Source organism: Sprattus sprattus, assembly GCF_963457725.1.
Source record: "Sprattus sprattus genome assembly, chromosome: 10".
Taxonomy (NCBI): domain Eukaryota; kingdom Metazoa; phylum Chordata; class Actinopteri; order Clupeiformes; family Clupeidae; genus Sprattus; species Sprattus sprattus.
In genome coordinates, this window is record NC_137908.1 from 19,417,867 (window position 1) to 19,472,436 (window position 54,570).

Genomic DNA, 54,570 nt, shown 5'->3' on the forward strand with positions numbered 1-54,570 from the left:
TTTCTTCTTTCCTTCTTTCACTCTTCTTTCCTTCATCCTCTCTTCTCTCCTTTCTTCACTCTTCTTTCCTTTCTTCTTTCCTTCTTCCACTCTTCTTTCCTTTCTTCTTTCCTTCTTTCACTCTTCTTTCTTTTCTTCTTCCTTTCCTAACTTTTGCATTTCATGCACTGGTATTTCCTTCAGGAAATGCATTTTCTAGTTAAGATTAAAAATCTTCAATAAAGTGGCAGCCCTAACAGTTTTGCAGAGAAACACTGGTATTTTACAGATTTTCCCTCATTTATTACAATGAAACACCTTCAATTAAGTGACGGCAATTCACATTTAGCAGAGAAACTGTCATTTTAAAGATTGTTCCTACATTTTTATGATCAAACACATTCAATAAAGTGCTGACACATGCTCAAGATTGTAAAATGATGGTTTTATTTTGGAAGACAATTATTTAAAACATTGACTTGCAGGGTTTGTGTTTAGAGTTTATGTTTAAACAAAACAGATACATCTAGAACAGTGGTTCTCAACCTTTTTTCAGTATTGTACCCCCTGTGAAATATTTTTTCAGCCAAGTACCCCCTAACCAGCGCAAAGCATTTTTGATTGAAAAAAATGTTATACACAGCGCTATGCCATCATTGTCTGATTTATTAAACTGTCAGCACTGAAGATTGAACATTGAATATTGTTGTATTGAACTGAGTGCGTTTGCAATTACATTTTAGTAAGAAACTTGTGCTTGTGCTTCGCTGAAAATCTTTGTCAGTCTTGGTGGCAAGGAGGCAACTGCTATGATCAAGCTCTTCTGCAGGCACAGTCTGTTTCTCTGCTTTGTTTTGATCACAGTCATTGCAGAGGAGGAGGCCTCACATAAATATGTGGAGGCATAGGGTAGTAACTGCTCCAAAGCTTTCTCTCCCAGGTCAGGGTGCTCCTGCTTCACACACATCCAAAACTGTGTGAGTGTGGATGTGGCAAACTTCATCTTGAGTCCACGGTCAGATGACACTTCCATGAGTGTTTCCTGATTAGTGACAGAGCTTCCACATGCTTCGGACAAGAGAAATGGGTTTTTCACCCAATCCAGCTGTGTAGATTTCTCCTCCATGTCAGGAAAGTAGGAAATTGAAAATTAAAAAATGTAATCAAATTGGTCTAATGTCCCACGATGACCAACTGGACTGGAGCTCTGTCCACATCCTCACTAGAGAGAAAATCATCCATCTGCACCAAAGCAGGTAAAATCCCCCTGTGCAGAGGCTCTTCTCCACAGCTCTGCTTTCTTCAGGAAGCCTCCCACCTTGTCATACAGGTTTAAAATGCTGATGTCCTTTCCCTGCAGACATATTCAGTTCGTTCAGTTTGCTGAATATATCTGCCAGATAGCATATATTTGCAAGCCAGTCTGTGTGGCATTGGGGGATCTGTGCTCAATCAGAAAGGTCTGTACTTCAGATCGTAATTCCAACAGCCGTTTGAGTATTCTCCCTCGAGAGAGCCAACGCACTTCTGTGTGCAGCAGCAGTTGTGTGTGTTCAGCTCCCATGTTTTTGCGAAAAACATCGCGCTTATTATACAGTTACTTGCCAAAACGATAGAAGACTTTCCTCCAGAATACCTCTTTTGAATGAGTTTGTTGGCATTTTGTGATTTCCGCTAAGAAAAAAATAGTTCTGCACGCAAATGCTGAGCAATCCACCTTCTGACTTCAAGTTTCAATGACCTTCCGTTACGTTAACTACGTTACTTGCTTAATGATATGCAAGGTGAATTAGAAGCAAAAAACCCGTTGCCAATGACAGCAGTGATAAACTTTCCGCAGCAGTTAATATCTAGGAATTACAAACCTGCGAACGCAGACATTTAACCCACATATGGCCCATACAAATCAACGTACATTTTGGAACATTCTGAAGAGCCGTATAATAAGTATTTTTAAATGATTTTTGAATGGAGGCTTATTTTGAATATATCTTTTTAAAAATCTCAAGTACCCCCTGGACTACCTTCACGTACCCCCAGGGGTACGCGGACCCCCGGTTGAGAACCACTGATCTAGAAGTTTAAAATTAAGTTAAGTAAAAAAGCATGACACAAAAAAAAAGCTGTCACGGAACGTAGCGGCTCAAGGCCGGATTATACTCAGTTTGTAACGCAACGCGTAACCACGTAAGATACACAAGAGCCCCTTGCTCAGTTACATAACTCTCTTTTACGTGCTTAAGTGCGTCCCCCAAAATGTCTGACAATCCCACAAAGCCACTCCGGCACCACGCAGATCGCAAAGACAGTGATTGGCCTGCCGACCGACGGACGGAGTGTCAGACGGAGAGTTTCAGGTGATGCAGAGTTTATTGATGGAGTACAGCCGGGGAACAGGACACAAACATAAACAGTGTATACAAATCCACTAAAGGGTTAACAGACAGAGTTCTAACACAAAGAACAAGATCTAGGAACATGAACTAAAGATCACACAGAGTCTCACTCTGGCTACTGTGCGCAAGGGCAAAGAACAGAGGTACACGGCTACAAGACAGTCACATTACTCCCGGTGCCTGGATAATGCAGTCCTGAAAGTCTGCCGGCACCGAACTGGCTGACTCGGAAGCCAGCAGACAGGGAGCTTGCGGGGCTGGACGCCCACGGACAGAGAGCTTGCTGGGTTGGAAGCCAGCTGACAATGGGGTTGTAGTTGCCGGTGGCCGGGAGGCGGAATCCCAGGGACGTAGAGTGGGCCACAGAGCTAGAAGTCAAGCAAAGGTTTCGTCCTTGTAGCAACGAGACCAAACACGGAGTGAGGGGAGTGCAGGTTATATATAGGGAGTGAATCAGGTGTGTGTGATCATGTGATTGGGGACCTGAATGCAGTGCAGCTGGGACGGTGAATGATACTGATGACATGCAGCTGAGAGTATGAGTGAGAGTGAAACAGGTGTATGTGCTTGTGTGATTGGGAACCTGAATGCAGGGGGCGTGGCCAGAGCGGATCTCAGCAGGAACATGACAATAGCCTCTACCCACAAAAGTTAAAACATTTGACTTCAGACTCATATTAAACCACATGGAGTGAGTCAGTCCATTGCGAAGTAATTTCCCCCTTGTCTCATCTTTATTGTTCTGCATTGCTTCTGCATCTTCCATTTTCGCTGTCAAACTCAAGTAGAGAAGTGAAGAAGAAAATCCAACGTCAGATTATATACCCAACAAGTGCCCTCTCGCTCGCCACCCTTCTTGAATCCGTGGTAGTGCGTGCCTCCCTTGCAATATTTTTCAATGCGTTTTTAGCTCAACTCAAAAGGTTCTACGCTTGGGCACGCATGCGTAAAACCCAGTTTGGAGTGATTTCGCAATCCTAGGGGAGGCACTGCCTACCCTGCCCATAGACTGCAATGCATCTGCCTCCCTTGACCGCACGTCCAATGTTCATTGGCTGATCACTGGGAACCGGAAATGCTCAAATTCAGCGATTTTGATAATAAAAATGCTCGAAATGATCGGAATCATGCAGAAATGACACTCGTAACACAGATAACTAGAGAAATATGAATATTTATTTTATAATACATAAATATGTATGATTATTATACAAAAAAAAATATATATTTTTTAATATTTTTTTTTTTTACTTTTCAAAATGACCTCCTATGACTGCACGTCCCTGCTGACCTGTCAATCTGACACAACGCGCGCACCCAAGACTATACAATTTCACAAAACAGAAAACCACTGTAAAAATGTAGAGTTATTAACTGTAAAATTAGGTTGTTTTTTTACAGTGTAAGACAGTGACATTTTGAGCAGCTTTGAATGTCATACATATGCAAATATCATTATTATTATATCAGAATGTTGCAAAAGGTTCCAATGATTTGAATTGGCCACCCCAATGTTCGGACGTCTGATATTAACTACTTACTAACCAGATGGTCAAGGTTAGTAAGTTGTTCATTATGTGGCATTTTTCGCCCATTTCCTTTTGTAAATGAAAAGAAATGGTAATTGTAAATAGAAAACATGTCGTTTTGTTCAGCGCTCAAGTCTTCTCGCGACACAATGTAGTTCAATTGTTGCATAGCAACCAATTACTTGCTTATGCGTGGAGAGTCTCTACTAGGGTTATGGTATCTAGGTGCGTCATAGAGACGCCATTTTGCCTGTCGCGCGTTGACGTATTGACTTAAAGCATAGCTTTAAAATATAAGCCTGAATGTAAAATACATAATTTAAACAGGACCCCAGCCTGTCAAAGCCACCTGCACTTACAGTGGTAAAACGAACTAATTATACCCGAAACACCATTGTGACAAGTAAGGTCCACGTTTGTGTAGTGGCAAATAACCCAAAGTCACAATGTGATTGAAGTTTTTTTTTGCGTTTTGTCTGCCGTGGTTTGGCAAAAAACACGATACAATTAGTTAGTTTGGTTAACGGAAGCTAACTAAAGCTAGCTAGCGAAACCGTTAGCTTACGCTAGCCACCTTCACTTTGCAACAAGCTTATTAGTGTGCTTTTTCTTGCAGCTAACTACACCTCGCCCGATTGAGATAGAGACGCCGTTCAAACACCGAAACGTCCGGCCCGAACCGGTGCACCCTGCTATATCTTTTCCTTGCCACTCTTTTTTATACCTCTTTTTCCATCACCCCCATTGACTTGCATGGCAGAACTCTTTGGCATTATAACATCATAATGGGGTCATTAAACTGGCTTGCACGGTCCGTGGATCTTCTGGCCAATCGATTTTCGTTTTAAAACCAGGAAATGGAAAACGAATTACGAGCCGTCTCCCGTCTCCCGTCTCGGAGTCGGAAAATGGGAAACGAGGAACGAACCTATTACCCATTTTCGATTTCCGATTTCAAAAGTTTCGAACGTTTTCTGTGGTTCGTGTGCGTGGTTATGAATGGAAATTCGGGTAAATAAAAACAGGGGCAATTTTCCATCACTGATTTTGCATTAATATGACCCGGGACTGGTTCTGTGACAAGGGCCGAGAAGCTCGTAGAGAGTCAGTTGATGGTGCATCTTTGGCGGACACATATTTCTGACATCCCGGTGCCTGTGGAGGTTGAAAACAAGGGCCTTGAAGCTCATAGAGAGTCCGTGGATGGTGCTCTGTCCTCGGACACATATTTTTGACATCCCGGTGCCTGTGGAGGATGAAAACAAGGGCCTAGAAGCTCGGGGCCAGTCCGCTAATGGTGCACTGTCCTCGGACACATTATCTTCACATCCTGGTGCCTGTGGAGGATGGAGACAGGGGTCTAGCAGCTCGGGGCCAGTCCGCTGATGGTGTACTATTCTCGGACACTTGTTGCTCACAACTTAATCAACGGTAGCCATGATTAACAGACACTGACAAAAGACATCAAGTTCCGGGTCATATTAATGCAAAATCAGTGATGGAAAATTGCCCCTGTTTTTATTTACCCGAATTTCCATTCATAACCACGCACACGAACCACAGAAAACGACCCGTTCCCCGTTTGGAAAAGAAATGGGAAATGGGAAATAGGTTCGTTCCTCGTTTTCCGTTTTCCGTTTCTGAGACGTTTCCCATTTTCCTCTCCATTCAACTGAACTAGGAATATTAAGAGACACCTTCCATACCAGGGCTCTACTCACTCATGCATACTCACTCATGTTTACTCACTCGTGCATACTCACTCATGCATACTCACTCATGTTTACTCACTCATGCATACTCACTCATGTTTACTCACTCATGCATACTCACTCATGCATACTCACTCATGCACACTCACTCATGCATACTCACTCATGTTTACTCACTCATGCTCACTCATGTTTACTCACTCGTGCAAACTCACTCATGCACACTCACTCATGCATACTCACTCATGAGTACTCACTCATGAGTACTCACTCATGCATACTCACTCATGTTTACTCACTCATGCATACTCACTCATGCACACTCACTCGTGCATACTCACTCATGCATACTCACTCATGTTTACTCATTCATGCATACTCACTCATGTTTACTCACTCATGCATACTCATTCATGCATACTCACTCATGCATACTCATTTGTGCATGCTTATCCAGCAGGGATAGTGTGTGTGGTAGTCGCGCACGGCTGACACCTGCCCCAATTCCAAGGCACTTGTTCTCTCTGTCATGGCCGCAACAGAGCAAGCACACTCTCGCAGTTCGTTCAGAAAAAGCATTCTAGTTTTCCTCTAGTCCTCTCACATGATTTGGTCCATCTAAGGATTAGGCCTTTTTCTTACTCCTGCCCAGTGATAGGTTGATGAATGAGTTCCTTATGGCAGTGTTGACTGTTATACCAAGGAGAATTTAGGCCTTGTATCACAAGATAGATCATCTTGAACTCCACATGTTTTTGGCAGAGACCTTACTGGGGTGGTCACCCGCTGTGTGTTCCGTTTGTGCACGGCAAAACAGCTCTCCTCTCCAACACACTATTTAACCATAGGCCTTTGAATGGCACCCCTGCCTTGGACACAGGGTCATCTCTAAGGTTAATAAAACCAAAAAATGCGATATCTGATATGTTTAACAGTGGTGCATGCCCTTATTTGGACAAAATACAAATACAGCTGCTTGCTAAGCTATTTGCTGACTGCATCTCTGTGAGTTTTTAATTACGTTTTCCAGCAGCCTTCACATTGGACATGAACTCACAGTGTGCTTAGCAGTGTAAAACTGTACAGTATGTTAAGAACTGATGAAATCAGAGCTGAAGGCAAGTCATACCCAATCAAGCTGGGTGTTATTTTTATTTAATTTTTTTATTTTTACTGCAACATTTAAGTGACAATGATGATTATTGAAAAGGCTAAAACATATATTTGTTAGACTTTGAATGGCACTTCACGTCTTTGTTTCTGTTATGATTCATTAGTGACCTAAAGGGAGATAATGATCAACAATTCACAGGAGGTTGCATACATGTTACAATTTACAACTCAGAAACTGTGTAATCAGACAGCTCTCCCTGTAGGGCAAACTTCAGCTCTACAAGCCAGCATGACACCACGGGTGCAGTCTTGATACTGAGGTCCTTTGCAGAATTCCTGCAGAATAGAACAGATATAACTAATTATAGATATTCTAATTATATTAACACATACAAGCAGTATAGAAATAAAGCTGACTCACTTTAACGCATCCACCTCCTCATCTTGAATCCTCAGTTTTGATGTAGATTGGTCTTCTTCATATGTGACATATTGTTTCCCTATAGTATAAATACGTAATTATTGTCAAGTCACTTATGATTATCAATAATCTGTAATACATAACATTCCCTTGGCGCAATCAACAATTATTTGATAATCAAATGGCACATAATGTTGATATAAATCACACTGACTTAATGAGCTGTTTGCCTAATTACCCATAATGCCCACTAAGGCGGCATTTGATGGCCGTTGTTTAACAGCAGGCCACAGGAAACTGTCTCCATCCTTTTGGTGGAGTAAGAGGATGACATTCACAGATTCAGTGGAGACTTCTATCTCATGGTCCCTGATAGTTAGAGACATGCTGCAGGAGCAGGGACACAAGGAAAAGTTGAGCCCTGACAGCTAGAAGTGACTCAAATGTCTTAAACTGAATACCATAATACCAACACTACCTGTCTGTCTTGTGACTAGTGGATGTATGTGTCCACAGGAAAGAGACACGGCTCTGTCCGTCAGTGAAAGTGATGTTATTGAGATCACACTGAATGTGCTGGTTGGCTTTAGCATGAATAATGATCCTCTTGAAGCCTTCAGAGGTCTTCAGCTCACCATTCATAGACAGCCCTGAGGTAATAGAAATATCCGCCACATTAACCAGCCAAGATAAGAAAAGAAAAATGTTACATTCAGGGGAATAGATTTAAAAGTTTCTAAAGTCATTTTCTACAGAAACTTAAACTACAGAAACTGTAGAAAAAGTAATTTTCTACAGTTTTAGTTATTGAGGTAGCAGGACCAGATCTATCAATGTAGGGATTCAGTTTAATTTATACAGACCCCCCAAAAAACTAAAATGGTCTCAAAGCACTCTACAGAGCACAGGGCCTTTCTATGCTATCAGACACTGACAATTAACATTACGAGCCTGCCAGTTCTGTTTCGCTCTAACATTTCAATTACTAAAAGAGACAAATCCGTACTCACAAACATGACATTACCAGGAGCTGCAGTGCATGTGATGTGGGGGGGGGGGGGGGGGGGGGGGGGGGTGTTACAGATTTAACACTGGGTTTACACTTTCTGAAACATTTAAACATTGCTTAAAAACAAAGAGATCCCGAATGCTAGACTCTGATTTCCTGCAAGTGTCGCAGGAAATCCTTAAATGTGCGTGAATTTGCGCAATTGTGAGATTGCAAATGCCAGGAGGGATTGGCCAGTGATAAATAATACAGAAATTAGATTCCAGAGCAATTTGAAGATAATAGTTTCATAGCTGTAGTGTCACTCCCAAAGTGATTGCATGCTCAAATCGTTTCTGAGGTCTGTATGGATAAAAGGATCCACAGGTGAAATAAGTGAACATGGTGCCGTCCTACCAGATGTAGGGTCCTGCAGCAGTCGGACAGAATGGCCTGCTGGGATGTCAAAGCAGAGAGGGAGAGATTGACCCTCAGCAGTCATCAAGAACCTCACAGGAGTCCCTACACAGAGAGAAAGAGACAACATATAAGTGAGAGAGTAAAGTACAGCAAAGCAGTGGGCAAAACAGGAGGCGGTAAGACATCAAATTATACAAATTCAGGCCTGTATATCATTTGACTGATTGATGTGGTTGGGTACCTGGTGGTAGAATTGCTGATACTGCTGTTGGTGGTAATAGAAGGTGTGTAGATCCAGGGACATCATCATAATCGAAACCTTGATAGACACGGCAGATTGTGAAAGACTTATATTGTTTGCCCTGATATTGCTTTAATATCTAGGGTCAACTTATTTTTGCTATCCAGTTAAGTCAATATAAAACATGGTAAACGTTAGTGGGTGTAGAGAAATAAAAAAAACTGTTGTATAAACATTATGGGTATGAACTTAATTAAAATCAATGTTTTAAACCAACCTCTCTGTATGGGATAATGAGCAGATGGTGCCGGTAAAAAGTAACTTTTGGAAGAAAGACCTGGTAAGTCATCTATGAAGAATGCACAAAAACACAATCAACGACCCTATGATACGACCCTATGATACGACCCTATGATATGACCCTACGATATGACCCTTTGATTCGACCCTATGATACGACCCTATGATACGACCCTTGATATGACCCTATGATACCACACTATGATATGACCCTATGATACGACCCTATGATACGACCCTATGCTACGACCCTATGATATGGTATGCATGATTTAGGTATTAACTGTGGTGTTCCATTTGCATCTCCATCTGTTACGTCCTTCATCTCTTCTTCTCTATCTCCTGTGCTGTAACAGTGGTTCTTAATACTGCTTGCAATGACATTGTTTTAATATCTAGGATCAACTTCAGGGCTGTATATCTCTGGCTGATGTACATGGTTGGGTTTCTGATAATACAGTTACTGGTGGAAGAGCCAACACACAATGACCGACTGATATATTAGTGAGAGTAAAGCACAGCACAGCAAGGGGAGAGAAAAGTGTCAGGAGGCATGAGAGATCAAAAGTGCTGCATGATGTGACTTAGTGTATAATAGTATATTCAAGTAAATACAATTGTTTCTATTTACATAATGATATTAACCATTTGCATGTCTTAAGGTTTATGTGGTTGGGTACCTGCTGACATAAGGAAATCCGGTTCCGCTGTAATATAAGATGGAATCATAAGATAGGTGTCAAGAAGTTTGGTCATTCCAATTGCCTTATTCATTAAAAGTATGCAAGTTCACATTCATACCAATTTAATTCATATAAAGACCCCCAAAACCCCACATACATTTAGAAAACACAATCAATTAAATGTACCATTGTATAAAAATGATGCAGGATATCCTCCATAATCTGCAGAAAAAGGAAGACAGTGAGAGAGGAAGGGGATGGGATTAATAAATAGGAAGAGAAAGTATGCAGTATGGTTTGATGAAATCAACCAAGACACTGATATTACAATTCTGCAATGAACAGTCAAGGTAATTGAAAGTGGACAAGTCAAATTAATTCATAAGGGTATATGTTTACATAATGTATTATATAAGGCCAATTTTATAGTACAATTTTGTCACTCCTTCAGCTTAATCTGCTTTCTAAACCGTTATTCTGATGTTAACATGCAGGAACTAGTGCAGAGGTCACGATCGGCGCGTCGACCTAGGAGACTTTCCCTGTCGATCTCCAAAAAAAAGCGTCATGGGAATAGGAGCCAATGTCGTTAAAACATCAAAGTTGTACAGTTAGTCTACCCTCGAACTAGTAACAATGACAGCAATCTTCTGCCAAGGTTTGAGTGGGAATGGGAGACACAAAGCTGGTTTTCTTTTTTTCATAGTCTTGGATGGATTTGGTTCAACACAAACTATGTGTGCACATGTGTGTATTCTGTGTATGCACGTTGTGAGGCAGCAGGTTACAGAATGCATTTCGTCCCGTATGCAAAGGCAGCTTGAACTTACATATAGACTTAAATATAAACGTTTGCACTGACACTGAAGCCACTAGCTGCCAAAGCTATACACTGTGCAGTTTTTGCTCCAGGCCTGAGCATTTACAGTGGAGGATGATGTTATCAGAACAGACGTGATAATTAAAACACATTCATAATAAATAAATAAATAAATAATGTATTTACTCAGCACAATTTTTTTCTTTTTTTTTCTTCCATTTACAGAGAAGTGAGTTTTTCTTTCCCAAACTGAAACTCACCATCATCTCCCCCTCTGGATGGAATTGGAGGCTTCTCTCCCTCTTTGGGTTTGTTGGCCACCTGAGTGTCCTCGCCCTCAGGTTTGGTGACCACCATGGAGGTGAGTGGGGTTACAAAACTGTACTTGAGAGAGAGATCAAGAGCCATCTTCCTCACTGCCTCCTTTTCCTCACCAGTCAGCATCAACCTAAAACATGTACAGTGTGAACTCAAATTCTCACAAACTACAGACAGACACAGATGCATACCACCACATCTGCACCATACACTCACTCCTTCTCCAGAAGCTGTTTCACTGTGAGGCAGGCCCACATTCTCTGGGCAAAGTTCTCAAGGCCGCTCAAGTCTGCAGGGAGTTTTTCATCTTTAGTGAGCTTCATGTCCTTGTAGATCACCTTGCTGTTTTTCTGCCATTGAGACATTGCATTGTAATTCTCAGGGATTATGAGAACATATTTAGAATCCTTCACTAAGCACTTGATGTCATGTGATAAAATTCAGAAGGAAGGTTGAAAAATGTCCAGTTCTGTTAGATTGAAGCAGACTGGAAAGCTTACCGATATTGCTATGACTTCTGTACTGAAGTCATTTGTGCTATTATCTGTGATCTGCCCAGCCACCACAATCTCAGAGCCATTATAGTAATAGCTAAAGGTGGTTTGGGTCAGGTTTGTGGCACCCATGTAGTTCATCTGCACACTGGTTAAGAGAGGAATGGCGACTTCTTCATAGAAACCCTGTTCAAGAAACAGGTCAATGGTTCAAATATGTGTCTGTGATTGTGATTGCATAAGATGTACAAAACCTACATTTAAGGATATAAACTGAATATTGTAAAAATATATATATATATATATTTTAGTGTATTCCTGGAACATATTCATATTCTTTTCATGCATTCATAGCTTTCGGTTCTTGAAGTAAACTATCTTTATTCAATTCGGGCTCTGGTCTGATGGTGGCTACAATGTCTCTAAATTGTCAGACAACCACATAATACAATTGTGGGATTATGGTTCTAGGTCAGTCTCTAAAAATAACTATTAAACTATTACTGAGGACAGACTGTGGTTTGTGTACCTTCAGCTGAAGAGCTGCGTCAGAGTCCTCATAGATCCTGCGACCAACACCACTGTTCTCCTGGGCCATCTTCTGCAGGAACTCAAAGTTCACATCAAGGCCAAAACCCAGGCAGTACAGAGGACACCTCTTCCCAATGGCCTCTCTCACATTGGACTGGATTCTACTCAGGTCGGTCACACCTTCCAGGACAAAGATACATCATCAGCACAAGAGCCACCAAGTGTAATTTGTTCACCTTGTGTAGATTTAAATTCTCAAATCTCAAGATCTAGATCTCCTCAAGAATTCAACTCTTTCTTATTATTAGTATTAGAGGGAAATTCACAAGGGAGTCAGAGAAGATTTAAGGTACAAAGGTATCTACACTGGGATATAACCAATACAAACACTATTCTTATTACTGTTTATTGTCATACATGCCAGGGGGTGGGTATGTGTTAAGACCTGAGGTAGGATCTCCATCAGTCAGCAGTATGAGCATGGAGGCTGAGCCTTCTTTGTGATATTTGTTGATCATCTTCACACTTTCCAACACAGCAGCATTGATGTCTGTACCTGCAGAGGGTTGAATATATCTCTGTGGGATGTGGTGTGTGGGATTATGCTCTGTAAACAGTTTAAAAAGTTATTAAAAATGGTTCTGCAGTGTTTTGTTGCTTGCTGGTGATCTTACTTCCTCTGTCTTTAATTGTTCTAACAAATGCTTTTGCCATTTCCAGGTTCCGTTGGGTTGCCCTGAGGAGTTCACGTTTCCATGGTGATATTTTATCATCAAAACAGATCAGGCCAAAATGGTCATCCTCAGCAAGATCTTCCAAGATCTTCAGTAAAGCTGTTCGAGTCTATCATAATATCCAAATGTGTAATATTTAAGAATTGACTGTAATGTGAATTTACGTGACAAGATAAACTATATGGTGAGCATCTGTGTTATTGGAAAGCCTGGAGCACTGTGCTTTTTCAAATCTTCACAACCACAAGGGGGAACTGTCACCTTCATTATATTCAATTAATAAATCAGTCAACAAAAAACATCCTGCCTATATTGTTGATCAGTTTAAGTGTAGAAGTGCTAGGGAAAGACATACAGTAACAGACATTAGGCGCAGGTACCTGCTCCATTTTCTTGCCATACATGGAACCACTTTGATCGATAATGAAGACCACATTTTTTGGAATGCGTGAAAGATCAGTTGGGGCAAAATAATGGACAAAGAAGCCACCGGACTCCTTCAGGAAACACAAAGACCGTGAGAATACAGTATGTCACGCTTGTTTAAATGAAGTCTTGCTATGACTGAAATTAAAAAACTACAATAGATAGTCAAATGGAATTTCAAACCAGCTTGTCCAGCAAATTGTCTCAGCAAATGTGTCACATACCATTAGCTCTCCCTTAGAATGTGGTCTCTCAACATCATAGATAATTCTTAGGTCACCACTGAGTCCATTCTCTCCACAGCCATCACATTTCATCTGCTGGTCTTGTGTGGGATAGAAGTTTACCCACGCCTACAACAGAAAAATAAACATTTAAAAAAAGCAGCGGTTAATTGTTATATTGTTCAGTGACACGTTTTGTATCACTCAAAGAGTGATGCAATTGTGCCAAATAAAATTTGTGGTGGGATTTCCAAATAATGAGATAAAATGGGAGACTGTATAACAGTATAGTAACAGTTCATTGTGGTGTTTGCAGTTTGGGCTTTTGCCATGCATAAGGTGGCCTTTGACTGTGTGTAAAGCTGCTATTTCAGAGGTGAAGAAACAGGGAGAAAGTGGAATCCCTAAGAAGCAGTTCAACATGCACAACTGGCAAATGGGGCACAGCGCAGGATTGGTGATTGCTTGCTGATGTCGGTAAACAACTTCAAGCTCCACAATGTATTGTTGTGACAGCGATGAGATCAGACATGGAGCTGGATTCTGATTGTGAGCGCATTGTTTACTTGGTTGAGTTAACAATTCCCTTTGAAGATGCAATTGAGGAAGCATTTGCAAAGAAGAAAGTAAAGTATTCAGAACTGGCAGGGGACGCAAGGCAATGAGGTTGGCAAGCACGCACAAGACCAGTGAAGATGAGTTTTAGAGGATTTGTAGCTAAATCAACCACAACACTTCTGTTGCATTTTGGTTTTAGAGGACTTGAGGTAAACGCTGATGAAGGAAAGTGCCTGCTTGAAAAATTCAGTATTTCTGATGAAGGCTGCTTTGTTGTTGTTGCATCCTGCTGCTCAGGTTCCATGGTTGGGCAATCATGTTGTTGTGTTTAGTACTTGTGACTACAGACAGCGTATATTGTACTATGAAGGAGGGCCTTTATGGATCCCGGGTGTAGTATTGGCGCGTGTTGCAGCTGTCACCAGCCAGAAGTGCGATGGTGCTGTAGAACTTGAATGTGACAACGAGAAGATTGGCCGCTGTAGGAAGTCCACAACCAATAGCACAAGGAATTTTACTTTTCCTGCGTAATATCAGGTCTATGCTTAGAAAGATCCCCAAAACCAGAAAGTTCATCTTCATAGAAAAAGGCAGAGTTAAGTAATTGCTTCCTATTTCATAAATATACATAGATCAGGGCTCTACGCTAAGGTTTTTCCCAAGGAGCACATGTGCTCCTAAATGAAAAAATGTAGGAGCACACAAAGAAATTTAGGAGCACAGCAGGTTTTTTTTACACGGAAGCAAAGCATGTCATACTCATTTGCGACCTATAGTTCCAAACATTGTATTTTCCAACTTTTAACCCCATTCATGTTCAGTTATTCCAAAGCAATTTAGATGGTAAATTGATCAAATTATTCAGTATCTAACGTAAGCAACACTTTTACTGTATAGCTAGAGAGCACGTGTATCACATTGGTTTATAGTCTGTCAAATTAGTTCTAGTTATTGGTGTTCGTTGGCATACAAAGTTAGTCTTCTCTTATAAGCCTAGTTAGTACATCTGATTAGAGCTAGCAACAATTAATTGCAGATGATGGGGTCCCCTATCTCCGTGTTCATTTTGGCATATATTTTAGATTCAGTCTTAAGACAAAAATGCATATTAGTTTTAGTCACATTTAGTCATAGTTATCCTTCTTAGTTTCAGTCTAGTTTTCGAAAACTCATTACAATTTTGTCTAGTTTTAGGCACATTTAAAATTCCATATTATAGCCACATTAAACTCCTACCCTTCTCAGGCCAAGGGACCTCCTGTGTTGTGTCTACTGCATAGTAGTCTAGCTTGCAGTACCAAATTGTGGATGCAATTAGTCTCCAAGATACAGATCTCATGCCTACAGCTGAATTCCAATTAAATCAATGTAAATAATAATTTAAGGCAATACTTGATTAACAGAATTATCATTCAAATATATGAGAATACATGTTCTCCTCATGTTTAATATTTATATTATATAATATTGTTGGCTAATCTCATGGGCTGTTTGCAATAAAAAAAAAAGAAATTTCCCCACGTACGACTACTAGGCGAATGTTTAGCCTAAATGCACGTATCGTATAGCCTACTGTTGTTTATCTGTAACGTTTTAGTTGGCTAGGTTACTTTTTCCAGAAGGGATCATAAAGCAGTAGTAGACTTACGTAACTTTTATATTAAATTCAAAGAGATGGTGTATGCTGATTGCTGAAGAACATTCGGGAGAAAAAGCAGCAAAGAAGTTTGACATTGACCCGAGAGGAATGCGATAGGCTACGACTAGCAGGTGGAGGTAGAAAGAAAATTAGGCTGGATATCAAACCAGCTCGTTGAATAAATGTTTTCAGTCCGCGATAAGCATAATAGTGTCTAGAAAAATGATTTAATTCAAGGCTTTGGAAATCTTTTCCTCCGTGACTGACAGTGGAGACCATAATTCCGATGTTTATTTTTTACGTTGACACCCCGACCTAAAGCGTTACGCGATGTGCAGGAAGTGTTGAACGCATATGCAATGAATTCCATAGCCTACTGCAATTATGCCCATTATTTAAATAATTCAATTCTATAACAGAAGATAAGTAAGAAATAAAGTCCTGCCCCAAATAAAGGCCGGTGCGCTGTGCAGCCTAAGTAAATACAAGCCCCAGCCACTATTTGAGGATTTACGGTACTCTCTTTTTATATGGCTCTGGCCCATTGGTTGCGAATCGTCGCTCTCATTTGCAGGAAGTTCAGCGCGTCATCTTGATATGTTCACATCAGTCGCAACCCTGTCACTTGTTTCCATGTGAAATCAATGGAATGCTTCACTTTTTGGCGCTGTATTGACAACTGTCTGTCACTCGCACACTGTGCTCGTAAATAATTTTTCAAGTTCGCACGTACCTATTTTTAGGCGCATATGCGAGTGAAATACTCGCACTGTAGAGCCCTGTAGGAGGATGGTTTTGATACTGGGCATGTTTTGTGAAAAAAAAAATTGGATTCTAGCTGTCCAATTCCTACTTTGTTCTGTAAGCAATAATTTCTCTTGACAGTGTCATAGGTTTGGGACATGTTGTAATGACCAACTAATACCATGGGAGTTCCATGGCAAAGGAAACTGAAGCCCTTTTGTAAACATGTAGATGCACCATCATCCATTGCTTAAAGTGCAAAAGGATTTATTTGTAATGTTAATGTTCAGACAACAACAGACATGGCTACTTTTCTGAATATTACCTGTTTATCTGCATGTGTCTTTGTGATAGCATTGGCCAGGTCTTTAGAAGCCAAAGAACCTTCCACCCTCAGGACGTTTATTCCAGGCTTCTCATACATACTAACATCAATCTGTTGAAATGGCAGAAAGGAAAATTGAAGTAGTGCATTTTACAGTATATATCAACAACTAAAATGCCAAATATTTTTGCCTTTCTCCCTCTCTTTCTCACACTGCCTTTTTCACCTTGAAGTCTTTGACAGGTTGACCAGGTTGGGCATTGATCAGCAGCTCATATTTGCCAAGACGACGTTGGAGCAGTTCCTCATAGGTGAGTTCAAAGGTCACCTTGCTGTGAGCAGCAACCGTCACTGCTGTTTTGAAGTCCTCTAAAGTTCTACCTACAGCACTAAGGATGAGAGTGACAGTGGCAACTCAAACAAGCAAAACACTTCTATTTTGTTCATAGCAAGCATTATCTCAGGATACATCTATATGATCATAGTATATATCATTACTGCAAACAATTCCTTCTTTTAAGCTTCATGCTACCGCTGTAACATTTCTGGATATCACAAAACAGTTTTGTTCTTTTTGTCCGTTTTGCAGAGGCTTAACTACTTGTGAAATCAAGTTTCAAAGAGTACACATGGTCACATGGTAGGGGTTTAGCCACTAGTCCACTAGTCGTTTCTGAATCCTCTGTCCAGTGCTAAAATGTTCAACACTATGAGCTTTCTGTTTTCCAGGAGTGCACTTTTTTCACATGGATCAGTTTGCTTGATTGTTTCATATTGTATAATAAACTAAATACAAGGGCATGGGTTTCATTTTCATTCTAAATTAAACTTTTAGATGGTGATCTTAGTGTCACCATTAAACTGCAAAGATGTAGGAAAAGATTTTGCCAAACTGAATATTTGGTTTTAACAGCATACGTCACCAATCCAGCACTTTGGCCTTGTGACACAGCATGACTGTACTGCTGCTTGGCCTCATCCTTCTGCTTGACCACTCCATCATACATCTCTCCATCAATTGTCCTTATGAAGGGCAAAAGAAAGAAAAATGAGCAAGAGAAATAAAAACAAAATGTATATACTTAGTTTCATATATTAATATATATTAGTTATCTAATAATGATGACGACAATTTCTACTAAATGTGTCTCTCCACTTTACTAAGCAATGTTTAATGTAGCACACCCACATTCTGAATTTGCTGATAAAGGCGGTTTTAGGGATCTTCACGTGGAAGTCAATCTCGGTGGAGTTGTCATGTCGATTGGCCACACGGCTGGTGATGACTGTGATGGCATAGCGACTGGTCACAGTGGAATTTATGTGAAAACTGTAGATATCCCAGTTGCTTCTCTGCAGAGCATCAGAACCAGCATAAAAACCTACAGTTATTAATTTATAGCAGCAACTACTTGACATTTAATGGTGGCTTTTGAGCTGCACAGTTTTATTCAACAGAGGTGTTTCCTCTCCCTTTAGTTATACGTTCAGCTTCATTTGGAACACAGGTTTAAAATTTGTATGTTCAACAACATTACATTGCATATTTAAATTCATTATTAAACATAGCAATCTTACTTTTTTAATCACATCATGGTTTTGTTTCTCAGACAAATCTTTCCATTGGCCTCCCACTGAACTACTCCTTAGGTCTTTATCAAACTAAAGTTCTCCTGATGTGTTTCTATTTGTTTTTATCTGACCTTTGTTAGGCTATCTGTAATGTTATTTCAACACAAGGTAAATATGAAAGGGGTAAGAAATAGTACCCATTACACCAATGTTAGTTTAACAGTCCCAAAGTCCATTTGCAGCTACAGAAATATGGTATCTTTCAATAAGATCGATCAGTGTTTACGGGGAGTCGAGTCGGCTCCCCAACTAAATCATCAGTGGACCTAAAACATTTGCGGAAGAGGTGGAAGCCTACGAGTTCTATATCAGTAACATTATCTTATTCTCAGATACAAATAAACTCGATGTAGGTTAAGCCATTTACGTGACACCGTAGGCTACACCCAAGCAAATTCAATAGATGTACATTCACTCATTCACTTTTCCAAAGCGACATAGTTCCTGGTCCTCAAAAAATGTCAAAAATAGTTATTGCAGGAAGGTGCAAAAAGTGACATTTTTGTATTGTATTGTATTGACCGCTTCAAATAAATGAATTACCGCTGCCAGTGGCAAATGGATTTGTGGTTCTAGTTCACATCTTTCATACAATTCCGCAAAAAGCCCGTTCACTTTTCGTAACGGAAGTACAGTGTAACTTGAAGTCAGCAAGTAATGAACCCTGAATCTTTAAAGAAAGTGAATCTTACCTAGTTGTTGGTCCCCAAAATTCCGTGTTAACCTTAACGAGATTTTGGCACCGACCTATGAATCTGAGAGAACATATTGGATCACAACCATACCTTTTGACTTTGACCGGCTGTGGTTTGCAAAAGACTGGCAAAAATAAAAAGAATTGCAGTTGCTCTATCCATGGTTATCCACAGAGATGGTGCACCAGGCGCCATGTCCTGACCAGCGTGTTTAAACTCCGTCGCCCACTGTTAACTGCTCATATACTGAGGTGCATGGACAAGTACATTCAATGCGTTGCGTTAACGCATGACGGTGGGTGTGTCTGGCACACGGGGCGTATCAGCCGCATGGGGTTGCGTTAATAGTAAGATTGACAGCTCAACAAAACAATCACTCTGCTAGCGAGTCTATGGTGGGTAGTAGCATGCTGACATTAGATAGCTGTCCCAGACACCTCGCAAATCCCCTCAGATGTATTTTTCAGTTACAATAAAGGGGTTTTAACATTGTACAGTGTCTATTTATCGGTAAAAAAAAAAAAAAAAAAAAAACGAGGCAAACAAGACAAACAAACTACTTTAATGTACAAATACAACCTACAGAGTTTGGTCTGCCCATATTTTTTTGCAGCATTGTGCTCTTTATATATTAGCATAAATGCGATTTGATTGGCTAGTGCCTGTTCCACTGTATTTGCAGAAAAGGGATTTGATTGGCTGACGCATGCATTGTCCTTTTTTGAAAAGTTGAAAATGTTCTGTAAGTTTAGCCAAAGCATTTTGACAATATGCAAATTGTGCTATAGTGGAATGTGAATAAATCAGAAAACTATGCTATAATGTTATTACATTTGCCTTAGCTAAGCAGCTTGCTAACACATAGCTAACATTAGTTTTCTAACAGCTAACTTGTTCCATAATTTTAGTTATCAACTGCAACTTTTTCCTCTTCTGTAAAATATAGTGCTAAAATAATGAAATGTAGTGTTTTTAGCCCGCTACAGGCCTTTTGTTAGCGGTTCAGCTGTTGGTTGAACATTCTGGACTTGGACTTGTTGGGCCTGGTGCTGGAGAAGATGGGTGTGATTCTGCAGCTGGAGAGAGAGGGGTTACTACTGGAGTCAATTTCTTTTTTATGCTTGGGAGGCATTTGTTGTAAGGGTAAGAGAAAAAGAATAAAGAAACTGTGATCTCTGTTTCTTGTGCCGATGAATCGGTGATACCATGCCATGTTTTCATGAGCATTACAAAGTAGTGTGTAACTGTGAAGTTTTTTAAGATAATAAGCCTAATAGTAGTACATTCTTAAGTTACGAGTTGCCCATCACTCATATGTTGGTAACCCGGGGACCACCTGTACTCAATGAAAACAATGGTGGAAAATGGAGATCACAGCAGGTCCTGGTCCAACTGTGTCAATTGCCATATTCAACTGGTTGCTTTTGTCCTGCACTGGGCCAAAATGCTGCAGGATTTGTGTTCAACTGGGGCTACACCGCTTTCTGTACAACACCTGGTGTAGCACTAGCGTGCAGCGAAGTGAACCACGGTCACGTTATCAGTGCAAATGTATGGCATTCTACTTCTACTTCTAAGCTAATAGTTGTAATTCTGTAAAATCCATAATCTTTCACATAAGCATTTCTTCAGTTTGAAGGAGCAATACGTTTGTCTGGGAATTCCCCGCCCCTTCACTGCATTTCATTTGCTCAGTTGGTCTGTCGAACTCCTCAATGGAGGTCCACTTCAGTCACGTAATTGGACACTCCCTTAACCAATCAGACCAACGATACTATATAACGATACAACGATCGGTAATAAAGCAAACACATCTTTTTTCTGTATGAATTGTTCCAGGGCAAGTTTCTGTTCTATTTTCAAAAAAAACTTGCCTTTGAAATCATCCAAGACAGCCGCGAGAGCAGTATCGAAGTTTTTCTTTGCTTTCGCTTTTGTTACGTAGTCGTGGAGAGTTTAAATCCGCCAATGGCGCGCCAGGTAGCCAAAAGCCAGTTTGTGATTGGCTCCAAGGATCCTGGAAATGCTGAAATGAACTTCTGTACAAACTTTGCCAGACCCACTTCAGAGGCAAATCAAATTGGCGGAAGAAGAGGGGCGGGACTTCCCAGACAAGCAATAAGTAGTTCCTTAAAGAAAATGTTCATATTCTGAAGGTATTCCTGTACACTCTATTTCTCTGCCCTGACAGATTTCGATCATTCCACACAGATCATCTGACACAAAGAATAAATATCCAGAAAATGCATAGAAATCTTTTTGAAACAGTTGTTTTAGTTAATTTTTCCCCTTATCAGTCTATACTCAATACCCCATAATGGCATAGCAAAAACAGGAATTTATTTTTTGCAAATCTGTTAAAAAGGGAAAAAATTAAATATCGCATTGACATACGTTTTCAGACCCTTTGCTATAATGCTTGAAATTTAGCTCAGGTGCCTCCAGTTTCTCTTGATCATCTTTGACATGTTTCTACACTTTGATTGGAGTCTGGTGAATTCAATTCACTGGACATTTGGAAAGTAACACACCTGACAACGCGTATCATAATTAAAACCAAGCCACAAGGTTGACGGAACTCAGAGACATGATTGTGGGAAGGTACAAATCTGAGGAGAAAGGCTAAAAGAATATATGCTGCATTGAAGGTTCCCAAAAGCAGAGTGACCTTCATTCTTAAATGGAAAAAGTTTGAACCAACCAGGACCTCCTAGAGCTGGCACTCCGGCCAAACTGAGCAATCTGGTAACCGAGGTGACCAAGAACCCGATGGTCATTCTGGCTGACCTCCAAAGATCCTGGGTTGAGATGGGCAAAACGTCCAGAAGGACAAGCATCACTGAAACTTTCTACTGATCTCTGCTTTAATTGCAGATTGGCCAGATGAAAGCCTTGGTGTTAGCAGAAAAAGCCCTTAGGGGGGCACTGTGGCGCAACCAGTAGCCCCGACCACCTTCGGGCTTGATGCCCATGGAGGACGCAGGTTCGATTCCGCCCTGATGTCATTTCTCCTCTCCACTCCCCACCTCTTCTCCCGCTCATTTCCTGTCCCACTCTATCAATAAAAGCCCAAAAATAAATCTTTAAAAAAAAGAAAAAGCCCTTAAAGGACTTGGCCTATGAGAAACAAGATTCTCTGGTCTGATGAATCAGAGATTGAACTGTTTGGCCTCAATTCAAAGGTCATGTCTAGAGAAAGGAACTGCTACCAGTCACTGCTCATCACCTGCCCAAAACCACCCCAACGGTAAAGCAGGGTGGCAGCAGCAGGGGTATGATGCAACCTCCTCTAGGGGGTGGGAACCATTCTGCCCATTTCTTATACGTAAATACACACATATACAGAATATGCAAACGCATACATATATCATATGCTACAGTTGACCATTACACTAATATGCAATTAAGGCTTCCTCAGGTCCTACTACGAGCACAGAACAATATATTAGATTGTTGATCCTGACACATACTAATGTTTTTAGTGAGCCTTAATATTATGTTGCTAAGATAGTAGCTACCTAGCCCATCCAGATGTAGGATAATTAGCCTACTTCAAATAATAACAGATGATAAATTGCTGTCAACTAATGGCTCTTTAACATACTGTAGCATTCACCACAATTTAAGGTCACACTGATTAAGTTACAACAGAACATTGTTTTTATTTTTGGCTGTTGTCGGCCACAGCCACGCCTTACAGAACCAATTAACCTTTTAACTTGCAGGTCACGTTTCCAATCTAACGTTAGAACTGACACTCATACTGTCACTCTCCACACATCACACACCCCAAAGAACACACACACACACACACACCATAGATGGGATAGCCTCTCTCTTAACTCTTGCCAACATTGGTCCAGGCAATAGTGCACTATTGTTTAAAACTGTACATCTCATAACAGCACATTTGATAACTTTATACCCTATGGTGACCTTAGCATATTAACATATAAGCCACAATTCTGTGTTTAAAACCTTGTTGTTGCTTTTTTGGTAATGTTGGGTGAGTAGATGCGCACCCTGAGTCAATGGGAACAATGCCACTGGGTGGCAGCATCATATGGATGTGTTTTTCAGCAGCAGGGCTGGGTGACTGGTCAGGATTTAGGGATAGTTGAACAGAGCAAACGACAGAGCACTCAGGACCTCAGATTGGGCTGAAGGTTCTCCTTCCAACAGGACAATGACCATAAGCACAATACAACACAGGAGTGGCTTAACTCTGTGATGGTCCTTGAGTGGCCAGGAGAGAGCACTTACTTTAACCCACTTGAAAATCTCTGGATAGAGCAATGGGCCGTATCCAACCTGACAGAGTTTGACAGGATCTTCAGAGAAGAATGGCTGAAAATTCCCAAATCCAAGTGTGCAAAGCTTGTTGCGTCATACCCAAGAAGACTTAATGCTGTAATGGCTGCCAAAGGTTATTTCAACTAAGTACTGAGTAAAGGGTCTGAATGCTTACATCAATGTAATGTTTGTTTTTTTCTTTTTGAAAAAATGTTTGCAAACATTCCTAAAATCCTGTTTTTGCTTTGTAATTGTGGGGTATTAAGTGTAGAGTGTAGATTTAAGCATTAGGCTGTAACATAACAAATGTGGAAAAAGTGTAGGGGTCTGAATACCGAATGCATTTCCACTGTATACTCTGATACTGATGAGAAGGTAGGGAAGAGATTTGGCAGATCCAAAGGCGGTGTGTGTTTAGGTGTGTGATGTGGAGGCACCTTATTGCAATCTGCCTACTTTTCATAAAAAGAGAGAACTCTGAAATATGCTCAAGCCAAATGTTATTTATTTTCTAATCGTTGGTCACTTAAAATATGCACATGTGACATAAACATGTCCAGGAATGAAGTTGTGCATTCCTTGCTAAAATGGTGTTCAAGGGGGGCTGATCAAATGAAAAGTAACATCAGAAAAGCTGCACAGCTAGATAATCTGCCTCTTTTTCTTCAACTCACATCACAGCGCCTCTGAAGTGAGCAAGTGACTACCTCCAAAAAGATCATTGCATATATACTACACCCTCAAATGCAGTCACCGGTGGTCATTTACCACGGCCCAGAAAAACATTGTACTCAACTCACAGCTAACTGATTTTAAATGTAGATTTCCTGGAATAGGATTACTGTGTAATGCCAAATGCAGGGTTTCTTAACCATGAAGGATTGTCAATTGAAAATATGGTTAGGCTTAATCTGGAGGTAACAACCCACATTTCATTTGTACTTACACCTTACTAAAATAAGGTACAAATTACATTTCTTTCTGTGACAATGTGACAATCCTTACATGTAGGTTCCAAATGTTTTTTTGTTGTTTTCTTTTTTACAGGAAATGCTGTCAGTGTGATTTGTATACAGTTATAAATTATGACTACAATATCTGGTACCTCAAAAATGTATAAAGCTTCCTTTCCTTCATTGGTAATCACACATATTGCCTAAGCTTCTTTTGTACATGGCCATATTTTTTAAATATGAATAGTAAGTAGATTAAATGTACATCAAGGAAAGTGTGTCCAAACAAAGACTTTGAACAAAATCAGATTAAGCTGTAAGCCTAAACCCTCTATTAGAGTTGACTTCAACCCCCACAAATGGCATAGACCTGCTGTACTAACACCAGTCAATGGCATGTTCCGTTACATTTCCATTTAACAGAACATCAGCATATATTCCTTTTTTCTCATATCATACTGCAATTATAAAGGAAACAAAACAAACAAACAACAAATTCCAGAGGTGCTCTCTACACCAAACACATTCATCTCGTATGCAAACCTGCTCAAAAAGGCCACTCATGCTGCAACAAACTGAAGTGCGTAGAGTGCATCCTTCCAGAGTGATTAGAGAAAACTGCATTTCAAGGCACACCCACTGGGGGGAGCATTTCATGTCAAGTACACAGCTGGCGTTCAAGTTCCGGTTAAAGTTCTAGTTTAAAGCAGTGAAGTTAACAGCGAAGGGCCTGGGTGCAGGAGGACAAAGGCTTGCAGGCGGAAGCGATTGGCACAGGTGACCTGGATTGGAAGGGATTCACAGTGATGTGATGTTTCTAATAGCTGTCCTCCTCCTCTCCTACCCATTGTACTGTATGGAGTGGCAACAGTAAATTCTACAACCCCATTCCACACTAACAGATATATCCAGATATATCCATATGTCTATATACGCCTTATGTACACACAGCAATGGCTTTCATACATACAGTGGTCATCATGTCTACTGCATTGTGTACATACGTGGAGCAGTGGTCCTATGTACAGAAATTTGTAAGTATATATACATAGCTACAGTACTTGGCTGGGTGGTAGACTTCAAGCACACACACATACACTCAGCTAGGTACAAATGTGTCTTGACTATGATAAATTATACACACACATGGTGTCTTTCAAACCAACAAATCAAAACGATTATATACAGCCACCAGGATAATGCCCATAGCATATGTACGAAAATGATGGTAGAGCATGTCTACATGAATCCCAATATTTACATTCTCCAATAGGTTAAATAACACACTTGGGGTTAAATAATGTTCCAGATCGTGAAATATACAAGAGGGCTCTTGTAAGCATAGTGTAGGGATTTTTTGGCTACACTGTACATACTAAAAACACTACCTTGAATTTTAAAATGGTTTGAATCTAGAGAGTACTGGTTCTAGGATTGGGGGGCTGCTGAGGTGAGGTGGGGGCGGTCCATGGGGTTGAGGCTTCAGGGAAGATAAACACCCGTGGACTGGAGGGCGAGGACACCCCAGCCCACTGGGTCACATAGACGGGTGAGCTCAGTAGTCCTCCTAATGCTGCAGGTGGAATGACGCTGCCTTCACGTAGCAAAGTAGCAGGATCCAGACCAGCACCTGAAGGACAGCTGTCAATCATGGGCCAGGAGATAAGCATCTGCTGAGCAGCAGCACCCCCTGCTGGTGTGGAAGCCACCTGGGAGGGATTGTAAGGACACACTGGAATCAGAAACCATACAACTGCCTTGCTTGCTCTTTCACACACTCACTCAATTTCTCTCTTATGTTCTCACAATGTCACAAACTCCTTTCAACTCTACCTGCCTGTCACTTCAGTCACTTATTCAATCATTTTAACTGACTGACAGACTGTCTGATTCACGCTCTTAAAAACATTTAAATATGGTGATACGGTTGTACATACAAATAGGTACTTGCTGCTTCGCATACACATGCCTTAACTCTCTTTCTGCCACACTTTCACCTCTTGATACGCACCTCTAGGGTCATTGCTTTCCTGGCTCTTACCCGGGCCCTTGCCCTGGCTCTGCCCTCCTGCCAGTGAGCAGGCATGCCGGGCGAGATCTGTCGCTGGGGACTCGTCGGCGGGGTGGCAGGGCTGGGTGTTGGCAGTGGCGGCAGCGGCTCCCTGGCCCAGTCATCTGCCAGCCAGTGCAGCTGCTGTGTTAAGATGCCCGTGTTGTTGCTGTTGTTGGTCTGAGTTTGAGCAAGCCCCACCACTGGCTGGTGAGGCGGCGGGGTGGAGCCTGCAGTCTGAGGCTGGTATGGTGCCGCAGAGGTCGCTCCAGACCCTGTCAAAACAAGCATTATTCACTTCATACAGCGTATCACATATTTCACATTCTAGTCATGCTATTTAATGACCCAAATATTGCACATGCTTGTTATAGTTGAAGTGGAAGTCTTATTTGTATTACTATACAACTTGTTAAAAAACACACTTTGTGTAGGTAAAAAGATAAAAACCGAAATTGAAACTGCCCAGATGTAGGATAGGCATTCCATTACCTCAAATTATTCAGAAATAAAACAAGGACAGATAAGTGCTCAAGAATGATTTACTTTCAAGAAAAATGTTTCCGGTTTTCTATTTAAATGTTTACATGGCTTAAAAAACACAGTTGCAAAAGCTTCTTCCAAATAATCTTCCATGATAAACGAAGGAATTTTGAACCATTAATGTCGTGACCTTTTACTGGGATACTAATGCACAGAAGCCAAAGATGGGGCAGAATGATAGGATGAGAATTGTTGACAGATAGTGAGTGGGAGGAGAGGAAGAAACAGGATAGTTACTAGTACCACGTTCTTTGCCGAGGCACAGGCGCTTCAGGGTTGTCCCTAAAAGACGAATAGAGTTTCATTAAAGCTTGTGCATCTGATATTCAAATTCACACAAAACGCATGAACACAAAAGCTGCTTAACAAGCTTCTAGCAAAGCTAACTACAAAACCGATAAGGCACAATAAGTGATATTTTCTCCATAATATAACCACATGCATATAAAGTTAAAGGAGTTAAATCTAATTAAATTGTGTATAATTTGGCATACATCACAAAAGACAAAACAACAGAAATAAACAGCACTTCTGAACTTCTACTACAATAAATTACTTCAGCTCTGATGGGGGTGACTACAGCACAAGCAAATGGAGTTCATGCATCTAAACAACCATGCAGCCTTGCTCAACTGCTACATAGTGCTATAGAACAAACTGCTCTCTCATACTAACAACACTAGCAGAAAACCACAATCCATATTGCTTAATGGTGTGCATCTGCAGCAGTCAAACTGCGCGCCAACCATGAGCCATGCAATACTCAAGCATTTTTTAGTGTGTGTTTGCATAGGAGAAGCTTTGCCACACAGAGAAATGCTGAGGAAAACAAACAAAACCTGCCACAGGACAGACAAAAGGAAGAGGAGGGAGACAGTGAGGAGTGATGGGAGACAGTGGCTGAGAGAGAGAAGGAGGAGGAGGGGTCAAAAGAGGTAAAGACATACTGAGGGGAAAGGAAGATTTACCACTAAAATGAAATAAAAAGATACAAAATGATAGGAGAGAAGGAGAAATGGAGGAGACAAAGATATACAAACAGATGGACAGAGAAACAGGCCCACTGAGGAATCTAGCCCGGGGTTTGCTACTGCCTTTATAGGTGACCCTCTCAGGTGTTTGGGGATAGGTGGGCCAGCCTGCAGAGACCAACACAAACAGGGAAGATAAGAGGAGAGAAAAGAGAACAGACAAGAGTTGCAGCTAGAGTAGCGACTGACTGACGGAGATATCACAGCTTGCAGGAACCAGGGAGTCATAGGAAGTGGACTGAGTCTAGATAATACAGCAGCCCAATGGCAAGATACAACACTATTCTCATGTCCCTTCATGCCATTTTAGAACAACCTTCTTCAAATACAACTATTCCTGTATGTGTCCCCAAAAGATGTGGTAGTAGTAGCCAGGAGTGAAACCTGAAGAACTATTGATGCTTCATCAAGGCAGGAACTACGGTACAGTATACGTATTTATACTTGAGCACACTTGCAGCACTCATTGAGGGATGGGAAGATGAAGGTGTCCAAATTGTTAATAAGCAAATGGTACCTAGGGCATGCATTTTACGATTCTGGTGAATACATTTAGTTTTTTAATGTTAAGGGTAATGTGCGGGATCTAGACCAGGATTCAGTGTACGTGGTACATTTTCCATCGACTGCCATTAAAGACGACAGCTGAGCCTCCTCATGAATCTAACACAAATCTGCTTATATTTGTTCATTACTGTACCACCGCTACAACCACCCACCACATTCAGAGCCATTTTTGTGAATGTAGTTCCTGAGCACAAGCTGATCAATACTGCATTTCCCCTACGATGACTACAATCCTGGAACACATCCTGCCACTCCTCATGGATTCTTATAGCACTGAAAAGAACAAACTCAAATGTAGTGTTGATTTGTGTTGGTAGGTATTCTGAGACAGAGTGTGACTGGAACAGTGTGGCATGCTGGGAGATGCAGATGACAGTAGGGACGCGGGGGGCAGGCTCACCTTGGCCTGGCCCGCCGGGCATCGCTGGAGCTTCACCCTGAAGGCCAGTGTAGATGTTGTCTGAGGAAAGGGAGCCTTTGAGAGAGCAAGGCTGCTGGGTTTGGACTGGTTCTGAATCAGAGCCAGGCATGGTCCCATCAGGACCTCTGCCATCATACAGGAGCGGACCTCTGGCTGGAGAACCGTTCAAACTAGGGACATGGTCACCTTCAGAGAGAAGTGCATACACACACAGTGCCATCAGGAGAGGTTTTTCAGCGCTGCAAAGGTAATATATTCTGCTACTTAACTCCAGAAAGCAATCTATAAATATGGTTCCAACACCTACTGCCTTGTAAAAGATCACCAAAAGATCACTTATAGTGCAGTGAAGAAATGTCCCGATACACTAGAATAGCAATTGCTTACTGTGGCAAGAAATTGTTGTAATGACATCAAGAATCACTTTAATAACCCTCTACTCTACTAAACAGATTACTACACTAATAAAATGTTATTCTAATATTTCAGTGAATTAATTTCACAAGCTTACTGATATAAAACGAGTCCAATGACACTCACTGCTTTTGGTGGCCTCGGTGGCTTTACCAGAATCACTGCTTTTGGTGGTGACGCTACGCAGCTGCTGGACCAGCGGGCTGAGGAGCTTGCCAGCCTTCAGCTTGTGCTTGCTGGCTCTACGGCGGCGGCCACCAGGGGGAAGTGTAGCACTGAGGCCCAGGGTGGGAGGCAGAGACTTCCCCAGCCGCCGGTACAGCAGCTCTATCTCACCGCGCTGGTGTGCCTGCAGCTCAGAGATCTCCTTCATATGCCTACAGACAAGGAGATGGGTGAGACAGGACAGGATCAACACACACATACAATCACATGAAATATCCCCAGCCACAGCCACAAACTGATATACTTACACAAACATAACTTGCCTTCTCCAAAGTCAGACGCACACAAACACACAGATAGTCTAAACGGACATGCAAACATAAACAATCCCAATTTAGAACAAAAACACACATATGTTGGTCTCTTACTTCTCCCTTAGTCTCTGAAACTCCCTTTTGACGTCAGAATCTTCCATTTCTGAGTCGTTGTCACTACTGCAGTATGAGGAGTGGTGGAGAGGACTGCAGGGCACCCCGCCTGCCGCCCGGCTAGGCGAATCAGAGCTCTGCGCGCTGCTGCTACGGCCCGAACGCCGCAGGAAGGCCACTGCCCTCTTCATGAGGTCACTTCCCCTGCGCTCGGAGCGGCCATGGCGACTCGGTGTGGCCGGGGCGAGGCGGGCAGGGCTGCTCTCCGCCCCCGAGTCGGAAGACATAAAGCGAGCGTGCGCAGTCATGTCCACAGGCACCGCTGTCATTGCTCGGGGCAATGAGCCGCGCTTGGCTATCAGGGCGGGGGGAGGGCCCTCCAGGCAGAAGTCTGGCGGGGCTGAGTAGCGGGAGGACGTGGACGAGTGGCTGCCATGCTTGCGGCGTGTGGCCCCGTTCTCCGAGCTCACCACCGAAAAGCGTCCCACGGTGACGATGCCCCCTGGCGGTGACCCAGGGGACTCTTCCACCCCTCCAGAAATCCCGGTCCCGCCGCTGCTCCAACTCCGCTGCTTCCGCTCGCTCAGAGCGCTTGGGGGAGCCCCCATCATCTGCAGCCCACAAACAGCAGCTACAGGTCACTCACCTTCAAGCCACACAAATGACTGTAATAACAAGCATTACTGTCTTTTGCCCCCACAGTTGACTGTTGTCTTCTAACTAGAAATTACTGTGACAATGACACAGGACAAGATACCTTAAATCGACTTCTGGATCCAGAGCAAGAGGTAGAATGGGGCATCCCATGTCTTTTGGCTGTTGACAGAGACATAGGTACCAGTTAGAACATTTCTAATGATTTTCTGTCAACAATACATTTTCTTCATTTGTCTGTTTTAGTGGTCACTCAGCTTTTCAGCATTACTCACCTCCTACACCAGAGTCACTGTGTGCGCTTAAACTATCCATCCGCTCAGGAATCTGAGGCTAGGAGTAGCAGAAACGTACAGAGGGTCAGGGGTGAGAATATAAAAATAGATTCGAAATTTCAAATATGAAGAAGACATTTCAACAGTATCAGAAGTCTAAATGGAGTGATGGAACACTGTGGCTAAAATAATTGCTACGAATCGGGTGGGGGTGTTGGCAAGAGCAGTAGGCAACAGGAGGCAGCTTGGCAACACTGAGGTAGAAAAGAGTAATGGGATTACCAGCTGTTCTCCAGCCCTGAGACGTCCGTCACCCAGGGGTCCTGGTGTGCTGGTCCCAGACCCCTCCACAGCGCTCTCTGGCCCTGGTGGAGACTGCACATACTCTGTGCCGGACCCGGGCGTTTCGGCCGCGCCTCCTGATGGGTACATGGGGGCGTACTCCTGGTACAACAGATTCCTCAGCTTCTCGTCCAGCGTCTTGATAGTGCTGTCCACAAACCCCCCGCGGGCGCGGCTCCCCTCCCCGTCCGACTCGCCAGTGGGCCCAGGCTGACACGGGGCAGGGCTTTGGGGCAGCGATGGGGCTTTGGCCCCGCCCACGCTGGAAAAAGGCTGTTGCATCACCACGGAGGCGTGGCCACGCTCAGTCTGCATCTGGAGGGCCTCTCGGGTGGAGCTCAGGTCCGTGGGTGGAGCTGAGGAGGTTAAAGACGGGGCTGCTCTGACGTCCAGAGAAAGGGGCATGACCAGAGGGCAGCAGGGCACCTCTTCAGCCAGGGAACTGGCACAGGCCAGTTCAGCCACCTGCTGTGCGGCGTGGATTGGGGACAAGGAGGCCAGACGCCCACTCAGCTGGCTCTCGTCCACAGACAGGGAGTTGCGCAGGCCTGTCCCCGGGTGGACCTGCACCATGCGTGTCTGGGCAGAGCCGGCAGCACCCAGCCCTTCGTCTGGGGGATGGTGTAAAGGAGGTGGCTGGGCTGGCAGGGCAGTGGAGGGAAGAGAGATGGCTGGAGACAGAGAGGCCAATGGGTCTGAGAAAGGCAGGGGGAGAGGGCTGCACACACCGGTCACATCACTGCCTGCTGATGGCGGTGCTGAGGTGGAGTCAGAGTCTAAATACAAAAATAATAATAATAATAGTTAGTGGTAACAAAAATTATAACCATTATTATCAACATAACTATCTACTGTATCATAACTATATCATATCATAACTAAATATATATTACACATATCTCAAGTTCTACTGCAGGATGTCATAATATAATAATTGACATGTAGGATACATTAGGGTGCATTTACTCTTTTAGATACCTATCGTTTCATACAGAATTACAAAACACATGGATAGATCTGTATATGCTTAATGCTGATCCCTTCACTGAGTCAGTGTTACCTTTAGAGAATGTGGATGAGGCTACACTGGCCCCTGCCGGGTGAGTGCTTGACCCGTCAGCAGAGTGTGTGGTCCTGACCCCATCAGGCCTGACAGTCATAGTGCCGGAGGAGTGTGTGGACGCAGTTCCATCAGATGGGGCATCCCTACTGGCCGTGGGAACCTCCTCCACAGGGCAGATGATGAACCATCTCTTGCCAGTGTGTAGAACTGAGGGAGAGTTGCAAGGTATGGAACAGTTAGTCTGTGTGAAAATAAACCATATGTTACATATTTCTGGATCAAGGAAAATGGACAGATTTTGGCTGTGTTGGACAGTCATAGGGACCATGTCACTAGGTCATCATAAGGCATTGTAAATGTGTAAGAAGTCAGCATTGCGGCATTGCAACCAACCGTAACATGTCAAGGGGGTATGTATAGCTTGGTCTAATTCCTTAATATATGTAATGTAAAAATGACATGAGGTATAAAAGAACATTTTGCATCCCTAAGCTTCCTAGAAATACATTTTCTGTATCCTAAGCCACACATAGAGGTATACAAGAAAGGGTGAAGTTAGTTTGACATAGGAAAACCTTTCACTAACCATTCTGCTGATAAACCGGCTGAGGGACTCCAGAGGCCCCAATCAAACCCTGAGAAGAAAGAGCACAGAAGAGATGGAATTAAACAGAAAACATGTAAAAGTAGAGAGCAAGACATGTGAACGAGAGAGACTGGTAGAGTGAGGGACAAAGAGAGGAGAGTATTTCTAACAGGTGTCGAAATAAACAGGTGAACAGGTGTGTGTGGTGAGTGTGTGTGTTGTGATGAAATAAACAGGTGTATGCGGTGAGTGTGTGTGTTGTGATGAAATAAATGCTTGAACAGGGCCCTGTTCGGTGTAGAACTGAAGCTAAGATAATCAGTCTAGCTCGCCAAATGAGATAATCTAGCTCGCTAAATGAGAACAGGCTATACCGGTCTAGCGACGGGTGCTAAACTACTTAATAGTCAAGTTAATGTGTCCCAGGCTAGACTCGTCAGCTAAATTGCGCGTGCACGTCCTGCTTCAAAAGGCAGGAAAGGTCGATCACCAAAACCATGATTTTTTGTTAACGGTACAATAGTCAAAGAAAAAGACTAATTTTTTTCTCCGCCAAGGCAGGATATGACCATGAACGCATTATGAAGAATTCAAGACCATAATCATGTCAAAATCCAACACTGCGGCCGCTGAGACAGCAATATTAGAAACTGTCTATAGGCTGTCTAAGACGTGATATCTTTTCCGATGTTGAATATGTGACTACGGCAGCGGTTAGAGCTCATGGTTTGCATGCAACAGATCGCTGGTTCGACCCCCTTCGCCTCCGTAATAATTGTAGTTTTAAATGGAGTGATGGAACACTCCTTGTAAATCGCTTTGAATAAAACCGTCTGCGGAATGACTAAATGTAAATGTATTAATAAGAAATTCAATAAATTGAAGCAATGAAAATATATTGTGTGTATTTCTCTCTTCTTATCATGCATCCACCTTAATCATTTTCTACAAAAATCATATGCTATGGTGTAGTAGACAGAGTACTTTATTCACTTCTGCACAAAAACTAGACACGTTTGTAAAACTAGACGTTTGCAATGATGTAAATTGCATTTGTTGATGACGTATGGTTAATGACATCGTCATTGTAGAAGGGACATGATCAAATCAAGATCTTAGGTAGGTAAAACAACTTTCGGCGATATCTCCGTAAGGGAGATGGGTTATGTGCTCAAATGTCCTGGGATCAAAGACGTTATGCATCCACTCGCAAAAAAGCGCAAGACAATTCAATGTTCGTCTGTGGTGTTTGCAATGCATGACTCGAGAAGGTCCTGTAAATTAATTATTCCTTGTCGGCTGAATCGGTAGCGCTCATACAAGAACTGGGGGATCCCTCCTTTTGCCGGAGGGTGTGGCAAACTTAATCCAGGTACTCTTTTTTTAGCCTGCCCTGGAGCAGGTTAGTGCTAAGAGATATGTTACTATGGTAATTTATCAGAAGTTGCTTCGCCGAACCCAATAAAGGGGCGTTCTCTTTTTTGAGCCTGGAATCTAGCTTGCTAAACCGCTTAGCGAGCGTCGCCGAACAGTACCCAGGTGCGTGTGGTGAGTGTGTGTGTTGTGTTGAGGGGGTTCTCTGTCTAACCTCGCTCCCTGTGAGGCTGGCAATGTGACTCTGCTGAGGGCTGCCTTCCCTACTGATTGCCCGCTCCCCTTCTGTGTCCTCGCTCAGCATGTCCTCAGCCTTGTCTACAATGTCCTTCAACTGGTCAATAAACACCTCCTTCTCAATGGGGAGGATAAAGCCATTCTCCACCTGCAGGTCAAATACAGTCATTACACTAATGTCGGATTGAGAGACTGTTTTGTCACAGGAATGGAGCTAAGATGCAACATTTTGTAACTGTATGGTTAAGACATCAGTCTGTTCAATACCATTGGGTGTGCCACATGTTTTGCTTAAGTTTTGTACCAGAGATATAATATAAAATATGTATGAGTATATGTAACATAAAACATATTGTGTATCTTGTCTTCATTTTGTGTGAGAAGATGCTTTACCATGTATGTGGCAATTTCCTCAGGAGCATCACCATCTAGATCAAACTTGAAGGTCACCATTTTATGGTTGTGAGTCTCCAACTGACATTCCACCATCTTATCACCCGTATCACAAACCTATGGGCAAGACAGGTGCAATTAAAACACTATTCTTAGTTTCAAGAATATGAATGAATTTGAGAATCCAGCCATTTTCTTTTAAGAACTACACACAAGTAATAAAGTAATACCCCAAATACAAACATCACAAATACCAATGTTACTATGTAATGTCATTATGTGATATGTTTATATGTATTACAAGGTAGGTATGTGTGAGAGGTCTGTCTCACATTTAACATGCTCAGTTTGGGTTTATTGGTTTTCTCTTGGCGGGAGCGTGTGCGGGCCGACTTGCGGTGGTGTTTCCGTGGTTTCCCATCTCCCTTGCCTCCACTGGCGTTGCCGTCGTAGCCGTCGCTCATCTCCCTGCCTGATGCCACGTCTGAGTTGACACTGTGGATAGAGACAGTAGTGAGGAAGAACAGCCCAACTCCACCCTAGAAAAGAGATTCTGCTGCTACTGTTTTCAATGGCAAAAAAATAAATCATATGGTTAGTCTCAATTCACAACACAAAGCAGCTGTTTTTCTTATGTCCTAAATGCAGTTCAATCTTGTCAGTGCAGCGCAGGAAGCAGCTTTTTTAGATTTTAAGTAAAATGGAGGAAAGGTCAAAGTGCTTTGAAATGTTTGAAATATAAAACATGGCACATGGCACATCCCCCTCCTAAAGCATTTAATGTTTGCCATTTAGTGTCCCCTGCTGTTTCACAGTTTGATGTGCCATTCTGTTTAAAGAATGGGTTATCCTCTAAATGTAGACAGCTTAAATGGCCTGATGCACTTCCTCTTTGAACAAACTCATTGTGCTGTCCACGCCCACGTTTCATCCAACTGACCTCCATAACCAAGAGCTCAGGCTCTTCCTTGTATGTGGGCTTCATGTAAACTAACACCTAATATATTGCAAGACATTGGAAAACTGGTCTTTAATACTCTGTTGCTCAAATCATTATAATCTGTAATTCCATGGTGATTTCACTTACTTACCCAGGCCAACTTTATACATGTGTACCATCTGGTTTTGTTTATTTAGCCTCAATCCTCTCATCATAAGTCTCATTCTGACTAATGTCTGAGGAAATACCATTCTCAATATCAACATGGCTTTCAATTAGACAACTTCCTTGCTTTGTGTTTCTTATTAAGATATTTAAAGTTGAGCATTGTTTATTTAATTATTTGCTCTGCAGAAGAAATCACAATATTTGTAAAAAGGAACTTGAGGAGACGTCCTGTATTCACCGTCTTGTATTACATACCCCCTGGTGGCCCCCATTTTTTGGTATAAATCCCTTCAGCGCCCAAAAATATCCAATCTCAGATATTGGAGGATGACCAAAGGCCTAAACAGGATTACCAAATGATGCTGGACTAGAAGAATGCCTCTCTATTTGGACAGCTGGTGAGGCAGCCAAGAGGAGCAGACGCATTAATGAATCATTTTTCAGCATGGCTACCCACCTGTCATAGGCATAGCTGAGGAGGGCCGCCTGTCTATCTGGCATCAGCTCCTGAAACAGAAACAGTGATTCAGACTCAAGCCAGCAGGGCAACACAAGGGCCCACGACCGACGCCAGGATTTGACTTGATGTGCCATATAAAGCACAACAGAGAACGTGCAAATAATATTCTGTGGTTAAGAAGGTGTGCATTAGAGGTGACAGAAATGAGACACATGATTCTTTTACACAGCTGGATTACGAAAAGTGTCTTTGTCTGTGACAAGGAACAAGAGATACAAAAAGGAGCAATACAATGAAAAGGTATTACTTGATTTCAAAATGTTTTAATGGATTTTTACAAATCTTTTCATACGTAAACCTGTATCTTGAAATATTAAAATATTTTCATTCTTTAACTAAGTCAGACCACGAGAACAGAACACTTCCATTTTGTCTAGGACTTGCTTTGAGTGTCCCTGCATAACCTTACACAAGGACTGCAAGGCTGCTGCTGAGTGGACATTACCTCCTGGACGAACTCAGCTGATGGGTGGGTGGGGACTGACACAGAGCTTATGCTGGCACCCTCCAAGGCACCTGGTGCCAGAGCGCCAGCAGACAGTGGAATGGCCGCAGGACTCTCTGGGTGGCAGCAGAGGGGCGCGGCTGTAGGAGGAGGAGGCGACTGGATGGATGAGGTGGGGACGGCAGCATGGACAGGAGCCAGGAGAGGAGCCTCCTCCTGGGCTGAGGCGCTGCTCTCCTGCTGCTGAAGAAGAGGAAGAGGATGAGGAGAAGGGGAGAGCAGGTGGCGCATTAGACTGCTGCTGGGATATACAGTATCAGCATGACAAATCACACCATAAATGTGCCAAACCCCAACATGATCTCGAGATAAAATAATGCCCACATTGTTGTTAAAGAGCTTATAGTGCCATGTTCTACTACAGTGTCCAAAGACATTGCAAAAAATGGTACTGGCAGGTTCTCAGAAAGAGAATAATAATGAATTTGAACAAAGGCCATGCCACACCCATACATAAGTGAAAACTCAGCAGCTAGAGTGGGCAGTTTGCTGTTTGGTAGGAGTGCTGGTGCAACATTTACCTGCACTGCTGTCTCAGCCAAACTTTGTTCTTGCTGAGAGAGGGAGGTGGGGTTTAAGCTAGGCTGGAAGTGGGGGGCTGTTGTGGATTGGGTGGGGTAGATCATGGGAGGGGCATCAGGCTGGGGGAGAGGAGAGTAAGCTGGTTGCTGGTGAGGAGGGACCATGGAGGGGGAAACGGCCATGGCCAGGAGAGGAATGGGAGGTGCCAGCATTTGCTGGGGTAGGGAGATGGGGGTCTGCGGGGTGCCCAGGCCAGAGGACACGGTCTGAGAGGAAGCCAAAGGCAGACAGGGATGGGCAGGGGCAGGGGAGTAGTAGGGAGAGGGCAAAGGGGCAATGCTGGTGGAGTAAGCTGACGACAGAGGAGCAGGGGAATAGGGCATAGCTTCACATCCAGCTGGTGTGCCCCCTGCTGGTAGCACAGAGTATGCAGTGGGGTACTGAGGAGGTAGACAGAAAAAAATATATAATAAAAAACAAAGACAAGTAAATCATATTTAAGTCAGACGACCCTATACAGAGAGAGGACAGCATAATCAATATAGGACTGAGGGGTGGGTATACGAGAGACCTGAAGTGCCTTAGTACATACACAAACATCCATAAGTACACAAACATGCAACTGACACACATATTAACAGAAAATGCGTGAGAAATAGTGAGAGACACAGAAAGAAAGGGAGAGAGACAAGGGGGAAGTAGATTAAGCCTCCAAACAGACCTGCGTGGTGATCTGTAGAGGCTGGAGAAGGGGTGTGCCGTGAGCCGGCTGCTGTGGGGGCAGGGTCTGGACAGTGGTGGGCATAGTAGTGGCCGTCTGGACCAAATGCTGAGGAAAGTTGTGGCCCTCTGTGCAGGCCTGTGTTAGAGGTTGTGCAGTAGACATTGGCTAAAAAGGACACAGAGAGAAAGAGAGAGAGAGAGAGAGAGAGAGAGGAAAGGGGGAGAGAAAGAGAAAGGTCATTCATGAGGGCAAGTGTGTATATAGCTCATCTATCACCCTGTACATAGCTGGGGACATGTGACTCTTGAAAAATAATCAGGAGTGAGAATAATAATACTTCTGGCCAGACTAATCATTTTATATAGCCAGGGATTAGATTTAGCTACATATGGGGTTAGGCTTTTGGATGGATTTGGATTTGTTGGCTGCAACACTTGATCAGACAAAACAGTATGATTCAGCCTTAGGCCGCCTGCATGAATTTCAGCTGCCTCAGAAAAGGAGTAACCACCAGAGAAGTAACTTGTGTACAGGGAGTGGGACAGGGGGCTGCCCAATGAAGTATTTGCTTTAAATGCTTGGGTCACTCTGAGGCGGTGGGTCTACCTGGGGCTGGAAAACAGCAGGGTGGAGATAGAGATGGAACTGAGGAAAATTTAAAAAAAAAACACAGGGAAGAAAACAGCCTTAAATCAAACCACATAACAACGTATCTCTCACAAAGCCAGGCTCTAGCTGATTTCTTTCCGTTACTCTCATGGTTATAAATACACACTCATGCACACGCTCACACGCACCATTAGCGAGCTGATAGAGGGCTGAAAGTGTTAGGGGAGAGCTAAGCTTCCTGTGCATCACAGCTCTGTGACTCACCTCATGTGTTAGCTGCGAAGGCTGCTGGCTCATCTGCACTTGTTGTGCTGGTTGAGAGGGCGTTGGAAAACTGGGAAGACTCGGCCGGCTGTGCAGCACGTTCAGGGCTGGGGTGCCCTGAGTGTACGACTGAGCCGAAGCAGCACTCGGCTGGGGAAAATATAATACAACTCAGTCGCACATACATGAAAAGTCACAAAAAAAGACAACAGAAGCACTGTTGATTTTCACCTGCTAATTCAGTAGCTTATATTAATGGTCACGAACTTTGTTAATTAGTGATTACATATATCTGGTAAGATGAGGAGCAGGACGTCTATGTTCTGTACTTGGAATTCCATACTGAATTAAAGAGGGAGAAGAGATCTAGTTAAAGACATGAGATTTAATTCACTGAACAGTAAAGAGACACATCAATGGAGACCAATCAGCCATTCTGATACTAGAAGCAGAGGGACTACCAAGGAATATGAATCGTCTTACTCTTAAGGGACATCAAAAAGGAAGGTATTTCTGAGAAGAGACAATATTTGCCTGAAGGTTATGGTTTAGTCATTCAGCATCAAAGAAGGCAACCATCTACATTCCTCAGCCATTCCATTGAAGTCCTACTGCCTCTACAGCTGGGGGCAAGGCAAAGAGAGGAGGCTGAGGGTAGAGCTGTTCCTGGAAGCTATGACTGTTGTCGAGGTTAAAGTGGCAAAGCCAAGAGAGCAGAGCCAAGCAAGGTTGGAGGAATTTAAGTTCTATTGCTCCGGTTCAGGCTGAGGTTTCTACAGGAACAGTATCCAGCAGATTTTTCAGGGTTACAGACCCCCAGGACCAAAAACCTACCAGGTGCCCAGACCTGCCCTGGAGCCTAGGTTGTGACGGAGGGCTGGGCAAGGGTGACGTTTGGCGAGGAGTTACGTGGCTTTGAGGCACAGGCAGTGAGTAGACAGGAGTGTCGGAGGAACTTGACTGCAACCCCAGGAACCCTGTGAGCCCTTGGTCTGGCAGAAAAGGGGAGCTGGTCCGCCGATTGATGATGTGCTGCAGGCGCTGGTGCAGCAGTGAGAGGTCAGAGCAGTCACTCAGACTCCTGGCGCTCAGGGCTGCCTGGGCCATGGGTGAGGTTAAAGAGAAGGGAGGTGGACTTTGAGGGGAGAGGGGAGATTTAGGGGAGGTGGGGCAGCTACGTGCAGCCAGGAGGTGGTGGGCAGCTGCAGGAGGAACTAAATGAGAGCCATTCAGGGAGGACTTAGGAATTGGTGACAGAAGGCTTAAATGAGTGGGACGGGAGAGTTTCCTAGGGGATTCACTACCAGCAGGGGCCAGCAGCAAGGTGAGGCAGCTGTGGCAAAAGTGCGGGGGAGGCTCTGGGGGTGCGTGAGGACCACCTGTCCCTCTAGCCTGGAGGGCTGGCCTGACTAGGCAGTGAGGAAGAGAGGCCGAGAATGACGAACTAGCCTGTGGGAGCAGACTGGGAGCACGGTGGAAAGGTTGGGATAAGCCTGAGGTGGCACCAGCTCCAGGAGGGGCTGCCGACTCTCCTTTGGAGCTGCAGCAGCACTGAGGACCTAGAGGGGGGCAGAGATGTGCCCTGCTTCTCAGCATGTCAATGATAGAAGTGCTTCCACGTCTGACACTGTGGTAGGGCCCCTCTCCCCCTCGATACAACGGGGACTCCTTGATGTCATAGGGAATGCTGGAGTGCCTCTGTTCAAGCCACGTTAGGTAAGAGAGAAGGTTTTTTTATTGAAAATTGGATGAAGCCCATATATACAGGAGGAGAGCATGACAAGGGCAAATGATGAGTAGAAGAATGGAGGAACATGTTAAACAGACTTACTGAAGGAGACTGTTGATATGTCCCCTGATGTAGCTGTAGAGAAGGTTGCTGGTAGGCCCCCTGGTGCAGTTGTGCAGCGGTTTGCTGGTAGACCCCCTGATTGAGCTGTGCAGTAGGCTGCTGGGCACCATGTTGCAGCTGTGTGGTCTGTTGCTGTTGGGCCCCATGGTGCAGCTGTGTGGTTTGCTGCGGTTGGGCTCCTTGGGGCAGCTGGGTGGTCTGCTGCTGCTGGACTCCCTGGGGAAGTTTGATGGTTTGCTGCTGTTGGGCCCCCGGTATTGGTTGAGCAGTTTGCTGCAGGTAGGTTCCTTGCTGTAGCTGGGTCACTGGCTGCATGGGCATGCCATATGTATTCTGGACAGTGGAGATAGGCTCTGAGAGAGACTGATAGGGAATACTGTGCTGGTTGCTCAAAGCATCTGAGATGACTGTAGACCCAACACCACTGTCAGCTATGAAACAAAACAAGAAAGAGGACATGAACCAAAAAAAGAACAGCACCACTGCACACAGACAAGATTAGTTTAAACTGTTGGTGATAAGCTCATTGTAAAACATTTCAGGGCTCTGGATGCATTAGTCTGAAAGCTAATATTATCTTACCTTATTTTGTTATATAAGAATAACAATAATATGTGTCATTATAATAATCACTATACAATCATCTGTGAAAATCATCATGGTTGCTGATTTAGCTCCTCACATGTGGCAGTGGTGGGAGCAGAAGTCTGGTCCTGCTCTGACACCTGCTCGTCGGTGTCCGAGGGCGCAGTAGAGGGTGCAGTCTGGGCAGAGCCGGCTCCGGGCACCTGCAGCAGGTTAGCCTGTCCCTCAGGTCCCTTGTCCCCGGCCGACTCCCCAACAGCAGCTGCCACTGAGATGATCCGCTCCCGTCTCCACTTGATCAGGGCCACGCGATCCCGGATGGACTTCCCCACCACTTTCACATCACTATCCAGGAAGAAACCCGACTCTACCTGCCATAGGATGAAGGTCATGATGTTGAGGTTCACAAACAACTCTGCTACCATTCTGGTCCATCCATGCTCTAATGCAACTGATTACGATAACTAACTACATGTCTTGATTCAAGGGTTGTGCACTATGGCACATTTAGATCCTACTTAAAACAACGGGGGGGGGGGGAGAGATCCTCTGCTTTCCCGAACCTGAACCTGAAGAATTCACACTACTAGCAATGAACGGGACTATGATCAGTCTCCTTTCATGACATATTGGCATTGGAGCAGGTTTACAACTATGTACACAACAGAACACCTCATCCTCACTGAGGCCTGTCATCGATGATAAGATTATGTTCACACTCTTTCTAAGCTCCTTTGTTTGGAAGACATCCCCGCCAAAGCATCTAATTATGAATAAAAGGTCAGACACCCCAGTGGGCCGGTAAAAAATGGATCCCCCACAGGTCCCTCAAGCTATTTGCTGCTGTCATGGGAACACTGATGATATTCACATTACATTACATAACATATAATCAAAGACCCACTACCACACAAGATGACTGTGAGTCCTTTATGAGTGATCCATATGCAGGTGTTAATCTTTCTTTGAAGCCTGAAAACGTGTTTGTTCATCTAAGGATGGCTGCTACATAAAGAAGACTGCTATTGCATGAGCTCTGACAGAAGAAATCACTAAAAACACACTTTCACAATTTCAAGGGCAACAGATCTTTCTCATTTTTATTTGCTTGAAACTGAATATGTTTTCCTGGACTAGAACTGAAATACAGATCAAATGACGTCCCTCTAATGACAACTGTGGGACATTTAATGCCTGCTCTCACCATTTCCTGTGCAACGTCCTCTGCGACTTCCTTCTCCAAGTCAAAGGTGAACTCTATCGCCCCACTGTCTTTGTATTTCCCCTTTAGCTTCTTGGGGTCCTCAACCCACAGCCGCAGTGCAATTGATGACTTTTTCCCATCATCCTCCTCTGCAAGTTCCACTCTTACACCCGTGTCCTCCGCGAAGCAGGCATGGTTGAGGAGGTCTTTGATGGAGTACCTGGAAAAAAAGGTAAAAGGGGAAATGATGTGGGCGGTAGATTGAATCACACGGCAACTGTGCAACACACAGAACACCCAAAACATCAACACTGACAGTCACACAGTAAATACTGGTGTGAAGGTCACAATTTAAAATGTCACACTGTGAAAAACCCACTGCTTACAGCTCTGTACCTCTTTATAATACCTCAGAGACTATACTTAGTAAGTACATTAACTGCAAATGTCCTGTTTACAAACAAACAAACAGGAAACATCCCCCTGTATTGCCTTGGTCAGTAATTAATTCTAATTTAATTTCAATGGCAAAATGCACACTAGTGATTAATTCACCATGGCAGCAGAATGTTTTGTTGGTTTTGAGGCCCAGGAGCAGAGTGCTCTTTAACCTCCGGCCTCCACTCACCTCTCCTCCCTGTGGTGGCGGATACACTCCCCAATGATTTCCTTAATTTCTGGGACAGCGACCTTGCTGTAACTGGCGGGTTTAACTCCCTGTGGGGACAAGAGCAATGACGGAGCTGACATCTTTAGGCTATTTTGCACACGTTGACACAAACACAAATACACATACACACACATACACACACACACACACACACACAAACATTCACGTCAGGAATAAATGTTGAGCAGAATCTCATGATCTCCATTTTCCAATGATACCCCAGAAAAAAAGCTATCCCTTGAAAGCACTGGTGGACTAAAGTATACTCTGATTGATTACTGTATTGGTTTTACATGGTGGCTGAGCATTCAAAAAATTAGGTTGAAGCAGACATCATGCCCATTAAAACCCTTAGGGATCACAGGCCTGTTTGAACTTTTTAGGTAATAAGTTCTGTACAAAATGGAAATGAAAGAACAATAAAGATGGGCAGGATAGATTGATTGTGCTGGCTATACTTACACTGGTAACTTTACGGTAGATCTGTGCCGCGTTTTGGCACTCAGAATACGGGTACTCGGAGGTGGCCATCTCCAACATGCACATCCCAAAGGCATAGACATCCACAGCCTCATCATAGTGCTCTTCATACATTTCAGGAGCCATGAACTCAGGTGTACCTGAGATACACGAAAACGAAAGATTCAGAAAAGCAAATGTATTATCCCACTGACATTTAGTCAGCATTGATGCTGCAGTCAAATAGGTGCAGTCAATCCTACAGATGTGGGTAGACATATATGCATACTTTATAGATGTGTACATTTCTCTGCTTTTAATTGGTGCTCAAGAGCCACATTTTAATTTGAACAGCATTGAGATCACATTAACTTTCAGCAAGCATGGAAACATATGGTTAATGTTCGGAAGGTGAAAGAAGAAATTAGTCGATATGGGCTGTGTGCAAGATTTTGTGTAGTTTCCTCACTTTAAAGATAGTCGAGCAGGACAGCATGAAACCTGCTCGAAATTTCAGTTTTCTCTGATCAGGATGACTTTCGGATGATCAATTTTCATTAGGCATACTTACTTCAAAGTGATGACATCAGACATAAACTCAAGCTATTATCTATCTAAAACCAGACCAAATGTTTTAGTTTAAACCTAACCACTCGCATTTAACAAATTATATTAACAAAAATGACTGTGAGTTGTAAATGAGAAAATAGTCTCTCTCACCAATTACACTCTTGGCAAATGAAGCTCTTTTGAGCGTAGCCAGGCCGAGATCGCCGATCTTCACTGAGCCGGTAGGCCCTGTGATGAAGATATTGTCACACTTGAGGTCCCTGTGGATGATGGGAGGGGTCCTTGTGTGCAGGAATTGGAGGCCCTTGAGGATCTGTCTGCACCAGCTCCTCAGGACCTTGGACTTCATGACCTTAAACCGCTTCAGATACCTACAGAAAACAAGTGTCTCATCTCATCTCAACACTACAAATCGCACGAGCCACCTTCAAAACACCCTCTGAATACACTGAATTCAATTGTATTCTAAAATCCTGACAGACTAAGAACTGCTGACGAATGTAAAAAGAAAAAGAAAAATGTTTAGAAGCATTTTAACACTCACGTCTTCAGTGTTCCTGATGTCATTAGTTCTGTGACAAGGACAATGCACTTCTTTCCTTTTACAGGTGACTCCCAGAAATCGTAGAATCGCACAATGTTGGGGTGCTGAAGTCCTTTAAGCATCTCGGCTTCCTCCTTGAATCTTTGTCTCTCTGCTTTTGTCAGCTTGCGATCCTAAAGGAGATGCAAAAATGCAATAAATACATACAATGTATGACTCCTGAAATGTGATTGATCATGAATCTGCATAGGGAGCAGATCTGTTGTTAGGAATAGTATTTGCTTTCCTGTAGTGTCTTCATTGAATACCTTTAGGACTCTCACTCCAGAAAGACTTGTGTCAGTGTACGTAATTCAATATCATTTCACACAGTCTGTTGTATCTGCTTCCTGGCTGATTCCTGTAAGGCTAGATGTCCACAATCTTCAAAATACTACAAATCGCTGCTTCCCCTGTAGACCATTCAAATGATATCTGCTATAGCTTCAACATGACATGGACTAGATTGAGAGATCAAACCCTAGATCTCCCTTATGAAAGCACTCATTCTGTGGCTCAGTCATTTGTCTCCTCAATCAACTGGAACTTGCAAATACACTAAAACTAAAATGGCTGATATTTTAGCCCTTATCAAACAGATTGTAAAGAACTGTGTCACTAGCGCACACATTTGTCATTTGGAAAAAGCCCCCATCAACACCCAAGACATCCACCTCAAAGGTGCAAGGGGGATGTACCTGTTGTCACTCATAATATTTTCACTGAATGGAATATAGGGGACTTCAAAAAGCTACGCTGATGAGCTGTGTATGCAACAGAGGTGTTTTCAGACAGGATACCCAAGTGAAGTCACAGCAGACGTCAAAGGCACTGTCAGTGGTAGATTAATCTGTTGAAGGCCATGGAAACACTACCTTCTGCAGAGCCTGTAGCTGAGCACATGGCTAGTATAAAGACTGTATCATCAAGGCCAAGAACACCATCTTTTCATAATGTAATGTTTGAAAAAAAAGAGGCATGGGATATACTTGAGTATCAACAAAGATAGGTTACTTCATTAAGGCTTTGGCCATTTTGATGATATGTTTTATAGATATCTAGTTTTTACACCTATAGGTTTTATAATCAAATTCATGTTAATGGTTTACATTTATCTGATAAATGTATCGTCATTCTTACTAGCCACCCAGGCTATTCTCTATGCGCCAGATTGGAAAACCTGTGAAAACGACTTCCATATTTCACTAAATATATCACCAGACAACAGAATATATCAATTATAAAGACAGTTAGCTTTTATCAGTGTCAACTGGGGTGTTGTTGCCGTTTGCATAAGTTTGTTGGCTGTTAGCTAACTGTAAAAAAAAACAAAACTGTAAGGCCTCTTTGACTGACTTTACAGATTAACATTATAACTATTACCTCTACTTTGGTTACATTAAAATCAACATACACCAAAGCACTGAATTCATCATTGATTTAAAGCATAAATAAAGTAAAAAGACCATTTAAGCCAAGCTGCTGTATCCTCGTACTCCATAGCAGTAAGAGCGCTCACTCGGTTATCACTGGTATGAAACTGGCAGCTAAGTAGTAACAAAGACACGTTTGCTTAAAACAGGGTCCCTAAAGTTTTTACCCGCTTTACTTAGAGCATGTCTAAAAGGGCAAAAATCTGTCCTTATTAATAAATCCAATTGGGCTAAGTGATTAGACTGCTTTCATTTAATTGTGAATGTGTTCATTTTATACTTTCATAAATAGATATAAAATGTCAACATAATTGGAAAAAAGTACTATTGCAATTTTCAAGAAATGCTTTATTGAAAAGGCAAGATAATAAGGGGAATCGACGCTGTGGTGAGATGTAGAATGAATGGGCAGACAGAGAGCCCTATGCAGCTCGCCCAGTCTATATCTGGCACACAGATGCCATTGATACCCCGCAGGAGGTGTGATCAGTTGGTTGCCTCTTTCCTCCTGGAGCGCTCTAGGTGACTGAGTTCTTTTGGATCAATACCTTGACTCCTGTCCTCATGCTGCTATAGTACAAAAACAAACTGCTGACGTAGGGAGCTCTTTACATTTGTCCCATCCCCAGGAGGAGCCTCACCCCACTGCCACGTCATCCTCCCAGAGAGAGTGGCATGACACTTCAAAAAATAATGACTCAAGACAAACAACTCAAGGCAAAATATACATGGCATAACGTGTCAAAAAAACCTTCATCGTACATACATGTTAGGAACACAAATATCCGATGAGCAGACAAAGAGGTTCATCAATATCAAACTCCATCTCTCCCTCACATGCACACGCTTACTCCACAATCCAGTCGCTAGAAACACCTCCCTTTCCCCTGAATGAAATCACAATGGTCCGTACTGCCCCAGAACACATGGTGACCAGAAGCCACATAACTCAGTTCAGCCAGACATACTGCCTCACATAACCCCTGCAGTTGGCACAAACACAAATCTGGGACAGGGGCCAGTAAAGACAGATCCATATAAAGTGCACTCAGAGCAAGCGTGTCAGACATATCTCTGTGTTCAATATAGGTAACCCATGAACAAAATAAAATACACTACAGATCTTCATCTACACACACCTATCTTAAGATCAAACATAAATTCAAATTTGTGTTAAGGGGTCGCAATGCAATTTAGCGATTATTAACTGGCACAGGGTGAAGATGCAGCTTCTGCACAAAGACAGATAAATACCCCTCCCTTTTTTTGGGGCGTGGATCCTGCTGCAACTGCTTCAGAGGAGCATCATTGTGCCCAGCAAACAGGGGCCTCGGGCCAAATAATGCAGAATCTCTGGAGGAAACCAGGAGCTGCACCAACCCAGAGACTGATGCATTCATTAGCAGAACATCCATACCGGCAGAAGATGGATGGGAGCTTTAGCATTTGTAATGTTTTAGACTAGGCCGTTTGTACTGCGATACTAATTCACGTTTACATCCAAAGGCATCCAAAACACTGTAACATGAGGACTAGCAGTATCCAGTCAATAGCAAACGAAACTGAGCCAGCCTTATCCTTAAACGACCCCAATTCTTCCAGGGAGCATCTGACAGTGTGCACGTGCTCTTGTCTCTCTCTCTCGCTTTCTCTCTCTCCCTCTTGCTGCTCATTGCAGATTTAGGAGGCTGTGTCAGCAGTTCCCTCTCTCGCTCAGACAGACCTACACAGAAGCTATGTGTAGTGTGCAATCATTCAGACCCAGCTCAGGTCCATGAACATCCATTCACTTAACACAGACGACCAAAACATCATGGAGAAGCCAGACTTCCTCTTTAACAACCCTGGTTAACCATACAATTTCTATATATTCGATTGGTCCGTTAAATGAATCTACCTATTCCACATGTCTCTTGCCTTATCTCTGCAGAGTGCAATGCTGAGGTGCGCACAGTAACGGAACAACACGAGACCAGGCTGTTGGGCCTTGTGCAGTCCAAGTCACCATTAGGCCTTGTCTACATAGCAGCCTATAGTGCTGAGTCATCAGACTGACTTCATCATCACCTCCATTTCAGAGCTCAACAGAGGCTGTAGATCCCTTCCGATGGGCTCCAGGAAGGGGGACTGTTGGATAATGAGCACAGAGGAAGCTGCAGCTGCTGCATTTACACGTAAAATCTAACGAAACACTCTCTCTCAAAGTAATGCAGTAATTCAGTTTCAGACTGCATTACTTTGAGAGAACGTGCTTCCTTAGATTTTACGTGTAAATGCCAAAGTAATGCAGTAATTCAGTTTCAAACTGCATTACTTTGAGAGAGAGTGTTTCCTTAGATTTTACGTGTAAATGCAGCAGCTGCAGCTTCCTCTGTGCTCATGAGATTCAAATAAGATACGTTACAGTTGTATGAGAAATGTGTTACAAAACTGATTCAGTGAATGGCTGTCTGTCTCTTACTGAGTTGAACCTAAAGCATCTTACATACAAGGTTTGGTAAATAGTTCATTTGAAAACAGGGACATGGTGAACCAAACCATGACACAATTCACCATACCAATCCCCTCATTTATCCTATTTACCAACCATTTTGTGATATACAACCGATATAACTGAATGGCTCTGTTTGCCCATGTCTTTGTGTGTGATAGTGAGGATAAAAAAAGTGAAAAAGGACATAAAGACGACTCTGGAGCCTCTCAATCAACAGCACGTTTCCTCCCTCAGCAGAATGGAGAGGGCTTGACTCACACAGGAGACCTGTTCCTCTCTAGGGACAAGGGACAGACAGCCTGGGTGTCAGGTACTCCATCACTCCTACCCCCAACACCCCTCCCCCGCTAAAATCGCAATCCTAGAATCTAACCCCACAAACAAAGATCAACGCACCGTTTTCAGCTAAGATTTCAACTTCAGCTTCCTGTGACCTTGTCTTCCCAACTAATATTCTTAAAAATATATATTATAGGTAGTATATAATCATGCTTGACTGAGCATCTCCAATGCATTTATACACTGGAAGTTCAGCCACACATCATGAACCCTAGTTGCTGATGAGCCAGCCCCACCTCTGATCAGCAAAAACAGGAGTGGTGTTATTTTGACTCCACAAGTAGGGCTCAGATACACATACGCGTTTTTGTAAAAACGGGACGCGAGCAAATGCATTGATTCCTATGGTACGGCGCGTTTAAAGCGTGCGCCCCTTCTCCACCACGCGTTGCGTCTTTGAAGCGTTTTTAGGTGCGCTTAAAAGTTGAACTATTCTCAACTTTCCAGCGCAAGGCAGGGAAGCGCACCGCTTCTGTTTTGGCCGCCGCACTTTGCCAAGGCGTTTCTGAAGCGTTTCTGCCTGAAAAAAGACACGTATGTGTATCTGAGCCCGTACACCATCAGCTCTTTGTGTTGTATCAAAAACACTTCAGTCACAGAGTCTCATATTCTGTCAGCTTCATGAATAAACGGCCAGCAGACACTTAATTACCCATATCAAATCTTGTTTCACACTCATGTCTAAATCAAAACACACTAACAATTTTCCCAAGATTTTCATCATACATACACATATCATAGATTGATGTTAGCAATGTCTTATCACAGAGAACTTTGCTGTAATCCAATGTTCTTTCAGCTCCCTCTGCCCTTCTAGGTATTTAATTAATGCCAGAGCTTATTGGCTACAAACACTGTCCTTAGGATTGCACTGATGATAAACCATATCTAGTTGTACACCCTTTTAATTCGGTGCGTATACCAGGGAATGCAAGTGACACATTAATTCAAATAAAACCTTAGACATTTATCAGGCTGTAAAAATACTATGGGCTAGACGTAGCTGGGCAGTATGGCTAGTTCCTCCCCCCTCTTTCTACCCACACTAAACAAGAGCCACACACCCTCTACACGCCTCTAGGGAATGCTGGCACAACACTGAGCCAGAGTGCACCAGAAACAACCCTGCCTCGGCCGAGATGCATAGCTCCCTCCTATACCCTACCCCCACATTGATACACTTAAAAGGGCGAGGCCATTACTCTTTGCCAGTTATAAGGTCATTTCTGATGTCCAACCAAACTCTCTGTAAAACCAACAGAGAGTGAGAAGACTGACTATTAAGGGTCTCCTTGGTGCAACCAGTATGTAACAGTTATGGCAGCAGTAGGAACAACTGTGTGTGGACCCAGACTGCTAGTTTGGAAAATTCCACTCAGCAAATGTCACCAGTAATATCCTAGTGGAGGTCAGATAATAAAGCTTTCTTAAAATGTTGACGACAATTCGAGTAATATCATCCTAGTACTGCACTACTGACATTTCATGGGGGGTGATGGAACAAGTGATGGTGTAAAGTTTGTGTTTTGAGAGAACAGATTACAGCTTGATTGACACAAACCATCCCACTCGTCTCTGCATCCTGAAGTAAAAATACCCTCTGCTCTCAGTCAGAGCTGGACAGAAGCCACACGGCTCCCTCATCTGTAAGAGTCTGATTGGTTGGAGACTGTGAGCTGTGTATTGGATGCTGAGTCTTATTGGTTCTTGTTCGACCACTTTCCCAATCTGATACTCATGGCCCAGACCCTCAGGGGAACACATTCGGTCAGGCGAGGATATCAGGAACAACCACACAAAAGAAATCTGATACAATGGCTCCATCTTTTATTTCTACTGTCCTTGAGTTCAATTTGGTAGACTCAGGTTTCAAAGATATTTCATTTGACCTCATCTCCTCTGAAGGGTGGTTGAAGAACATGTCACTGCAGAGACAGTGGTGTGTGCTTGTTTCATTAGGAGGCTTCAGGGACCACACATACACATTCACACACACACATTTGAATAATTTATCAAACCTAGGTGGCCCCTCCCCTAAGGTACCCTTGTGCTGTTCCAAATGTATTTGAACTGATCAGAGTTGAATAATGACTGAGTGGAAACCTGCAGAAGCAATAAACATTAAGCAAAGACATTGCTGAGTCCCTCCCTGATTTGTCAAATCCACAGGACTAAAGCACTTCTAACATGTAACAAACTTAATAATTAAATAGATTCCTGCACATAATGGTATAGGGCCTGTATGCCTTATATCATCACAAGCACAGTGACCAACCACATATTATTATGTGTACACTGATGGCAGAAAATATCTATAGCCATGTGTGCTTCGTTTACGTATTATTATTACCGTTATTATTGTTCAAGAAATTATGTAATATATATTTAATTCTTGGTATTATACAGGACTTACCTGAAGTTCACACCAAGCCACTTCAACCCATGTTTCAGTGTCTAGGCCCTTGTAAACAGTTTTAAAGGAACCCCTTCCGAGCTCTATGTCAAACTTGAGGAACCTTCCGCCAGGTGATGTGGAAACAGCTTCCATCCCGGCTTCTTCCTCATTTTCATCACTCCCCGCTGTCCCAGTGCTTTTGAGCTGTTCTGAGGATGCAGTCTCCGTCTTCCGCTCGGCTTCACTCTTTTCTCTCTCATCCTCCGCAACGTAGCTTTCTGTACCGCTACCTCTATGTCCCACCTGACTCTCGGTGCTAGAGCTCTCCTGAAAGCCAACGCGCGCAACTCTAGTCCTGTCCACAATGGTGCGTAAGTGAACGCTGACGATCGGGCTGCTGGTATCACATTCTGACGCATCAAACGCTTGATCCTCTGTCTCGGAGAACCACAAACTCCTTCGTATGAACCTCTGGCGGACCAGTCCACGGTAATCCGATAAGAGAGACCCGCTGGGATCACTTGCCCCTCTAAGTGCTGCACCAGGGTCCATGTTGACATTGCAATCATCACCGTTCACGTAAATACCAGAGTGCGAGCTCATATCAGAGTCTAGGTTAGGAACAGAGGAGAACGGGCATCCTAGAGGCGACTCCGAGCCGGAACCTGGCCCTGAATCCATCTCATGTGAATTTTTAAAGACTTATCTCTGACACTCAACTGATGCTTTTATCATGGTTCATCCTGAACCGGAGGATGAAGGATACCTGCAACGTCCGTCTGCTCTGACGCAGTTTAGCATCATTTGCAGGCTATCCTGTCAGCGAATTCACATCAATTAACCTGCATTTCCCCCCTCTAATTCCAAATGAGCATCAACGACAAAAACGACAAGCGACGTTCGTCTCCTTCCAATTGGGCTACAATTCCACACAGCTAGCTGAAATAATCGCACAGGGCTGTTGCATCAACGTCTTAAAATGACATTTGAGAATGTTAACCAACCTCTTGTCCACGTGACAGGCCTATACTTGATATTTAATTTCTGCAATAATCCAAAGAAAAGTCGTTTGTTCGCTCCATTCCCGTGCATGGGCTAGTTTTGCCACTATAACAACCGTAGTTGACAGAGGTGGTTACGTCGCTCATTAATCCCTCAGACAGCTCGTCATAAAACTATCAAGTGCGCAGCTGTGACCCTACATAATCTCAGTTGCTAACCAGCGTCGCATTTATATAAATATTATAATATTACAAGAGTTCAAAATCCTCAACATTATTATTTTCCATGCAATTACGTAATTCCGCTTCGCAGAAACTTAGGCAAAACCTTTGTTTATACGGGTACATCTGGCAAATATCCGAGGCGTGGAGCTGAAGCGTTGATAAAATTATTCACTCACTGCGGCAATGCTTCGCACGGTGGATATAAACCGTTGCCGACACTGACAGTACCCGGCTAGAAATAGAAAGAGTTGTTGTGTTGATATGCTAAATCCTAACGATGACACACGACCCTGCCATCGTTGTCTTTTTAACACAAGGCCCCACGCCCCTAGCAACAACATGCGTCCAATAAAGGCGCAGGTTTCAGTGGTACCTTCACACGCTTAAACTGGGGTCGTCACGGACCACACCACACAGCGTCCCGCCCAACCCCTGCGTTACGCCAGGGATGCTGAAGGACAGGGTAAAAGGCGCATCGTTGTGCAGGACTTCCCTGCTCATAAGTGAATATAAGTCAGGGGAAAGGTATCGGGGAAATAATTGGTCATATTTAAATCAAAAAGCTTATGATGGGACCCAAAAAAGAGACAGTTACAGTCTATTTTAGACAGATGGGCTATGTCAAAATAGCCCATCTAACTGTTTTGAACGACCTGGCTATCCGATACATAAAACAATTAATGAGACCGTGTGTGTGTCTTCAATATTTAAAGGCATATGCTCCTTGTAGGTTAGATGAATGATACATGACTGTGCTGTTTTACCACGTCCCTTCCCCTTGATGGAACTGCACCCTCTACTGGACTGGGCTAACAAATGAAAATGTAACATTCAACTGTCACTTTATCAAACATTTAGAGAAAAAGTCATGTAAATTCAAATCATACAATTACTTTTTTAATGTTTTGCACTAACGCAAAATTGCAAAATAATATAAATGTTAAATCTTAATGTAAATGTTAAATGTTCAATCTTCATGTCGGACTAGAAAACTGAATATTAGCCTACAATACGATAATGGCTATTTTGCCATTGTGTAACATCGGCTTTTTCCATTAAGTTATTGCATGACTTTACATTTATTTATTTATAAATGTTTGAAAAATTGACAGTTGAATATTGTTTTTAAATTTGACAATGCTAAAAGTGCAAAAACTGAACAGGATTACAGAATGTGCAACATTTTACAAATGGCACCCCATACATTGATATAAGCATTTCTAACCAGTCTCTGACCAATTTAACTGTAGTAAAAGAGTGGGAACTATTTAGTAGGTGAAGTTTATAGACCTGAACAATTAAATAAATAAAACTTCCTCATCATCAAAGTGTGAATGTAAATATCTTTTAAAGCCATGAAAGTAATCTTTTAAGGAGGATAACTCAGGGGGAATCCACAGGTTTTAGGTCTGATTCTTCTGATTAGGATTGGACATTTTCAGAGTCAGATTTTCAAATACATAAACCCAATAGAGTATCTTAAATCACCATTCAATTGGCAGCTTGCACATTGACTACTGGTTGTTTTTCATATCAGCATTCTTTACCCAGGTATAGGTCAGGTATACAGTTGGCAGCTGCTAGTTTTTGATGAACTCGTGTTGTGTGAACATGCTGATCATGAATATGAAGTGGTGAATATTAACTCCTTCATACGAAGTTGCACAAGCACCCTGAGGGTTTCTAACCTTTCCCATTATAATTTTAAGAGTCAAATCGAGGAGACTATAACCTCAGCTATATAACCAGCTATCATTTCTTGCCAATTGAACTCTTCCAATTGAATCGTTTAAGGCT

General features: G+C 42.9%; 2 protein-coding genes across 4 annotated transcripts; both read right to left on the reverse strand.

Moving 5' to 3' along the window:
* Positions 1 to 6,950: 6,950 nt before the first annotated feature.
* LOC308371248 (inter-alpha-trypsin inhibitor heavy chain H3-like) lies at positions 6,951 to 19,084 on the reverse strand (the record flags this gene model as incomplete). The annotated part of the gene is made up of 18 exons (XM_080846094.1): positions 6,951 to 7,065; positions 7,151 to 7,229; positions 7,389 to 7,537; positions 7,629 to 7,800; positions 8,556 to 8,660; positions 10,863 to 11,050; positions 11,137 to 11,270; positions 11,421 to 11,600; positions 11,944 to 12,125; positions 12,391 to 12,501; positions 12,620 to 12,788; positions 13,060 to 13,176; positions 13,330 to 13,458; positions 16,596 to 16,706; positions 16,822 to 16,984; positions 17,514 to 17,618; positions 17,785 to 17,948; positions 19,013 to 19,084. The coding sequence occupies 18 exons, from the start codon at positions 19,082 to 19,084 to the stop codon at positions 6,951 to 6,953; spliced, it is 2,445 nt and encodes an 814-aa protein (XP_080702220.1).
* A 4,614-nt stretch (positions 19,085 to 23,698) lies between these two features.
* Positions 23,699 to 52,994, reverse strand: wnk2 (WNK lysine deficient protein kinase 2). 3 transcript variants are annotated; one of them, XM_080846414.1, is made up of 29 exons: positions 51,566 to 52,994; positions 44,848 to 45,020; positions 44,454 to 44,674; positions 43,737 to 43,894; positions 43,233 to 43,321; positions 42,605 to 42,824; positions 41,498 to 41,771; positions 40,795 to 41,246; positions 38,964 to 39,113; positions 38,697 to 38,735; positions 38,088 to 38,255; positions 37,366 to 37,806; positions 36,785 to 37,027; positions 36,277 to 36,326; positions 35,044 to 35,206; positions 34,712 to 34,828; positions 34,296 to 34,466; positions 32,708 to 32,756; positions 32,119 to 32,328; positions 30,999 to 31,834; positions 30,717 to 30,774; positions 30,545 to 30,603; positions 29,788 to 30,398; positions 29,321 to 29,571; positions 28,760 to 28,966; positions 27,802 to 27,900; positions 27,005 to 27,043; positions 26,180 to 26,493; positions 23,699 to 25,877 (listed from the first exon to the last, which is right to left on the reverse strand). In XM_080846414.1, exons 1-29 carry the CDS (start codon positions 52,226 to 52,228, stop codon positions 25,581 to 25,583), a joined length of 6,822 nt encoding a protein of 2,273 aa, XP_080702540.1. In that variant the 5' UTR covers positions 52,229 to 52,994; the 3' UTR covers positions 23,699 to 25,580. The 3 variants fall into 3 exon arrangements, with proteins under 3 accessions (XP_080702540.1, XP_080702541.1, XP_080702539.1); XM_080846415.1 differs by having other exon boundaries at positions 26,210 to 26,493; positions 26,999 to 27,043; XM_080846413.1 differs by having other exon boundaries at positions 26,999 to 27,043.
* Between the last annotated feature and the right edge of the window lie 1,576 nt (positions 52,995 to 54,570).

Coding starts and splice junctions, on each gene's coding strand:
- wnk2 (XM_080846413.1), bottom strand. CDS start 52,228: ATGGATTCAGGGCCAGGTTCCGGCTCGGAGTCGCCTCTAGGATGCCCG. Junction 34,829..35,043: donor CCAAACTGAGCATGTTAAAT/GTGAGACAGACC, acceptor TCTTGCCCATAG/GTTTGTGATACGGGTGATAA. Junction 32,757..34,295: donor CCAGCCTCACAGGGAGCGAG/GTTAGACAGAGA, acceptor CTTTCTTCTCAG/GGTTTGATTGGGGCCTCTGG.